This window comes from Jatropha curcas, chromosome 11 (assembly GCF_041381405.1).
Source record: "Jatropha curcas cultivar XTBG-Jc1 chromosome 11, XTBG_Jcur_1.0, whole genome shotgun sequence".
NCBI classification, from domain to species: Eukaryota; Viridiplantae; Streptophyta; class Magnoliopsida; order Malpighiales; family Euphorbiaceae; genus Jatropha; species Jatropha curcas.
The window spans coordinates 23,497,902-23,569,990 of NC_143161.1; the positions used below are offsets into that span (position 1 = coordinate 23,497,902).

The following is a 72,089-nucleotide window of genomic DNA, read 5'->3' on the forward strand; positions in this document are numbered from 1 at the left end:
GCAAAAACATGTTTAAAAGATGACTAAACCATTTAACAAACAATAGAATAATGTAACCTGTTGTGTCCGAGCGCTAGGTCCAAGCGACTTAACCTCCATAAAAGTTGAGCAAGTTGTGAAGCCCCAATCCGAGCGCTAGGTCCAATCCGCTAAATGGGATTGAAATGCTCATTTGGTTTAGGTTCATGGAAGGATTTTGTAGAGTCGCCATTTAAATTTCATTTTGAGGTAAACTTGAAAATAAAAACCTAATTTGACTTTAGATTTAGAAAAGTGCACTAACCAATGAAAACTAAGAAGGATTGTGAGGATTAAATTTTCTGTTTAAATGATCAATTATTTGACCTTAATTAATTTCAATCCAAATAAAAAATAGAGCTAAGATGAAGAGAATGGCATTTATTCAAAAGAAATAAGGTAAAGCAAATAATGCAATAAGAATGGAGGAGATGAGAAGAGAGCTAGAAAGCCAAAGGAACGTTCAAACTAAGGCTTCTAGAACGTACTTTGCAAGGAGCAAGAGTGAGACAGTGTGATTTAGAGTGAAGGGGCACTGACCCTTATATAGGAAAATGTTAAAAGGTAGAAACCATATCTTTCTAATGTGGGATAAATGCAGTTTTCGTTTTTGGGGCATCATTGTCCATATGGCAAATTTTCAACTTCTTTCTCGCATACGATTTTTGCGCGTTGGGCTTGTTTTAAGTCCGATTTTCGCATGCAATATATCGTTAGAAAGCTCTGGTATGTCTAGTTTCTAGTCCAACTTGAATCACTCAAAAATTCTATTTATAGTTTGATATATGACAATGCAAATGGAGAGAGGTCATTTTTGAGCTCTTTTGATTTGCACTGATTTTCAACAATTTCCCACCGGAAATCCACCGCTCTGAAGAAGCCGCTGAGGAAGACCCTAGTCACTTGATGCCTAGTTCGTTGCCCGTTTCAACTTGGTTTTCAATGTGCCATGGCGGTCACAAGTCATTAATCGACATGATTCCTTCCATATATCACAGACCGCTTCAATTCATAAAACTTTAATGGAGAAACTATTCAACAAACAATACATTGTTACAATCAATTGTTATTGTTATCTCACTCAAACCATTATTGTATAAATTTATAATGTGGATAACATATAAATAAGCAAAACACATCTTTAATTGAATTCCCAAGTGTCACAATAATATGAGCAAAATAATCATATGTATATATATATACACGTTTAAACATCATGCTAACAAGGACTTATCTATAATGCCCATCCTATCAATATGGCCAGTGAAGATTTTGGGCGATAAGCCTTTAGTTAATGGATCCACTATCATCAGATCAGTACCGATATGCTCAATTGACGCTTTGTGTTTTTACACTTCTTCTTTCACAGATAGGTACTTTAAATCCATGTGCTTTACACCCTTAGAGTACCTATCATTCTTAGAGAAGAAGACAGCTGCGGAATTATCACAGTAAATTCTCAATGGTCTAGCTATACTGTCGACAATGCCTAGACCTGAGACAAAGTTCCGCAATCATAATGCATGAACAGGGGCCTCAAAGCATTCCACAAATTCAGCCTCCATAGTGGAAGTAGCAATGAGAGACTGCTTTCCACTTTTCCATGATACTGCTCCTCCAGCTAGAAGAAACAAGTAGCCAAATATAGACTTTCTCGAATCTACACAACCGGCATAGTCTGAATCCGAGTATCCCACCAGTTCTAGATGGCTAGACTTTCTATAAGTGAGTATATGATCCTTAGTGCCTTATAAATACCTAAGTACTTTCTTTGCAGCTTTCCAATGGTCCATCCCGGCATTACTTTGATATCGCCCTAACATTCCTACGATGAAACTAATATCTGGTCGAGTACATGTCTGAACATACATTAAGCTCCCAACCACTGACGCATATGGAATAGACTCCATCGTTTTACGTTCTAAATCATTTTTAGGACATTGCATTTCGTTGAACCTATCTCCTTTCTGAATTGGAACTATTCCTGCGAAGCATTTTTCTATTCTGAATCTCTCTAATACCTTATCAATGTAAGCTCTTTGAGACAATCCTAACAGTCCTTGTGATCTATCACAGAATATTTCTATTCCAATCACAAAGGATGCCTCTCCCATATCTTTCATTTCAAAGTTCTTAGAGAGAAAACCCTTTACATCATGCAACAACCCAACATAATTCGGAGCAAGAAGAATGTCATCAACATATAGGACCAACATAATGAGCTTGCTCCCACTGACCTTCATATAAATACACCAATCAATAGTGTTTTCTATAAAACCATATGAAGTGATGGTATTATTGAACTTAAGATACCATTGACGGGAAGCTTGCTTCAGTCCATATATTGACTTCTTTAACTTACACACCAACTTTTCCTTTCCTGTGACTACAAACCCCTCTGGTTGGTCCATATATACTTCCTCCTCTAAGTCACCATTAAGAAAGGTTGTCTTTACATCCATTTGGTGAAGCTCTAGATCATAATGAGCCACCAAAGCCAAAATAATTCTTAAAGAGTCCTTTTTGGAAACTGGAGAAAAGGTCTCTTTATAATCAATGCCATCCTTCTGAGTGTAACCTTTAGCAATAAGTCTGGCCTTATATCTTTCAATGTTGCCCTTAGAGTCTCATTTGGTCTTAAAAACCCATTTACAACCAACTTGTTTTAACCCCTCAGGCAACTCGACTAAATCCCAGACTTGATTATCACTCATTGATTGCATTTCTTCCTTCATGGCATTAAACCACTTTTTAGAATTATCACATTCCATGGCTTTCTTGAAAGAGACTGGATCCTTATCAATGCTCAATTCACATTCATGCTCAAGTGAGTAAACCACATAATGTAACATCCTACTGAATCGAATCGTTGCATAGAGTCGAGTCGAGTTGGGCCGAACAAGAACCCAGTTCGAGCCATTTAAATCCAGAGTGGGGTAGAATGGGATGTAACTTAAATAAGTAAAAGAAGTGGACTTACTTGAATGAAACAAAAAGATCAAAGTATAAGGAGTAGGACTTACTTGCACTAAAATATAAAGTTTAGGTATTAAAATGTAACATATGGAAAATATAGGTACTATTTGGTAATTTTTAACACACAATCAAAGATAAATTTGGACTACACGAGACTTCCATTTCAGTTTGCCTTCTTCATTTTCTTCATCTTCATCTTCAACGTCTTCTTCATCTTCATCTTCCTCTTCATCTCCTTTCATCTTTCTCTTCATCTCGTTCCTTTCTCCATCCATTTTCATGTGATTTAAACACTAAATTCAACCTAGAACTCTATCCAAGTAAGTAGCCCTTCTTGATTTTCATACTTTTGTGATATTTTAGATGATTTCTAAGAGTTATTATGTATAGGAGAGGGGAACTCAAAGTTGGAAGAAAAGGAAGCTAAGAAGAGGATTTAAAGCTCTTTTGGTTGAAGGTTTGATATCTCTTTTAGTTTTTCACATTTTCTTGCATGAAAACTTGTGTAGTGTGTTGATAATGAAAACATATATTGCTGAATGTTGAATTAGAGGTCTGTAAATGGTGATAAAGCATGGGATGAATTGAATGAATGAAGTAGATATTGATTTCATGCTGAACCCAGTTTGTTGGACCATTGACCAGTAACTTCACCCTGATTTTGACTCTGTTTAACGATGGAATTAGGAAGTGGTATAGAAGAGTTATTTGTTCCTCTATGTTTTATCTGTCCATGAGTTTTTGAATCACCTAATTTGGAGTTATAAATTGAGAGATATGACCAAAATAGTACAGACTGTGCAGGCTGGAAATCAACAGTTTGGACGGACTGGAAGTTGCTCATTTCGGTAAATATTTGCCTACCTTACCAACGTAATTAAGAGATGTGGTAGAAGACAAATTTGTAGCCTAATGTGTTAGCTAACCATAGAAGGCAGAAGCACATAAATTGGAGTTATATATTGAGATTTGTGACCAAAATAGTATAACTTGTGCAGGCTGGAACCCAACAGCAGGGCAGACTGACAGTTGCTACTTGAGCTCAATGTTTGACTACCTTACCAACGTAATTAAGAGATGTGGTAGAAGACAAATTTGTAGCCTAATGTGTTAGGTAACCATAGAATGTAGAATCACCTAAATTGGAGTTATAAATTGAGAGATATGACCAAAATAGTATAAACTGGGCAGGCTAGAAACCAACAGCAGGGCAGACTGGCAGTTGCTACTTGAGCTCAATATGTGACTACCTTGCCAACGTAATTAAGAGATGTGATAGAAGAAAACTTTGTACCTTAAGATGTTAGCTAACCATAGAATTTAGAATAACCTAAATTGGACGTATACAGAAAGAGTTATGATAGGATTTGTGAAACATGTACAGGCTGTCTGGCAGATTTCAAGAACACATTAGAAATGATGTTGGAATGCATATGTAGATTCATTCACCCGAAAATTATTACTGCATTTTACCTTCTAAGTGAACTTAATTCAAACTAAGAATTTCCTTAATCTGAATGGTAAAATTTAGTTACATAAATATTAGTAAGAATTGCATCGCGGGTGCAATAGCTAGAGTATTTCCATGCAAGTTACTTTATACATTATCAATGGTATGCATTATTCCTCATTAGATATTTTCTAAATAATTCTTGTATTATCACAATACACATAATATGCTCCATTAAGGTTAGGCAGAAACCACGTAGATAAGACTATGTCGCGACATAGGATAGCAGATCTGCACCCCATACAGTTTGGTACTCCAGCTACAGGCTGTTGAGTGGATATGATTTATATACGGGCCATAACAGCCCAGCCATACAGTATTCATCCAGTTTCATACAGTTCATACAGTTTTTCTTATCACTTTGGTTTCACTATAACCTTATGGAGCCATGCAGTTATGTGATTTATTATTTATAAAGTATACGATGGTTAATAAAAGTTGCAAAATTTATACAACAGCAGGTAAAATCATGAAAGTATAATGATATGTGTGCTTATATATTTATTGTTTTATTTCTTATTAAATTGAGATATCCACTGAGCATTATTGGCTCAGCGAGTTATTTATTTAACTCGTAGGTTTCGAGACTGGACCGTAGAGAATCAGCTTACAACTGCTGCAGTTCATCTGTGGAAGACTCAGTCTTCAGGGTAGCTACTCATTTGGATATTTTGATTCTGTCTATCCTTATCATGGCATGTACAGGGCACACAGTTGGGCCCATTTCATTTTGAAAATTAGTATCATGTCTTGTAAAAATATTAAGTACATATCTATATTTTCCTAATGTAAAAAGCAACAGCTTGACATCATAATCAGCATACAACATGATATTAGCATGAAAGGACATAGGTTCAACCAGATTGTAGCGTCTCAGCTCGGTTCATTTGAGTTAACGGGTGGACCGGGAAGGGATGTTACACATAATCACTAGAAATAGCTGGCCTTCTTTGCCTTTGTGACCTCCGTAATGCTATTTCTTGTGAAACCACTTGATCATTCGTGAATTGTTCATTATTTGCTGGTTCATCATTTATATGGTCATTTTGTGGGTTCAGAATGTTGTTTTTTGTTCAACCATGTTGTTAAACCGTGATACAACAAGTGGAACAACAACCGAAGAAGAGACATTAGGAAAATTCATCTGATTTGGATTTTCAATCTGAACCTCTTGCACATTCACCTTACGTGGTTCACTGCTCCCACTAATTTGGCCATTTTCAATAAACCAAGTATTACCAGACTCAACAATTCTCGTACTATGGTTAGGACAATAAAATCTGTACCCTTTTGACTTTTCAGGATATCCTATGAAAAATCCACTAACCGTTCTAGCATCAAGCTTCCTTTCATGTGGATTATATATCCTTACTTCCGCTAGGCAACCCCAAACATGAATATGCCTCAGACTAGGTTTCCTTCCTGTCCACAGTTCATAAGGGGTCTTAGGAACTACCTTACTAGGAACCCTATTAAGTAAATATGCAGCAGTCTTTAATGCATGCATCCATAATGATAAAGGTACAGTATAATTATTTAGCATACTCCTAACCATTTCCATAAGAGTACGATTCCGCCTTTCAGCTACACCATTCTATTGAGGTGTATTTGGCATTGTGTATTGAGCACAAATGCCACGACTTTCAAGGAACTTTGCAAATGGACCTGAACGTTGTCCATTTTCATTAAATTTACCATAATATTCACCACCTCTATCAGATCTCACCACTTTAACCTTTCTATTTAACTGCCTTTCTACCTCATTAATGAATATCTCAAGGATATCCACTGATTGAGTCTTTTCATGCAGTCAATATATATAATCATACCGTGAGAAATCATCGATAAAGGTAATAAAATATTCCCCAAGAGGGAACATCAAAAGGGCCACATATATCAGTGTGTATAAGTTCAAGCAATTCACTGCTTCATGTGGCTGGATTCTTTAATGTGTGCTTAGTTTGCTTACCTTTAATGCAATTTATACACACGTCCCAGTCAGTGAAATCCAATTGAGGTAAGATTCCACCTTTCACTAACCTCAAAATCCTTTCTTTGGATATGTGACCTAAACTTTGATGCCACAAGAAAGCAGAACATTCATTATGTGCACTACGTTTAATACCTATATTGTGTTCAACATTAAACAGGGATTCAATAAATTCAGCATCAAGATTAAAACGATACAAACCATCAATCAAAGTACCAGAACAATAATAGTACTTAAGTTTGTATAATGAAAAAACACCATTACAAATCTTAAAATTGAAACCAACATTATCCAACCTCCCTACAGAAACTAGATTTCTAGCACATTTAGGAATATAGAGACACTTTTCAAGATCCAGATAACAACCAGTGTCCAGGATCAATCTATAAGTCCCAATTCCTTCTATTCGTGCCTTCATTCTGTTTCCCATGAACAGGAACTTTTCAGTTTCGTTTATAGGGTGGATCGAAAGAAATCCCTGTATAATATGAGACACATGAGTAGTTGCACCAGAATCTAACCACCAGGTATTATTAGGCACTTCAATAAGATTTGATTCAAAACATACTGAAACATAAAGTATACCTTTCTTTTCAAACCAAATCCTCCTTTTAGGACAGTCCTTCTTGAAGTGACCATTCTTCCTATAGAAGTAGCACTTCAATTCCTTACGGATTTGGCCCTCATTAACCTTCATTGGGGCACTGTCCCTTTTCTTGCCTTTCTTCCCTGATTTGTTGTTGCTGCTACTAGCTCCATTATGAAATGTGAGATTGATAGAGTGTTCCTTCAATTTCTTTAATCTCCCTTCCTTCTGTATCAACATGGCCTTGATTTCCTGAATGTTCCATTTTTCCTTAAGGGTGTTGTAATTCACCTGGAACTGACCAAACTCAAGAGGAAGTGAGTTAATAATAAATTGAACTAAAAAGGATCACATCCATTCCCATTGATTTCAGTTTGGCTGCCAAATTCTGCATGCCTGTCACATGATCATGAATGGATTGTGACCAATCAAACTTCTTGGTCGTTAGCTCACTCATCAAGGATCCTACGATGGACTTGTCAGCTATGTCCGATTGGGAGTATTCCTTAATTTTCAGCATGCACTCTCTAGCATTGTCTGTTCTGGGCATTGATGGCTTAACATTTTCAGCCATTATCATCCTCATTAAGTTCAAGCTCAGCCTTTTAGACCGCTCCCAAGCCTCATAATGGGACTTGTCAGCTTCAGTGCTGGTCTCTGTAATGGCTGCTGGCTTTTCAGAGACTAATGCCAAATCCAAGTCCAGAACTCCTAACTGATAATGGATTTGTTCGGACCAATCAGCATAGTTCAATCCATTGAACTTAATCAACCCAGTGCCCATAACAAACATGTTAAAAGAAGCTGCAACATTACACATATACTCATACGTTAATGCTTTGAGTAAACATAAAATGGATTCAAACCAATAACAACTTTAATTATGCATCTAGATTCACCTTTGGGTAATATTTAAATGCATAGCTTTAATCAATAATGATGCCAAGAAGAAAAATACTTTAATAGACTTTCATTGTGGAGCAACTTGCGAGCCTTTATGCAAGTCAGAGAGAAGCACGCCCGTGTTTCATTACAGCACGTCCGTGCTCCTTTCTAGAATCCAGTTACCCTTTTTTTTTATTCCATTCAATTATTCAATAACGCTCCATACAATATGCATGTTATCTTTGGATATATATTCATATTAATTAGTACAATGATAAGTCTCTTTAATGCCATTGATTATAATAATGGTCTACCTTTGGGTAACCTAACAAATTATAATCAACAAACTCAATTGTTCAATTTTAACTTTCATGTCATATAATGGCATCACACAAATATGATCAATTGAAAACTGCATAATCAATGTCTAAAACATTCCAAACAAGGCCACTTTGGTGACTAACAAGTTTTCCATTCATTAAACATTGATTTATGCAAAACTTTTATGAGATCAAATTAAGATCTCAAAACTTTAACGACATAACCTAATAATATATCATAACCATTCTCTATAAATAACAACAAAATAATTTATAAAGCATAAAGAAAACAAATAGTTTTCAAATTTCTATAATTTTGGCTTCGCGTATACCATATAAATCAACTTCACAATACGAAATTAATTTTCATTAATTAAGCCAAATAAAACGCTATCAAACAAATCTAGAACAGGTATAGGCTTTGATACCACATGTTGAATAAAATTTAATATAGCCTAGATCTATTGTTCATAGAATTTGTTTGACATGAATATACAATAATCGGAAGCGTACCTTGATCCATAACAGCAGATCTATGTTATGGGGTACCTCGTTGCGGCAATTCGATTCTCAACGTAACAACAGATCTACATTTTTTCACTCTGGCCTTTTGTCTGTAAGTGCTCTCTTAATGGTCAAAGAATAATCAACAGCTATAGAAGTTTCTTTTATGAGCTCTCTCAAACAAGCTATCACCGTATGTGTTTGAGGCAGCCGTCACACTCTCTATTTTGTTTTCTTTTCTGTGTCTACCCTAAGCTGTCGATTCCTTTTACTTTTATAAGGCAGAGGAAGGGTATTAAAACCCTAGCTGGTTCTTATGCATTAAGCCCAATAACCATCATCTTGGGCTACCTTAATTAGAACCAGCCCTTTAATCACATGGGCCACATATAGATTATTAAATAATCTAACACCTTTACCATGGGATAATTAATTATCTTTTCAATTGTAATTAGGAAAAAAATCCACAAAAATCCACCTGCTTAATCCTAAAGAAAGTTTGATTTTCTCTATATAAATAGAATGGAGGGATTATATAGTTTTTACATTATTTTGTTTTATTCCTTATTAATTTAGAGAGTAACTACTTAAAAAATTTTTATTATAACTTTAGTAGTAGATGAGCAATGATTGAATTAATTATGAATTTTTTTTTACTCAAACTTATATAAATGAATTTTGTTTGAATTGTAATCGATGAGTATAGTAATTTTATCTTTTTTTATGAAAAATAATTTAATAAAATTATAAAAGATCTTGATAGATCTTTGATTCGATTCATTTCATTTTATTTCGTAAATTTAAATTCTCATATTGTCATTCCAAATAATGAAATGGGATGATATATGACTACTTATTTATTAAGAGGAATTGAAACTCTATGTTTTATATCCTTATATTTCAAGAAGGAACTAACAATTATGCAATTCCCGTCTCAATTCTACCCACGTACATCCTAGTTAAAAAGTAACATATTCTTATCTAATTGTTGGACTTGGACATTGAAGTTAATCCCCTCGTTTTGAGGCCGCCAAACTAGAAGGCTGTCCTAACGGTACTAATACAAACGTGTCCATGACATGACAAAGGCCACACTGAACTTCCGAGAGAGACACGTCTGTAGAGACGCGTGGAAGATACTAACAAGCTTTTTTTTTCAGTTAACAAAAGAGTGTGTGAATCACGTGCTGTTAGTTGCCAGTTGCAACCTGTGTTAATTAATTATTTTCACTCATTATATATATATATATATATATATATATATATATAATGTGGGAATGAAAGGTGACAATGACATTTCCAATTATACTGTTAATTGTATTACCTTAAACTGGTCAATTAAAAATTTTTTATTTAAAAACATATATAATGTTCTTTGATTTGACATATTTTATTAAATTAATTTTTAAATAAATATATATAGATAATAAAATATTTCAAAATTTATAAATTGTAATTTTGTAAATTTATTTTATTTAAATAAACATATGATAATAAGATATTTGAAAATTTTTTAATTTTTTAATTTTAAATTAATTTTTGAATATTTAATTTTATTATTTGATTGTGATTTAAAATATTTTATTTAAGAAAGATATAAAGGGAAAATATATATTCTTTTATTTAATATTATTTTTTTCTTTATGTTTGTATAATTTGATTGGATATATCTTTTTACTTAGTTTGAGCTATTTTTTTGTCCATTAAAATCAAATTTCATTACAAGTGGGCTGATTTTTAAGATTCAAAATCGATATTTTTTTAAAATAATTTATTTCTTATTATAGGTTGAGATCTAGAGAATTATATTGCTAATAATAATTTTTTAGTTTTTATTTTTTTTACTGAAATGATTTGTAATTACTATCTCTTACAAAAAATAGATATCATTTTAATTATTAAACATTTTTAATTTTTTGATATTTTTTCTGTTATATTCTAAATCTATTTGACTTAAAAGAAAAATAGTATTTAGAAAACTTGGAAAAAATTAAAATATATGAGCATTTATTCATTTTATTAATGTCCTAATTAATATTGTCAATATAACCAAAGCAATAACCATTTTTATTCTAGCTTGTGTAATTTTTAAATAATTCAAATCATTTTTTCATTTTTTTACCTAACAGTAAAAAATAAATTTTTTTATCTTTTATTTTTCCATTATAAATATATAGATATTGATTTAGGGTTTGGAGACAGGAGTTAAGGATTAAGTGATGGCTTAATTTATTTTTTGGACACTTATTAGGATTTCAATAATCTACATATATAAATTAGGGGTTAAAATTAAGTTTAGGGATTAAATTAAACTTTATTTTGAAAATACTTCATTATATAAAAATAGAATTAATTATATAAAAACATCGTTACAAGTGACGGAGGCAGTAGTAAGACACTTGTTGATTCCTTCATTGATCCTGCGGTACACATTTTTTTTATTTTTTAGTTTTTTTTTTATTTTTTTTAGTTTAAGTTTTTTAATTAGTTCTTATATATAGATTTAGTTTAAATATATACACATAAATAAGCACACAACATCCCACAATTCTCATAAATTATTTTTTGTTACCTTTGAATAACTTATATTATTAATTTTAATTTTAGCTTATTTAAGTTTACATTCTTTTTTAAAATTTATTTTTGAATTTAATTTCATTTTATGAATATATAAAATTCACATTAATATTAAAATAAACAATAGTATTATAAATTTATATTTTAATTCTTTATAAATCTTAACAACTCAAAAAAATATTAGAATTTATTGAATGATAACATGATATTTAATTTATTCAAAGAAATAAGTTTAATATTATAATTCATGATTCTATTTTAATAGTCTTTAGAAAATAACATGAAATTGAATTGATTGAATTTTAAAATTAAAATAACATATTTTAATTTTTAAATATTAATAGTTATTTTCATTGTAATTTCTAATATATAAATTTTAGAACATTATTTCTTTCCTATTGACAGTAATTATGTATACTAAAAAAATCTTTGTTATTTTGTTGTCATTTATGCTTTTTTCATAAAAAAAATTTTGACCATATGTAATATATTTGTGAAACACCCCGAATTTTTATTTTTAAAACTTTTGAATTTCTATAAATCAAAAATTAAAATTTTTAATTGTGTGGGCTACTAGTACTATACAATCTCTGACTGTGCGCAATTCCCGAGTTGGGCCTAAGCCCAAAGTATAGTTGAATCGAGAATTTTCTAAACTGCTTAAGAAAGGCATTGGACGTTAAATATTAAAATAATGAGAATAAATCAAACTGAACCCGAAAACCAAGCAAATTGAGTCAAATCATTGAATTAGACCAAACCAGTTTGAATCGAACCGAAATGGTCTAGAAGCCGAGATTTTTTCCTTTCTTCTCTTTTTTTTTTTCTTTTCTTCTCCTTCTTGGTCCGGAGGTGCGACACCCTCCCCCTCCCTCATGCACTGCGTTTCCGACCACCGCTGACGAGAGTAAGGGTGGCGGCCAACTCTCCTTGAGGCGCTGGTCCCTCCGCCGGTCTCAGGCACGCGTAACAAGCTCCGATCATTGCGAAACGGCACTGTCTCTGTTGACAACACCCTCGCCTTCGATTCTCCTACGAAATCTCACTGTTCAGTTGATCTCAGACGTCGGGAAGGGTCCCAATCGACTCCTAGTCACCTCCAGAACACTTTCCCTCCATTAATTTTGAAGATAGAGCCCGTGAAGTGGAAGTGCCATTAAAGGCGGCGGTGAAGCGGCTATCGAGCCAACTTTGTCCAATTAGAGGGCTGATCTCACTAAACTAACGCCGGAAATGGAATCCTTCGTAAATTTTGAGTCGAATGGTATGATCATTGCAAATTTCTCGGTAGTTTTGACTTTTCCGGCCACCGTGTACGGTGGTGGTCCAGCTACCAGCCGGCGAGCCTCTGGCGAGGTACTAAAGGACAAAATTTTCATCTCCTAGCGTGGATCGTGGAAATGTTATTCGATTTTCGATCGGTACGTTCTAAGACCCAGTTTTTTTTAATTTTTGATATAAATTCCAAGCCTAATTTATTGGGTAATTTAGTTGATTCCCAATAGATAAGTAATTGTGGGACTTTGAAATTTTAGGTTGAAGTTTCTGATTTAATTGGAGATTTTAGGAGGATTTAATCATAGATTTTAAAGGATAGAATTTGAAATTTTATTAGGTGCAATTAAGTGCATATTTGGAGCTAGCTAGCATTATGAAATAATTAGGATTATTGTTAGTATGATTTAAAATTAGTTGAAGTCTTGGTTTTACACATATGTATAAAATCTTGAATTAGCTGCGCTATAACATGAAATATGAACCCAGTGGCAAGTAGTTGGCTATCTATTGCCTAAATTGTAAATTAGTTGTTATTTGAAAATATATGGATACTTTAGGCTAGTAGGAAGTGGAGGTTAGGTAGATGTTTATGTTCATTAGTTACTTTATAAATCAGCTTAACCTTAGATAGCAAGGTAAAGAAATCTTTGGTGTAAGTAGTAAACAGTCAATAATGATGCTTAAGAATGGAATATTAATAATTAAAGTTTTGTATTGTGATTAGATATTTATATTATTATTATTATTATTATTATTATTGATATGGAGGATGGGTTATTTGGATTGATTGTCCGATGAATGGGCTGTGTGAATTGAGTAAGGGATTAAATGAATGGATACTAGTTATGGCGGACGGGGTTAGTTATTTTGGATTTGCTCGAAGGATGGGCTTTGAAAACCTACTGTTGAATTGAGGTTTAGTCAAATTTTAGGGAAGGTGCTGCCGAAATTTCGATAGAACCTAGACTAGTCTTAATTAATAACATAATTAATAAGTTTATTTAGATTAATTCTATAACTTGATACATAATAAATAAAGTGCTCTAATTATTTTATTATTATCATTACTATTCATTTAATTATTCAATTATTTATTTATTTTCATTATTATTGTTTATTATTATTATTTATTTTATCATTGTTGTTTATTATTAATACTATTTATTTATTTATTTGCATTTGAGTAATATGGATGTCTAATTGTGCATTGCATTACGATGTTCAATTGATCAATATGTCTGCATTTAATTACAATGCTTGATTAGTTGTAATGTAACAATATTTTGCCATGTTTGTGGAGAGTTGGAATGGAGTGAGTCATTATGGGTTTGTAAGGGCGATCTACGAGACCATTGGTCGTATGGGAGATCGGCGCTCTGTGTGCACCTGATGATATGATATGGATAATATGGATAAACCACAGGGTGACCTCCTGTTGGTATGGAAAAGAAAAGAGAGAATGGAAAGACAATGAGAGGGCTGATCAAGTGAGGATTAGACTGGTCGGCCATGTATGGGGATCAGCTCTCTGGTGCACACGTTATGAGAGGGTGAGCCATGTGTGAGGACGGCTCATTGGGGGTTTCGGTGACGCCACAGACCAATTTCCACGTGATGTGATTATGTGAAGATGTTAATAATTGTGAGTGCTAGTGATATGCTATTTGTGTGACTGGCCGCGTGATCATATAACTAGTCGGATGACTAGATTTAATTATTTACACATTCGTGTGAATGCATATGTTGTGCAATAATTAGTATTCATTAATAAACTCATGACTCTTTTGTTTAATCTTTGAGGAAGTAACTTTTCCTAAATCCTAGCTCTGTTTCTTTCAATGTCAGTAAAGAATTATCTAATTTTAGTATTAATTCATTAAATAGATAAATGTACGAAAACTTATTTGTATATATTTGTTAGTGAACTCCGCAGTTATAGAACTTACATACATTTAGTCGTGTATTAACATAGATAAAATAATTCTGTGAGCCCATATTAGAAATGTGATGTATTGTAAATTGGGCTCGAACTGTGGAATGTTGAAGATGATAAATTTGGGCTGAGATATAATAAAATCTTGGGATTTATTTTTTCCTAGTAATATGAGATGAATATTTGAAATTTATATTGAGATAGTAGATTTTAGTGTTTTAGGCTTACTACGGGCCTTGCGGGCTTTAAGCTTACCTAGGCCTTAATGCCGATCCGGCCTATGGAAACGGGTCATGACAATTTGTTTATGTGATTACACTAATTTTAGACGCTTTTAAATCAGATTTATTTTTTATCTGTTGTGAAATGACAAATATATCTTCGCCCCCTATCAATAAATTCTAGCTCCGTTATTGATTTCAAGTAGTTTCTAAGACAAAGTATAATATAAATTAACCGTAGTATTCATTTTAAAATAAATAAAAACTTATATTGCAATATTATATAAATAAAAAAAATTAAATGAGTACAAAGAACAAGTATAGTTAACGTGCAATGCATATTATAAAAGAAATAATATACTACAAAATTATAAATGGGGTAACATTGGGATTGCCAAAACATCCCTATTAAGTTTACGGACCGACAAAAATATCATTAAGGATTTTAATTTTTATTGATGAAAAATAATCATAATTTAATTTTTGATTAGTTATATTAATTTTCTATTGAAATCTAAATTTTATTGGATAAATTAAAAAATTATATTATGAGCTATGTAAGTTATATATTAAATATGATAAGAATGTAATATATTTAAATATTTAATTTTATTGGTTGAATCTAAAATTCTTTTATTGGTAATATTAGCTTTTTGTATGTAATATTATTATAACATATTGACCTAGCTTTATACGTAATTTTTAAACTAATTAGGAATTTTATTATTGTAATATATTGACCTTGCCTTGTACGTAATTAAAATAAACTAATTAGGGAGTTCATTATATTTAAATCAAAATTATTCATGTTACCTTATTATTGTGGGGGCATTATTTATTATAGATCAACCTATCTTCATAAAGTTTATTATATTTATTATTTTAATATTACAAATTTATAATAATATTATAATTTGACTAGCAAGTTTTATACCATTCTAATTAGAAGGTAAAGTTTTGTACAATTTTTATTAGGAATTTATTATATTATTAATTAATTAGTTAATTTTGTCTCATTCTGATTAGGAAGTTCTAATTAGGAATTAGAATAAAGTTTTGTCATATCATATCACTATATATATATATATATATATATTTTTTTAATTACTTTTGACAATCAATAATTTATTTAATTGATTTTATTTATTATATTAAACTTTTATTAATTAAGAATGATTGCCGCAATCATGTCTTTTTTACATAATTATAATCCTCTTCAATTGCTTCTTTTTTATACTTAAAACTACATGATTAATATTTAATGGATTTGCATCATTAAGTCTACCAAAAAAGTATAAAGATATCATATTTGCTATGTACAACAGGCTTAAAGCCGGTTGATCATGAATTTAATTTTTTTTAATTTTAATTTACAAGTTGTGGACTTGTTCTTCTGATTCTGTAATATTCTTTTCTTGTCTTTTTATTAGAATTTGTAAATTAAAGTTCAAAATATATAATTTTGAAAACTTTTTAATTTTTCTTTTAAAAATTATCTTTTATTTTGTGTTCGTATCATATTTTCAGAATAAAATTTGAGACGTGACTATTAAATTAATAGATAGCTATTTTCCCCAATTGAAAATTCAGGGTGGTTTTAAGGAATTGATGGGGATTTGTGCAGTCCAACGCACACTCCTAGTTGCCAAAAAAATCTGTGGTCGGTACTACCAAAATTGAGAAACAACACGCAAATATTTGCACGTGTTTTTCTTTTTCTTTTTCTTTTTGAACCACACGTTCAGCCACCCATTGCGCATATCCATAACCAAGCAAAATCATCACATGAATTACAAGTACTTGGCTGAGTACCCTCCTCTAATCTACTGCTCCATTGATAATCAGCAAATAACTTGGCTATAAAGTGATTAAGCAAAATAAATTTTGATCATTTATTCTCTTCTAAAATAAAATTAACTAACTATATTTTATTTTTTTAGGTAAGGATATTTATACTCTATCACTTTATATTTTCATTCTATATATATTAATTAGTTTATGGATTGCATTGATAAAATTACCCCCTATATGTTTCTTTTAGTATGTAAACAATAATGAGTATTTAAAATTTTTGTTAATTATTTATTATTTTTTTCAGTTTTCAAAAAATATATATCTTTTTGAAAAATATAAATTAAGAATATCAATTTCTTTAGCATTACAAATGATCACGTGAGGAATAGAAACCCATTCGAGTATAGGGGTGTTTCGAACGGTATGGAATGGAATGACTCCATTTCAATTTCATTCCAAAATATTTTGGAATTTAAAATTACATTCCATTCTGTTCCAAATATATTTTGAAATTTAAAATTTTATTCCATACAATTCCATCAAAATTCAGTTTGAAATTCGACAGTTCCAAATTTCTTAACCGTAAATATAAATCTAACCCATTATGGCATATTTTAAGATAAGAAATTTTTAAATTTAATAAAGAATAAAAACCAAATTTCTACATATACTAAAAAGATTTAATTTAGAAAATAATAAATTAATGTCACATGTAAACTTAAGTTCAATATATTTAATCTTACATGTTAATTTACAGACATAAAAGTATACTTCACTCTTAACATTCAATAATTCAGTTCATATAATTAAAAACTTAATAAAAATATTATCATGTCAATAAAAGATTATATCATTCATATTAGGATATTTCAATGTACATCGTCATATTCATAATAGAAATTGACAAAAAAGGACATAAAGTTATATGTCTAAGCATATTAAAATATTTCAAACAATATAGTCTAATAAAACATAAGATATTACAACTAAAGCCATAATTTACAATCCAAGAGAATATGAGCATCCAGACTTTCGTGTTTCAAGCATCCATGTCAATTTCTGTTTCAATCTCACTTGATAATCTTGACAAATCTATGCATAAAAAAACCATGATGAGTGTTAAAATTTATATTTAAATATAAATTGAATAAAAAAATTAAATATTATAATATGTACCTTCCTCAAGTTGTTGAATGTCCTCTTGTAACTCTTCATAATTGATTGGAAATGGAGAAACTCGAAGCCAATCTTGTCCACATAAGAGAGCCTCTACAACTTTTGGAGATAGAGAACTCCTAAAGTTGTCAAGAATACGACCTCCAGTACTAAAGCAGCTTCTGAAGCAACAGTAGAGACAGGAATGGCTAATACATCACATGCCATCGCTGCAAGTATAGGAAACCTAAAACCAATTGCTTCCACCACCATAAAATCTCAAATTCATCTTCATCTCCAACACAATCTTCCTCAAGATATTTGCCTAATTCAGATTTGATTTCTCGAAAGTTTTTCTCACACCTATGCTTATTATATTTTTCTTTCATTATTTGCCTTATCTTTTGGGAAGGTTGGAGACTATCCACCACATCATTAGAAGCTTGATTTGTTTCAACAACTTGTGAAACTATCTCACTTCTAAATGAAGAACTACGACTCTTGTACTCTTCAAACATAGAATGAATAATATCCCTCACTCTTTTAACAATAGAACTTGAAGTATAATTATCAAATATTTGATTAAGTGCCTATTGCAATAAACTCATTTTATAGCGAGGATCAAGCACAAAAACAACAAAAATCATCAAATTAATCCTCAGATGCTTTCCCTAATACTTGTAATACTTTCTGTTTCATTTTATCAGCCATCAAAGACACGTGCAAATTAGAACTCTTAGCCAATTCATTCAAAGAGCATCCATAGCAATCATCTCATGAAAAACATTATTAGATGTCACATACAAAGAGCCAGAAACACACAACGTCAACTCATAAAAATTTTCTAAGAAAGTTACCAACCTACCAACAGAAACCCAATCCTCATCAATAGGCTTTCCGCCACCCTCCTTTTCTCCTAACTCACTTTCATAATGAGAATCTTCTAAATCATACCTGTCAAATGCTTTTTGAAGCTTACAAGCAGCATCTAACATCATATAAGTAGAGTTCCATCTAGTAGAAACATCAAGGCATAAAAACTTTTTACTTTGAATTTTCTCCTCTAACAAACATTTTTTAAATCTTTCTAATCTTGATGGAGATTGTTTCACATATTTTATAGCTTGCCTAACACGAAGTACTCATTATTTCATATCATTTAGGCCATCTCCTACCACCAAAAAAAAGGCAGAAATCAGTAAATAAGACGAAAAAGCAAGCAAGAAAAAAAATAATAGGAAACAGAAAAAAAAGCTTCAAAGAAAAGTTGTTTTCATACCTCTATGACGTGCTTGTATCCAACCTTCAGGTGTGCTCCACGGATGCACAAGTCCATGTCATAGTAAAGGTATGACAAGGTAGCAACTCCCCAATTGAACTGCCTCGTCGCATCCAAGTTTTGAAGCGGTGGTAGCAGCACCCAATCTGCGTCGCTACCATGATTAGTGAACAAGGTAGTTGACAGTAGATAAAAGAGGTAGGCCCGTGCTAATAGGTTCCTTCTACAAAAATAAACTAGTGTAAGTATGCTAATAAGGTGCACAAGCATATATTCTTATATTTTTTGTGCAAGTAAGCAAGAAAAATGACAGAAAACTATAAAAATTAGTTGTTACACAGTCATTGTTGCGCAAGCCACTGCTCAAGTGGCGCAAGCCACAAGTGCTATGGAGCAGGCCACAAGGATGTAGACCAACCAAACAGACTTCAAAGGGGCGCATGCCACAGCCACTGTGGCACACGCCACAATGGCCCACCACAGAACCAAAACACCCAAAACAACCAATTAGGTAATTTCAAATTAATGTCTAATTTTTAACCTAATGTTTGCATGTTTCTAGCCTTAATAATGCAGGAAACACAAAGAAAAAGTTTCAGAATACCTCGATTGTGCACCAACAAAGGTGGTTGGGCAAATCATGCCACAGACTAATTGCAGTCTCCGTATCCCAAACAAACTCCCGTAATTTCATCCCATAGCACAAAGGATGAGTCATGGGATTGATCACAACATCAGCAGGAAACCAATCCCATGAGCTTCGGTTGCCAAAGAATCGAAAATAAGAAAAAAGAGAATTTGAAAAGAAAGAGGGCAAGTTAGGTTGAAAGTGACAAATATGTCACTTTCACCTTTTATAAAGGTTAATGGGCCTATGAACCCGACTTAAACCTTCGGGCCTGATTTGGCCCAGAGGTCTGTTAACCGTGACCAACTCTCATACTTAGTCGGTAACTCGTCAACGGTTAGCCGCCTAAATAGGGGCAACACATCGCTGGCCACAAGTAAGTTGTCTCATTTTGCATGCCATGGCACAATTTTCAATTAATTCACATAAATTCTAAAAAAAACACATTTAAATTCACAGAAACTCTCACACACACATATGAATTCACATAAAATCACGCATTTTTATGTAAAATCATGCATCTTTATGCAAAATCACGTGTCACACGGGCAAACTTTGCCAGGCCTAATCTTGAAATTTCTAACCATAACCGGCCAAAGAGCCTCTTCCCTCGTGTTGCTAAAATTATTTTTTAGGCACCTCCCAGTCCGCACCGTAAGACCTGTAAGGCAGGAAAACCGTAAGACCCCTGAGGTAGGAAAACCCAAAGCCGACCCAAGTGGCGTACTTGTAGAAGCGGAGCATCTCAGAATCAATCTGTCCCAAGTGGCGTACCTCCCCAAGCGGAGCATCCCAGAATCAAGCCGTCCCAAGTGGCACACCTCCCTAGGCAGAGTATCCCAAAATTAAAGCCGTCCCAAGTTGTGAACCAAAGTCGTCCCAAGTGGCGCACCTCCCCAAGCGGAGCATCCCAGAATCAAGGCATCCCAAGTGACAAACCTCCACAAGCGGAGTATCCCAAAATCAAGCCGTCCCAAGTGGCACACCTCGCCAAGTGGAGCATCCTAGAATCAAGCCGTCCCAAGTGGCGCATCGAGTCGTCCCAGGTGGCGCACTCATTCATCCATTGATGTTATCCTAAGTGGCACACCCCTGAAGCCGTCCCAAATGGCGCATCTCATTTCTCTTTCACCGTCCAACCTCCCCAAGTGGAGCATTTCAAAACTGAGCCATCCTAGGTGGCACTTTCATTCATCCGTTGAAGTCGTCCCAAGTGGCACCCAACTAAAGCCATCCTTAATGGCTATCTTATTTCATATTTCACAGTCAAAAGGACAATCATTGCATTTTATCAATGCCGCCGATTGGGGCAGTCAGCCGCAGAAGTTGCAACAGTCACCATGGCGTAACTCGCGCTCCCAACAATCGCCAATTGGAAACTCACATCAGCAAAGCCGCTTAAATGGCGCACTTCATCTATCAAAGTCATTTATGCAATGCAAATGAGATAAGTATTTTCTTACTTATGCATCAACTTTACACTTTGATGACATTTTGCTTAAAAGCAAAATATTATTAAAGTGGGGGCAAACTGTGGATGCTCAAATTTTGTCCCTAAAAGGTTCAGTGATGATACACCGTTTTTTGTATAAAAGTGGATCAGGATTCCTTTTAATAATTATTCAATGAAAAACCCTCTGAGATCAATCAAAAAATCCCAAAAACCCACACCTTAATCTTAAATCTTAGATTATTGGATCAAGAACCAAGTGTTTTGGTTTCTTCATCCATTTTTGAACCAAGCTTCAAAGAAATCATCAAAAGGTAGTTTCTGGAAACTTTAAATTCATTCTTTCGTCTTTTTCTCTTCCTTTTCGGTGTTTTAAACACCTCTTTTGAGTCTGGTTGTGAGGAAAATCTAGGATCAACCAATAAGAAATTTATGTGCCTCTGTGGTGCACAGCCTAAGCTAGTGGCGCAAGCCACTATGTGTGGCTCGTGCCACATGAGCCCAGATCCCTTGTTCTTGACTCGCTCTTCACCTGAAACCTTCCTGATTTGGGAAGGGCCTCGCGCCACTGTGTGGGGCTCACGCGACACCCCTATTGTGCCGTGCCCTTCGTTTCAGAGGTTCAGTGTGTTTAATAATCAATCAATGGCCCCGATTCGGAGATCCAGTGACCAAGCCCCAACCTTAAGAGGTTTAGGATGCATTTTTTTGTCATAAATGGCTCTAATAAATAATAAAAACAAGGGTGAGAGCAATGATTGGTGAATTTGATCCTTGATGAGCATTAAGACCATGAGCTTAAATCTTGATTAACTATTTAAATTCATGTCTTTTAATTATTGTTATTTACTTTTTCAACATTTTATTATTTTTTCCTTTTAATTTTGTGCCTTTGAATTTAATTCCTTATGTTTATTATTGTGCTAACCCCTTATTCATCAATCTTGTATCTTGTACATGCATCATATCTTCTTTTTTGTGAGTGAATGAGTGATGATGGTTGGGAATTTATGTTTTATTATTCTGTGAATAATGCTTGCTTTATGTTTGTATGATTTATCTTCCTTATTGTGCTTTAGTGTTTTATTATTGCAAAATGTAATGAGATCTTAATGGATCTTAAGTAAAGCTTGAATGTAGTAATTAGTTTGGGAATTGAAAAATTCGGAGGGATAAGGGTAGATTATATATTTAGGGATGGTTTGTAACTCTTTTCTCCTCCCTCTTTCTTTGTGGATGTTCACATTATGTTTTTATGCTTTATATTTCATCTAAAAATGTGATTGGCATTGTTTTCCAAAATTGCATCAAAGAGTATTTTCACCTTATTTATAGTTAATCGCATTATTTGTGTTAATTGTGAATCTTTGGACAATGTGGAGTCGGTTTAACTGGGCAATAAGGGGTGCGTAACACCTTCCCCTATCGTAGCTAACTGCCGAACCCCATCTCCGGTTCAAAACTAAGTTAGTAGATTCCAAAGAATCGACTAATTTGAGAATTTTCCCTAATAAGGGTGGCAACTCCAAAAAAATTAAACTCTTACCAAAATAAGAGAACCATTTTCCGAGGATTAACGAATGGTTTAATAAAGAAAACCAATTTACTAAATAAAATCAACCAAGCTTGTTCATTTCGATTCTTTCCAAATTCCAACTTTTGGAAAAAATCAACACGTCCTCAATCACCTTTTCTGATGACGAGCTTCCTCCTGAAGGAAGGAATCATACCAAAGCTTTGTTTATAAAGGTAGAAGTGAGAGGCGGGATAATAGGAAATGTCATGATTGACGATGGATCTATAACACCCACCGCCCAGTCCCGAGAGACTCGACGGTGGATGCCATATTCGGTGCCGGAGACACCGTCTTAACTTAACATATAAATCATAAAACTAAAATTATGAAGTAGAAGTAATTGAGTATTCACAAGTTTAGCGAGTATTTTTTTTTATAATAGATTTTTTTTTTTAAATATATACATTGGGAAAAATCCTACAGAAATACTGTAAGAATATCCCTTTTAAAACTAAGCTCGCCAGACATGTGAATACAAAATACTCCCAATTAAACTCTAAACTTCCAACGTCTCCAAATAATCATTATAACACAATAACACTTTTATATTTTCATAAGTGAATAAATCCTCAATAGTATTTTAGATCCATCAATTAATTGCATTCATTATATATATCAAGTCTTAATGAACTAATCATATCAACTGACTTAAAATATGTCATATTCACTCATTTAATCAATCTTATGCTTATCTCCATATATACACCAAAATAATTTATTATTTCATAGTTAAGTTATAATTCAAATAACATAATCTCCAAAAAAATGTAATAATTATACATGCCATAATTCTTAAGTACATAAATCTGAATCGACTACTACCAAATTAGTCACTTCTGCTTTGATACGATTCTTCTAATCTTCAAGTAGCAACCACATCTTCAACCTACGCGTGATAAAAATCGACGCGCTGAGTATAAAACTCAGTGGTGCTCATAATTCACATACTTACCAAAGTTGCGATGGCAACTTACTTTAAACACAATTTTCGTAAAATCATTTATAATCATAAAATCATTAAATTTCAACATACATTTACATTTATAGCAAAAGAAATATCAAATGAACTATTACTTAATCACATAAATCATTTAATTCTTTATACCATAAATCCTTTACTTAAACATTTAATCACTATAAATACTTTAGTTCTTTACTTAGAATATCAAATAAACTTATAATTATAACATAATAAGTTAATTCTTTCAAATCATAACTTCATGACTTGAACATTTATTATGCCGATACATATCCTCTTTATTTTTAATACCATGTACCGAAATATCATGCTTTGACAATTCATTTGATAACAGAATCCTTAATTTCCAAAGTAAGGTTTACTAAATTCGTTTGATTGTCTTACAAATATTTTCCATAGGGCTCGCATACATTTAGGAGAAAGTGAAGCAGATAGGTTTTTAGAACAGATTCAGAATGGTCTTAGGTCGCCAACAGATTCAGAACATATAGAGCGCGTCCGCCCTAACAGAACAGAAGACACCCACGTGTCTAGCATATGATCATAGCTTCTTATCATAATGGCATCAAATGCGGAGCATGCTCATCAGACAGAATAAAATCAAATCACGCATCAAATTCACACTAAGTATATTAGAGCCCAAAATCCTTGTTTTAATTCTTAATTCATAACACTTATCATAAAACTTGTCTTATTCTTTAGTCTTCTTAAATTCATAATGTAAGCTTACTTTAGAATGTAGTAACTGAAAACTTCATCTTAAACATAATTACTTAATATAGGAAATTTCTCATAAATTTCTTTTATTTTCAAAATTTCGTAAAGTCACAATGAAATTTATTATAAGAAATTTCTTATCATATAAAATCATATTTTCCTTATTCAAGATTCAAAGCACATACACCTTAAATACTCTTTTTTTTTTTTTTTTTTAACTCTAAACATATGAAAGTTATCAAAATAGTCACATAGATTTCAAATATGTAAAATAATTAAGAAAGCATTATTATCCTAAGGTGGTTTGACCTCTTAATGAAAACTAAGGGCAGAAATTTGCTTCTCCAATCAAGCATGCTAACATAACTCTTATGCACAAAATTATCCATTTCAACCCTCGTCATGCATTATCTAAATCAATTCCATACCTTTCTAATTTATATCCATTTAAACATATCCACAACAACACTTCTCAAACTTATGTTTTATTTTGTCAATTAAATGCTAAAACTTTATCACACAAAATTTATACATACTTTTATCCAAATAAATCTATGATTTAAGACATAGAAAATTTCCAGCATTAATATAATATTGACCTTTGCTGGGTTTTTAAGATATAACTTGAGTTCTAGATCTCCAAATTAAGTGAAGTTTGATTCATTAGAAAGATAAGACAAAATTATACAAATGTTATCAAGGGACAATAGCCCAGATCAATCTGTAAGATGGTGAAAAATGGCTAGGAATACAGACCAATAGTCCAGACCTGATTCAGCAGAACTAATCCCAATGTTTATCAAATTCCTACTTATCCAGACACTCAAATCAAACCAATCCAAGACTAGAGAAGTCTCAAGACATAGGGTATCAACTCTCATGAAGAACTCAGAACATAATATTACCATTATAGTGGTCAAACTGGGCACTCAATTCAGTGATACATGTGGCCCGTCATAACAGAGTCAGTTTAGGTATTTTAGCCATAAGTTGAGCTATACATATCCAAATTGGACACAAGAGGATGGGTTAGAAAGCTAAGAAGTAGAGCTACAACTTTCATGAAGGACTCAGACACCAATGGAAAATGAAAAGGATCGAAAAACAGTCCTTAATCACACCCAATAACACTTTTTCCTAATTTCAACTTACTTAAATCATATACAAGGTAGGGATTTCTACCATATACTAAATACTCATCAAATATCATCTTAAAATCATAAATCCACAAAGAATAACAAGAAATCTTAAGGCCTTATTCATCAATAGGTTCTGCCACTCTTAGAGGATGAAGAAGAAAATGTTTTCCTCATAAATTCAACACATAGGCATGCTTACAAATCTCCCAAGAACACATTTTCACCACCAAAGTTCAATAATCAAATCATTTCATATAAAATTCCCAATTTTTATCAAATAGTATAAACTTCACAAAATCAAAAATTTAAGCAAGGTAAGAGGATTTATGAACACTAACCTTAAACATAAGCTCTAACAAATTTAAATAAGACTCTTGATGCCTTAGTTTTCCCTTGTCTTTGGTAGGAAGTTCTCCACCCTTTGTCCTCCAAATTACTTGAAATTATTCACCAAATATCATTTCTCAAGCTTAATTCTCTAAGATTACTTACTTCAATCAAGTTTAATGGTGTAAATTTGGTGAGTTTACCATGTAGAAATTGAAGGAAAAACAAAAAGAAGAAGGGAGAGGAAGTTCACGTTGGAAATGGAGGAGAAGAAGAAAAAGAAGAAGTTTTGCTCAATTATTTGAGGAACAAAGGTAGTTTAGTATTTTCACCATAATTGGATGGCTAGGATTGAATCAATCTAATGGCTAAAAATTATTCTCCAATTAATTTCCTTCAAAATATTATTTATCTCCATAAAAAGTCTCAAATTTAATCCTAAAAAAATACTTCTTCTAATTGCCTTAATTAATATAACACCATTTCAAATTTAATCCTTAAAAATATTGCCTCTAATTTCCTAAATTAATATAACACCATAATTAACTATTCACTAATTATCTAAATTCTCCAAAAATATTCATTACTTACTTTCTACCCATAAAAATAATGTATACACACTCCAAAAATATTAAAGAAAATATTAAACATACGTAGTAATTTTTCCGAACCAAAATAATATCGACTTCCGGACTGGTGGTACTATTTACACACTGGTAAACTTACTCTTTCAGACACAGAAAAATGGGGCGTTACAGTTCAACTTTGAATGTTTGTCAATTAAAACTTTTATTAAAGTTCAAGTTTGAGGTGTCATATCTAGAACCTTATGATGTTGTCATTCGAGCCTACGATGATTCAAAGAGACATGTGGAAGGCATATTCAAGACTGTGGTGAAGGTGGGGCCAATAAAAGGAGACGGAATTCATCGTGATAGACATTCCCCCAACATTTCCCTTACTGCTTGGGCACCTATGGTACCATTATTTGGGAGGTGAACCATCTACGCTACACCAAAAAATCAAGTTTCCATTTAATGGTGAGGTCGTCACCATTCCTGTTGCTAGTGAGAGAAGTGTAGCCACACTGAATATCAACAAGCAGGTCATTCTCCCATGGACTGGCTTCCAGATTGCAATCCTAATTGCCAACATGGGGCCGTTGTCTCCAACATCATGAACAAGATAAGCTTTGAGGAAGGTAAAGGACTAGGAAAGCACCAACAGGTTATTATAGAATTACTTGAAATTCACACCTATAAGAACCGCCTAGGCTTAGGTTTCAAGTACAGAAGCACATCGGAGAAAACATTTGGCTAGTTAGATATGGATGGATGTTTCATCTGTTCGAGTGAGCATTCCTCTCCCTATCTACCGATAGAGCCCTTCGAGCATAATGGGAAGACATACCCATGCCTAGAGATTTTTGCTGTTGTTATTGAGGTCCTAGTGGTTGAGCTCAAAGGATGAGAACTTGAGCTTGAGAAGAAGGAAGGGCGGGAAGAAGAAAATGAATCACAAGAAGAGGGGATTAAAGGGCTAAAGGCGGCTGAGGAAGAGCATAAGAAGGAAGAGCAAGCTGCTCAAGAAGAAGAAGAAGAAAAGAATAAGAAGACAAGCATCGAAAAAGAAGAAGAGGAACTATGGAGCAAGTGCTCAAGGCGATTCGGGCCTGTATTGAAGAAAGCTCGGAAGAAGCTGAAACCCCTTGATGTTCTGATTTCTATTAGTGATGAAATCCAAGTGTAATGAACTATTAATGCTCTTTAATGAAATGAACTTCAATTTTGCTTAATTATTTGATGTCTTTCCTGATGGTTCCATTCATCAAGTAGATAAGCTCAAGCGCATATTTGACATTAACTCATCATGCATGCTTGAATTTAATATTGGCATAAAAGATAACCCATAGATTTTGTTAATTGGGCCAAACCTAATGCCATAATTAAACATCAAGTTTCAAAGTCTACTCATGGACAAAAAGGAAACCTTCTCATGGAGCTATGAACACATGCTGGGAATAGACATGTCTATAGCTGAGCACACAATTCCATTGTATCCTGGAGCCAAGCCAGTGAAATAGAAGAGAAGAAGATTAAGACTAGGATGGGTCGAGAAAATTAAAGAAGAAGTCACCAAGCAGATAAATGCAGGATTTTTAGAAGTGGATCACTATCTAAAGTGGTTGGAAAATACAGTCCCAGTTCCCAAGAAGGACGGATGAGTCAGAATGTGTGGATTATAGAAATTTGAATAAAGCATCACTGAAGGATGATTTTACTCTCCCTCATATTGACATCTTGATAGACAGCGGAGCAATGATGGGATGTTACTCCATTATAGATGGATTTGCAGGGTATAACCAGATTCTCATGGCATTATTGGATAAGGCCAAAACAACTTTTGTTATAGAGTTTGGATTTTTTGCTACCGGATGATGCCGTTTGGCTTAAAGAATGCTGAGGCTATGTATCAACGAATGGCTACCGCACTGTTTCATGACATGATCCACAAAGAGTTAGAGGTTTATATTGATGATATGATTGTCATGGACAACAACTTTAGAGCGATTCATGGACCAAGTAATCAAATACAAGCTACGGTTGAACTCAAAGAAGTGTGTATTCAGGGTCACTTCGGGAAAAGTGTTAGGATTCATAGTAGGACCAAAAGGAATAAAGATCGATCCAGACAAGATTAAGGCGATCCAAGAGATGGAGCCACCCAATACAAAGGAGCAAGTGAGAAGCTTTCTGGGACAGATTCAATATATCAGCAGGTTAATATCAAACTTGTCTATCGTATGTGATCCGGTTTTCAAGCTGTTAAGAAAAGATCAACTAGTAAAGTGGAATGATCACTGCCAGATAGCTTTCAATAAGATCAAGGAATATTTATCAAGTCCCTCGGTTTTATGTCCACCAAAACTAAGGAAACCACTAATTTTATACTTGACACTAGAAGATGCCGAAATCGGAGCGATGTTAGCACAAGCTGATGAAGTAGGTCTTGAGAAGGCAGTTTAATACTTGAGCAAAAAGCTTCTTCCAAACGAACAAAAATATAACTTGATTGAAAGAATCTGTTCAGAAATGGTATGGGAAATTAGAAAACTCTGACACTACTTTCAGTCTTATAAAGGCATAGCATTCTCAAGGATGGATCTGTCAAATATTTGTATGGAACACCAAAACTAGTGGGGACACTAGCAAGATGCTTAATCCTATTATCAGAATTTGATATTGAGTATGCCACAAAGAAAACCATCGAAGGACGAGCAGTTGTGGACATTCTAGTAGCACTTCCAGTTGAAGATAATGAGCAATAGGAGATTGATTTCCCCGACGAACATTTGAACTTAATAGAAAAGATAGTATAGAAGCTCTACTTCTATGGTTCAACTCATAGCAAAGGAGCCGGAGTAGGCATCGTGTTAGAATCTCCATAAGGAGAAGTTATCCCGATGTTAAAGAGATTGCGGTTTGCAGTCAGGAATAACATGGCATAATATGATCCTGTTTATTTGGGTTAGAAGCTCTGATTGCCGTTAAAGCTGAAAAAGTTAAAGTTATTACTGACTCAAAACTAGTAATCGAGCACGCTAATGGAAATTGAGAAGTCAAAGAAGATAGGTTGAAACCTTACATTAACTACCTGCATATTGTCATTCAGAACTTCAAAAGAGTAACCTTCACGCATACTAGCAGAGTGAACAACTGAGTTCCGGATGCTTTGGCAAATTTAGTATCAGCTTCGGAAGAGATTTTAGCCATGCCTAAGAAGCCATTTGTGATGTCTTCAGGTAGTATCCTATGTTATGAAGGAGAAAGTATGATGGATATAGAGGAAGAAGACTAGCCATGGTTTCATGATGTCCTGCAATGGATGACTAAAAGGATTTATCTTGACTCAGCTACTATAGATGATAGAAGAGCTCTACAATGTTTGGCATTACAATTTGCAGTCTTGGACGGTCAGTTGTACGAGAAATGTCAAACAAGGTATTATTGAGATGTGTACCGAAGAAAGAAGTTGAAGAGATTATGGATCAGATCCATGCAGGGGTTTGCGGCACCCCTATGAATGGAAAAGCACTAGCTAAGAAGATTCTCAGATAAGGATTCTTTTGGTCGACAATGGAAAATGATTGTATTTCTTTTGTGAAAAGGTGCTTCGAATGCCAAGTTCATGGAGACTTAAAGTCACATTCAACCTTCAAAATTACATCCTTTTATTTTTCCATAGCCATTTGCAGCTTGGGGAATAGATGTCATTGGCAAGATTTTACCACCTGCTTCCAATGGACATGAATTCACAGTGGTGGCTTTGGACTATTTCTCGAGATGGGTCGAAGCAAAATATTTTAAGAACGTCGGCGCCAAGCAAATGGCCAAATTCATTAAAAAGAACTTGATCTGCAGATTCGGGATCCCCCACCATATAGTGACAGATAATGGAGTTCAGTTCCAAGCAAAAGTAAAGACACTATCAGAAAAATATGGGATCGAACATCATAAATCTTCACTATATCGACCACAAGCTAATGGGGCAACGGAAGCCGCAAACAAGAACATCAAGAAGATACTGAGGAAAAATAGAAGAAAATCATCGTGATTGGGCAAGCAAGCTACAGTATGCTTTATAGGGCTACATGACCACTGCCAAATCTGCGAATGGAGCCACTCCTTACTCTCTAGTCTATGGAATGGAAGCCATGTTACCACTAGAAATAGAAGTGCAATCCTTGCGCATAACAATGGAATCCCAAATTCCAGAATGTCAATGGGCAAAAGCATCACTATCAAGAGTTGGCACTCTTAGATGGAAAGAGGCTTTATGCCTGATTTATGGATCAGCTGTATAAAAGGAGAATAGCTAAGCACTTCAATAAGAGAGTTCATCTAAAGCTACTCAAAGTAGGAGATTTGTTCTTGAAACAAATGCGGCCAAACATTCATGACCCAAGAGGGAAGTTCAAGCCTAACTAGGAAGGTCCATTTTTTATCAAGAAAATGTCTTCTAAAGGTGTAGTGAAGCTATCAGTCATGGAAGGCAATCAATTCACGATGGAAAAGCCAGGAGATAAAACTCACATGTGCTGGGGCATCGCCCTGATCCCTATCAACCTCCTCCACCTCGGCGAAGGGGTCAAACCCAGATGGCGGAGGGATATGGACCAGGAGCTGAGTTCAAACAAAGATGGCATAGGCGCCGGGTATAAAAGCGGCCAAATGGTCAGTGGTAGCCGATCCTCTCCGTGCAACCGTAATGTCCTGCTCCAGCCTGATAGGTGGACAACATATAGTATGGAACATCGTGAGGCACTCTCCTCCTGTCCGGACCAAGCTCCCACTCGAACACCCTCTCTCCGAGGTAGTACATATCATAAAACAAACTAGGAAGGAGAAGCTGCCTTTGTTGGTACCCAACGGCTGCCTAGATGAAGTCGGGATATTCAGTCACCTCCCCAATGGGTACCTTATAATAATTTTATAAAAAAAAAAAAAGAAGAAGAAAGAAGAAGAAGAGAAAAAAAAGAAAAGAAAAAGAGAAAAGAAGAAGAATGAAAAAGATAGAGAAAGAAACAGAAAAGAAAAACAGAAAAAAATAATAAAGACAGAGCGACGTAACATTTTACCTGGTCCCAGAACATGCTGTTCACCGGCTGCCGGATTACCGATATCTTTGAGGTAGTGTGAGCATACCTTCGGCTGAATCTCTAAGCTCGACCTCGAGGGAGAGTCTTCGCATTAGTGTCAACATCAAAGCCATACAAGCTCATCATGGGGAGGACCTGGTCCTCATAATCCCAAATCTATATCAAGAATAAAACAAAACCCAAAAAATAAATAAAAGAGCAAGAAGAAAGCATAAAAGAGGCAAAAATCATCGAGGAAAATGTGATGTCATACCTCAATAACACGCCTATAGCTGACCTTCAGGAGTGCTCCTCGGACTCGCTGGTCCATCCCATAATACAGATATAATAAGGCAGCGGCTCCCCAATTAAACTTTCTGGTCGTATCTAAGTCCTATAGAGATGGTAGCAGCGCCATGTCTACGTCATTACCATGATGTGTGAATAAGGTGGTAAATATTAGATAGAAAAGGAAAGCCCGAGCCACCACATCCCTATCCATCTCCTCAACACACTCTTGAGGCATCTCCTCGTAATGGGAGATGATGCTCTCATAGCAAACTCTCTTATTTGAGATGGTGGGCTCCATCTCGATAGCTACTTTGAGGCTCGCCTGCAAACTAGGCCGGTCCAGGATCCTCAACTGGTCATCAAAGACAATCAACTGCCCTCCAAAAGGAAGTCTGGTAATGGCAGCAAAGTCCACCGGAGTGATGGTCATCTCCCTGAATGGTAGATGGAAGGTGTGAGTGGTGTCCATCCACCGCTCCATAAGCGCCAAAATACTAGAGGGAAGGATCTGCCCCTGCACTCAAGGTAGAGTGTTGACCAAGCGACCAAAGCTTGCCTCTTGGACATAGTCTTGAACCCGGACAAGCAACTGGTTGAACCACTCACCAGTTACATAGGCATTATCACTAGGCTCTCCGTGCTTTGTGCTCTTTTGCAAAAATGTACCACTATAAGTGCACTAATAAAAGTGCAAGGTGCAAATTTATATGTTTTGATGCAGGAAATCGAGATTTAGAAGTGTAAGTACACTAACACAAGTTTCAAGCTACTGTGGCGCAAGCCACTGATTAGGGCGCAAGGCACTACTCAAGTGGCGTGCACCATTATTGCTGTGGAGCAGGCCACAGTATAATAGAGCAGCCAAACATCTAAAGAAGTGGCGCATGCCACAGTGGCCTACCACAACCCAAAACTGCCCAAAACAGTAAAATTTTATATAGTTTGTGATTTCGAACCTAATGTTCACATGTTTCTAGTATTTATAATGCAGAAAAAGTAAGAACAAGAGTTTCGAGTTACCTCAAATGTGCCCCAGTAAAGGTGGCCGGGTAAATCATGCCGCAGGTTGATAGAAGTGCTTGCGTTAGGGATAAACTCCCGCAATTCATACCGTGGCTCATAGGTCGAGTCACAGGATTGATCACCACGTCTCCAGGAAGCCAATCCGCGATGTTCTCAGTAACCATAACTCTTGATTGAGAGAAAGAAGAGAAGGAGAGAGAGCTTCAGGAAGAAGTTTGGTAAGTTAGGTTGAAAGTGACAAATGAATGTAACTTTCACCTTTTATAAAATTAAATGGGCACATGGGCCCGACTTTTGCCTTTGGGCCCAGTTCGGCCCAACAACCCACTTGCTGCGACTAGCTCTCATGCTTAGGTGACAACCTGTTAACGGCCTACCACTTAAGAAGGGGCAACACACCACTGGTGACATGTAAGTTTCCTCCTTTTGCATGCCACAACTTGATTTTCAATAAATTCACACAAAAACATACAAATTCACATAAATTCACACAAATGCAAACTCATGCAATTTTTTTGCAAAATCACACTTCACATGTGCACGCCTTTCTAGGCATAATCACAAAATTTTCTGATTCTAACCATCAGCCAAAGGCCTATTTCCTATTAGCAAAAAATTATTTTTACAAGTAACTCCCAAGATGGAGCATTTCAAACCGTAAGTCCCCTGAGACAAGCACCGTAAGTCCCTTGAGTCAGGCATTCAAATTCCCTCGAGGCACCATAAGTCTCTGAGGCAGGCAACCAAAGCCCTTCAAAGAAGGCACAATAAGTCCCCTGAGGCATCCAAAGCCCTTCAAAGAAGGCACCACCCAACAGACAACCTCCCACAATGGAGCATTTCAGATCAAGCTATCCCAAGTGACACACCCAAGCCGTCCCATGTGGCACACCTAAGCTGCCAACTGGTGTAGTCAGCCGTAGAACCTGCCAATAATCACCATGATGCATTTCCTCAACCCTACATGTCCTCAGTGACAACCTCCCACAGTGGAGCATTTCAAATCAAGCCATCGTAAATGGCACACCCAATGTGGCGCACAAAGCTGCCAGTTGGCACAGTCAGTCACAAAAGTCGCTAACAATCACCATAGTGCATTTGCTCCAACTTACACGTCTACAGTGACAACCTCCCACAGTGGAGAATTTCATGTCAAGCCATCCCAAGTGGCGCACCCAAGCGTCCCATGTGGCGGACCTAAGGCATCCCATGTGGCGCACCCAAGGCATCCCATGTGGCGTACCTAAGCTGCCAACTGGCGCAGTCAGCTGCAGAAGCCACCAACAATGACCATGGTGCATTTTCTCCACCTTACACGTCCACGGTGATAACCTCCAATAGTAAAGCATTACAACAATCACCAAGCGAGTGGCATATTGAAGCCGTCCTATCTGGCGCACCTAAGCCGCCAATTGGCACAGTCAGCCACAGAAACCACCAATAATCACCATGGCGCATTTCCTCTACCCTACACATCCACATTGACAGCCTCCCACAGTGTAGCATTTTAGATCAATGCTGCCAAATGACGTAGTCAATCGGAGAAGTTGCCAACAACCACCTTGGCACATTTCTTGCACCTTACACATCCACAGTGACAACCTCCCACACTGGAGCATTTCAATCAAGCTGCCAACTGGCCCTGTCGGCTGTAGATGACGTCAACCACTATGACACAATTCGCCCACCTAACACTACCAAAATGGCAACCCGAATCAACAAAGCGGCCAAAGTTGCGCACTTTATCCATCAAAGTCAATCAAAGAACGCAATCTTATCCAAAGGACACCCGCCTTGTCCCAACTAGACTCGGCATTTCACCAGCTACCAGGTAAGTACTTTCTGACTTATTCGTCTACTTTTCACTTAGACGACATTTTGATTAAAAAGTAAAATATCACTAAAGTGGGGGCAAACTATAAAGGCTTATTGATGACAAATCGTTTTTTACATAAGTGTGGATCGAGATTCCCGATTGTCCCGATTTTCAGACCAATGGTCTGTGGCTGAGGTAATACATGTGTTAAACTATTTTTACATTTTTGAGTCACCGAGTGTTTCACAACAAAATCGAGCTCAAGAAGCGCGTCAGGCCTGTCTGGCGCACTTCCTCGTTTTGCATGCCACCTGGTCCGATTTTTTAAAAAAGTGCCCTACCCTATTTTGGGGCCCACCAGTGGCATTTTTACCATGTAAGCCCTAAAATAGGGCTACACATTCCCATTTGCCTATAAATAGGGCATCAAGAATTGGTTAGGAAGGATTTTTTTTAGAAATCTTAAGGAAATTATTGCATTTTAAAAACTCAACTCAAAATCAAAGCTAAACTTATGTTTCGCTTTGGATTAAGGTGCAATTCATTTATTTCCAATCATAAAAAACCTTAAGGATTCATTGAAAATCCTAAAAAACACGTAAATCTAATCTCAAACTCGGATTCTTGGATCAAAAACTCAACTTTTAGGTTTTTTATCCATTGTTGTTCAAACCTTTGCTAATCTCAAAAAAGGTAGCTTCGAGGGCATTTACTACGTTTCTCCATCTCTTTTCATTTTCTTTGGGTGTTAAAACACCATTTTTTTAGCCACCATTTTTTAGCCTGGTTGTGAGGGAAACTCGAGATCACCACAGTCTCACCCCTGTTGCTCTGTTTCTTCTTTGTGGCCTTTCTGATTAGGGAAAGGCCTGATGCCACTACGTGTAGCACATGCCACTTTAGCTACGATGCCAGGCACTTCATTTGAAAGGTTCAGAATGTTAATAATTAATAAAATCATCCCGATTCGGATATCCAATCACTAAGCTCCAACCTTAATGGCTCTGGGATGCGTTTTTGTCCATAAATGGATTTGATAAACATTAATAAATAAGATTTTGAGTAATTATGGGTGTATTTGTTCATCATTCATGATCAACATCAAGGCCTTGAACTCTATTCTTACTCTAATCTATAATCATTGCTTTTTAAATTAATTTTCTTTACTTTCTCCTAAAAACTTAGAAGATGCTCAAAATGATGAAAGTTGGATTCTTGCTATGCAAGAAGAACTAAATCAATTTGAGATAAACCAAGTTTGGAAACTTGTTTCTAGACCTAAAAACCATTCTATTATTGGAACAAAATGAATGTTTAGAAATAAGCTTGATGAACAAGGTAATGTTATGAGAAACAAAGTAAGGTTAGTGGCTCAAGGGTACAACCAAGAGGAAGGTATCGATTTTGATGAGACTATTGCTCCGGTTGCTACACTTGAGGCCATTAGAATGCTTTGTGCATTTGCATGCTTTAAAAATTTCATGTTGTATCAAATGGATGTGAAAAGTGCTTTTCTAAATGGTTTTCTAAATGAAGAAGTGTATGTAGAACAACCACCTTGTTTTCAAGTCTATGATAAACCAAATCATGTTTACAAACTTACTAAACCTCTTTATGGTTTGAAACAAGCTCCCAGAGCTTGGTATGAAAGATTAAGTAAGTTTTTATTAGAAAATGGTTTTTCTAGAGGAAAGGTTGATACTACACTATTTATTAAAATAAAGCATATGATATTCTAGTTGTGCAAATCTATGTTGATGACATAATCTTTGGTTCTACTAATGACCTTCTTTGTAAGAAATTTTCTAAGATTATGCAGGGTGAGTTTGAAATGAGCATGATGGGAGAATTAAATTTCTTCCTTAGACTTCAAATCAAATAATGTGATAATGGAATTTTCATAAACAAAGGTAAGTATACTAAAGAATTGTTGAAACGGATCAAAATGGAGAATGCCAAGTTATGTAGAACACCAATAAGTCCATCCTCAAAATTAGAAAAAGTTGAAAAAGGTAAGGATGTGGATATTAAATTGTTTAGAAGTATGATTGGTTCTTTACTATATGTAACTGCAAGTAGACTTGACATTCACTTTAGTGTTTGTTTATGTGCTGGATTTCAATTATGTCCCAAAGAATCTCATTTAATTGCTGTAAAAAGAATTCTAAGATATCTTTATGGAACTTCTAATTTTGGTCTATGGTATTCTAAAGTTGATACATTTGATCTTGTTGGGTATAGTGATTCTGATTTTACAGGAAGCAGAATAGATAGAAAAAGCACGTCTGGAACTTGCCAATTTTTAGGTAGCGCCCTTGTATCATGGTTTAGCAAGAAATAGACATCCGTTGCTCTTTCTACTACAGAAGTAGAATATACTGCTGCTAGAAGTTGTGTTGCACAAGTTCTGCGGATCAAGCAACAATTGGCAGACTATGGTCTGAAATTAGAAATAGTCCCAATTAAATGTGACAACATAAGCACCATCAACTTATCTAGGAATCCAGTCCAGCATTCTAGAACCAAGCACATAGAACTCGGACATCACTTCATACATGATCATGTTCAAAAAGGTGATATAGTAATTTAGTTCATTCCTACAGAGAAGCAATTGGCAGACATTTTTTCTAAACCTTTAAGTGAAAGCCAATTCTGCTTAATTAGAAGAGAACTTGGTATGTTACTTCTAAACTCTTAACTTTAGAACTCTGTAAGTATGTCCTAAAATGCTTTCCATATTTGAGATTGAAAGACTTGATATGTGTTATGTTCTAATATTATATTCTGTGTTACTCTGAAAAACGTTTTTGTCTAAAAGAGATGCATAATGCCCTGATGTGAAGTTCTAATGTCACCATTAGATTCTTTTTTTTTTTTTTAGACAAAATTTAAAATAGTCGATTTTTGTGTTTTTTTTTGTGATTTTTCTTCTTTTGTGTTTATTTAATTTATTTTTTTTTGTTTTGTTTTAGTTTTTGCAGCATTTCCTTTATTTCTTTTATTTGAATTTTTTTTGTCGATTCAGTTTTCCTTAAAACCATTTTCTTTTATTTCTTAAAATTTTTCTCTTTATTATAACTTCTCTTTTAAGTGTTTCTTTCTTTCCTAAAATAAATAACTCCTCTAATTAATCACTTTTCTTCTCTATTAAAACTACTCTCCCTTCTTACAAACAAAACCCTAAGCAAAATCTATGTCAGAAACCCTAACCATGGCCAGATCAAGTTCTACATCTTCCTCCTCTGATTCTTTAACAGAACAAGAACTTCAACTTCTTAAGAGATTATTTGAGAAGTACGAAAAGAAAGAATCAGGATAGAAGAAATCCATTGAGGAATCGAGTACAAAGAAAATCAAATCGAAAACAAAACGGAAAAATCAAAAAGGGAAGAAAAATCGAAGGAATGGGTCTCTGTTTCTCGCAGCAAAGGTAAAGTAATTTTATCTTGCTATCCTCTTATGCGTTCATATGTTATTGACTGGAAGTTTTTTCGAAAAGAAGAATTCAACTTTAAGGAACTATTTGAGTTCCAGGGATGGATGGAGTTTTTATCCTTGAATAGGCCTTGCTATGAGATTTTAGTAAAGGAATTTTATGGCCCTCTCAAAGCCACCGGTTCAGAGACGATTTCTGCGAAAATTGAGGGTGAAACCAAAGTGTTATCTTACACTGATTTGAGTGAAATCTTCAAAATACCAAACACTGGGTCTCAGGTAATAAAGATTAAGGATATTTCTAAGGTAAATGGGTATAAAAAGGAAGAGTTTGTAAAGAAAATTGTTAGAAAAGGTTCTGCGGAAAAACAGAATGTGATTGAGTGCTCTAATTTGAATGACAGTATGAAGTGGTTGTATAAGCTTATTGTGCACTTTATTTATCCAAAGAGCGGTTCGCTCACTTATGTAAATCAAGTTGAGATGTGCATAATGTGGCATATAATTGAAAAGAAACCCTTCAATCTATGCCATATTATTTTTGATAAAATACAGAACAACCCAAAGAAATTACCCTATGGTATGATGCTTATCCCTTTTTTTGAGTTTTTGGAAGTTGATTTAGATAAAAGTGAGGGTCATAATGTTTCAAAGTAGGACAATGGATCTTTGAAATTAAAGGATGAAGAAGGTGAAGAAGAAAAAGAAAAAGGAGTTGCTTAAGAAAAAGAAATATTAGAAAAAGAAGAAGAAGAAGAAGAAGAAGAAAAGAAGATTGCAAAAAGGAAAAGGAAAATTGGAGGAAGTTGAGAAAGAAGAAAAGAAAGAAAAATTAGAAGTAGAGAAAAAGGAAGAAACAGAAAAAGAAAAAGAGACAGCAGCTAAGGAAGAAATAGAGTTAGAAAAAGAGTTAGAAGTAGAAAAAGATGAAGCATGAACTGAAGAGAAAAAGGATTCTGTTGATCCTAAAGAAGAGATTGAAAAAGGAGAGGCAGTAGAAGTTGAAGAAGCCAGTGATGCTGAAACAAAAAAGCTAGAATTAAGTGAAGAAGAAAAAGAGACTAAGGTTGAGGCTAAGAAGAAATCAGAAGTTCTGACAGCACAAAGGAGTGGAGAGGCTATGCTGGGCAAACTGGAAAAAGAACTCATTGAAGAGCATAATAAGGAGCTTGATGAGGCAATCAAACAGAGTAAGGCTATGATTGCACACAACTAGTCCCTCAGTGAATCTTTAGAAAGGATGAAAAATGTCAATTAGAAAAGGCTAGCTACTCTAAAGGTAAAAGGCACAACTTACACTCCTACCTCAGAAAAGCCTAAGAGAGTGAAGCACACTGCTGGAAAGCATAGAGTTCATGGAAGAAAGCCTCCTCTGCATCCCTCTTCTAAATGTCCTAAGAGTCCTGCTAAAACTTCCCCTACACAGAACCTCAGAAGTTCTAAAAGACCTAGAACTGATTCTGAACCCTTCTGACTTCTTTCTAATCTGCTCTAACTATGTTTTGTGAACTATTTTTGTTACTTGTTTTAATTTTTTATTTGTGTTTGTAGTTTATGTTATTGAATTCTAGTTAAATTTCCTTGGTAGTTTTATTTATTGTTTTACTTTTATATTTCTCCGATTTACTAATCCTCTTTTCTGATACAAAAAGGGGGAGAACACAGGATATTCTGCTGATTAAGTACATGAGAAAGTATGTTACATTTTTTAGTACTAATCTTTGAATGCTTATCATGTTCTAATCTGTGTTATTTTGTTATATGAGCTATATGATTTTTTATGATGATCTGATAGTTAGATTTTAGAATTTAGTTCTCTATTCTAACGTATGCTCTGTAGGTTAAAATTAGAACTTAGTTTTTATTTCTAATATCAGTTTCTATTTTTCTTTTGCTTTGATTATTAGACTTTAGAACTCATATTTCAATTCTAAATATAAGTTCTAATATCAGTTTCTAAAACTATTTTCTGTTCTAAATTCCCATAGATATTTTACTACACTTATTCAGAGGGAACTTTTTATAAGCTCTGATCTTGCTTCATGATAAATTTGTTATGTTTAGAACTTAAATTTTATTGACATGAATAAATTTAGGGGGAGCACATGATTTTATATTTCATAAATTTATTGGTTTTGTCATCATGAAAAAGAGGGAAATTATTGGCTCAAGGGTCAATTTTATCTTCAGATTTTGATGATTAAGCAATAACAAATAAATTTAATTATTTTATTTGTGCTAATATTATTTTATGCAGATTTATTTATGTTTAAATATGGAAAATTATAAACGAGGCAAATTCCAACAAAATCCATGGATAATTGAATATCATGAAGATCATTGAAGATTTTAGTGGTTAGCATATTAGGATTTGTTGTAAAATAGAGAGCATATTCTTTTATAAGCACAAAAATATTTTTCTCTCTCTCTCTCTCTCTCTCAAAATGATTTTCAGAAATTACCTTAATTTATAAAACTTAAATCATGATTCTTTTCGATTTTCTTACCTAAATAAAAGAGATTTTGTCTTTATCATTTATGGTAACAAAACTTCCCACTTTCGGAAATTTAATTCACTTACCTAAATAAAAGAGATTTTATCTTAATTATTTTTGGTACTAAAATATTTTGAAAAATATTTTTTTTATATTTATTTCCGAAAACTATTTTTAATGGAAAGTCTAAAATCTTATTCTATTTCGCTTACCTTAAAAGAAAAGATTTTGACTCAAAGAATTTTTGGCAACAAGATCTCCGTATCTTCTAAAAATTTGGAAAGCCAATATTCTTATTTAAAATGAGAGATTTTACTTTCTAAAATGAGAATTTCATCCCTCTCTATAAAAGGCGTCTTTTCCTTATAAAGATGTAGGTTTTTATTTTAAGAGTATAAGTACAGTGATCAAATCTTTAATCTCTAAAAACTTACTATCAAGCCCTTATTTCTTTTCATCTTATTACTTCAAGTATTATTTTTAAAAGAGAAAAGAAAATTTTATAACAATTTCTTTTGAAAAACAGTTCTGTTCTTTAAAACGATTTTCTAATCTTGATTTCTGTTTTTCCTGTGCTTATATTTGCATTTCTCTCTATCTATATAGATTCGGTAATCTGTTGTAGACAGGTTTTTATTTGAAAAATATTTGTGTAATAGCTTAGGTGAAAAGCTATTGTGTAATAGGTTATCAAGCGACCTTCTCCTTATTTGGAATTCTAATGTCTTGATTTGAGTTTCTGTTCTCTGCAAAAACAGAAAGGGTAGAGGTTGACTAGAACCTTTAGAAAATCTAGTGGGACAAAGGTAGATCTAGGTGTTGATCTATTGTCTTGTACTGTTAGTTTGTCTCTTACCCTTAAAAAGGGATAATATAGTGGAGGATCTCAAGATGAGTTTTAGGCAGTGGATGTAGGCGAGTTAGTGCCAAACCATTATAAATCGCTGTGTTAATCTTTTTGTTTTCTGAAGTTCTGTTTGATACCATTTTACTTACACTTCTGTTAATCTTTTTGTTGTTCTAAACTCAAATAAGCTTTATCTTTATTGAATATTAGAACTCTGGACTTCTGCATTGTGAATATACCAAGTTCTAATTTGTTCCTCTATATTCAGTATATTTCACAATTTGAGTTTCTAATCAGTTTTCTAAGTTTACTTAAAGCTTTATGATGCAGTTTAGAAATTCAATAACTGTCTCTCACATACTCTTTAATATTGTCTAAACTTTATGAGGTAGTTCAAAAACGTAATACTTTCCTTCATAAAGTAGTTTTGAAATTGATTAAGATATTGTGAAGCAGTTCTAATCAATAGTTGCTCTTTACAAAGTCTTTCTATTTTCTGCATAGAGCTTTGTGAGGAAGTTCTAATCTTAATAATTTACTCTCACAAATGCATTTTATTTCCATTGCAACGGAATTCTGATTTTATTTTTGAAAGTTAAATTTTTATTTTTAGAAAACTCAATTCACCCCCCTCTTAGGTTATACCATACGTATACGGGACCCACAAGTTAAAGTTCTTTGAAGGAGTCACAAGACTGAAGAGACTACATGGAAAAGTGAGTAGATTATGAAGTAACAAAATCTTCAGTTGTTTGCTTCAGGTAATTACAATGATGAAATTTCCTAAAGTCGGGGAGAGTTGTAATGCCCTGAATTTTGAATTTTGAGTTATGTCATAATTAATACGCTCAAGAGGGATTTGATATTTTAATTGACCCAAGAATGGTATAATTCATAATTCTTATTTCTATGTTTGATTTAGATTTTATATGTTTACTCTTAATTTTATTAACTTAAACTATGATTTATGCATGATTATTTTATTAATTAGTAAGGAGTGTTATAAGGGTATAATTGAAATCTCACATATGTAGAGATTGGGGAGTAGTATGTGTAAGTTGTGAGGTGTTAAATATAAATAGTGAGACTTGTTGTAATATGCAACTGTGGCCATTGGATGAGAAAACCAAGAATTAATCTTAGCCATCCATTAGAGAGCTTACAAGTTAAATTGTTAACTAGTAAAAAATTCTTCGACTATTAATCACCAAAATGCCCCTAATTGTACTAAAATGGCCTCAGTGTCTTTAATTCATTCTAAAAAACCTTAAATGCCCTTAATATATTTTTAAAAGGACCAAAATGCCCTTAATGATATTGGAAAACCTAAACTAACGTCACAGACTCTCATCTCATTTTTCGCAACACTTTCCCTCTCTTCACACAATAGTGGTCAAACCACCTAAAGGGATTTCCTTTCATTTTCTTTCTTTTCTTCTCATAATCTCACCAAAATAATTGGATTCAAGCTTGAAATCTTCTGTAAATCACCCGGTCTCAAAGGATTAGGAAACAAAAGCGGAGGCACATAACTAAACTTATTAATAGTATAACATAATCTAATATACATCATACAATCTTATAAGTCAATTATTATATAATCCTCAAAATGTAACTTAAAAAAATTATTTTTAAAAAATCCTACTAAAAACTTATACTCTTAATAGCTAGACACTTTTATATTTCAAACATTCACACTCCAATATCATGATAAGATTAGATTCCATGTATTATCATGCTATCATCTCTTTAACAAATAAACTATATTATGACATAATTTTTCCAAAATCGATAGCCATATTGCGAAAGCATTCATCATAAATGTGATAAATTATTTCATACACATTCTATAATCAACTATCCATATTTATATTCCTACAAATATAAATCTTTCATCAATCAATGTAAATAAGTCCAATAGTTAGATATATGCCATAATTGCTAGAACATAAAACTAGCATAAATACAATAATTCCAATATTGTGAGATAAATCTCCAACTCGGATACCATAACTTCCTCTGTTTGGCACATCTACCCAATACCTACACATAATAAACTTAATGCGCTAAGAATAAAGCTTAGTTGTGCTTCATAACCCCTAATAAAATATGAAGAAATCTCACACCAACAACCAAAAAATATAATAATATAATCCATACAAGTGAAAAAATACAACCATTCAAGAGTGGTCATGCGTTATATATCATTACAAGATGATTTTAAATATCAATACATCATAGTGAACTAAGAAAGACATTAAAGAGCATTCATAATTCATATTAGCATTTTCATCGTACTTTCATATTTATAACATATGGATTTATGTCTTGTTTAATCATTTACTAATTCCTAACTAGTCACCGCAATATGGTTGTTTATCCAAACCACAGACTTCGGAACCGCATAAATAATTAGATGGTTTTAAATTATGAATGGTATTGGAATAATTATTAGGCATTTAAGTAATATGACAAGATTTAAGTAACACGAAAATCAAAATAAAATTCTAAATATCCAGATATTGGAGGAAATGAATTATATGTATACTAATTTTAAATTAGTGCCTAATAACCTCATATCAAGCCTTCGTAGGCTCTTTGCCTTTAGCCTTGGAGGTAGAACCTTCAAAATGGTGAAAATTCGAGTTTAGATGAAGAATTTCATGTCCTTAGCTTAGGTATTCATAGATTTTTTCATGAACTTGGTAGTGTATGTTATGAAGAAAATGAAAGAAAGAGAGGGAGAGAGAGAGAGATGGGGGGGGGGGGGGGACTGCTATGGTTTGTATAAGGAATAAGAAAAATGTTTTGAACTTGTTAGATTAGGTTTTAGATGGTTTTAGGTGGTTTGGTAATTTTCCTAGATGAATGTTAGAGATTAGATCTTAAAATGTTATCCAAAGGCCCGTATTGATTCATTAACGATAAAGTGGTAATTTGTCCTTGTTTAGAGATATTTTGACTTGGTCAACTAGTCTTACAAATGGAGGGCTAGGATTTATTTTAGATTCCTCTCATTCTAAGGGTAGAATTAGACACTACACTAGGTCTAACTACTAATTATAAAAATTCTATATTGATACATTATGTCATAAATTAAATCTCCATATTATTAAATTACTAAAATAATTTATGACATCATAACCTATCTATATGAGCATAAATTATATCTCAATAAATTAAATATCTACACATGTTAAATTACTAAAATACTTGTGACATTATTTACTAATAAAATAATTAATAAAGAAAAATTCATATCTTAAATATAATTAATCAAGACTAATCATATAAAGTCTAATTAACTCCATATATATTAATTTTGATTAATATCCTTCTCAGGTTAAATAAAATATCAGTTCCTTATCCGGTAGTAGCATTCATGACCGGTAGTAGCATTCATGACCGGTATAATAATACCATTTTAAAACCCAACATTTTGGGGTATTACATCTTCTCGAGATTACCTACACCTAAGCTATGGAAATTTCTATTATTTGGTAAGTTTTCTATGGGGTTTTCTTCTCATCTTTGGCTATGGGTTTTAGTTTTAGAAAATGGGTTAAAATAAATGTTTAATCATAACTAGAGGATGTTATTTTATGCATTAGCATGCATTATATGGATTGTTTATGATTTTCCCTCTTTTGATTTTGGTAGAGAAAGAGGTGTGGAAATCTAAAGAGAAGGATGTAGTAAAAGCTTGATTTTTATGCTTGGAAGTTGATTTGAGAAGGTTAGTGCAACCAATTCCATTTTCCCCAAATTAATTGCATGATTTGAAATTATAAGGGTTTTACTTCCTTTTTAATTTAAAGTGCAATTTAGTTATATTTGTTAAAATTGATGCTTGAAACGTATTGTACTGTAATGGAATTATATGGGGAAACAAGTTTTTAAATTAAATGAATTCTATGTGGAACAACCTAGAGAGGCCGAACCATCTATGGGGTTTATTTGGGGTTTTTATTCTTTAATTTGGTGCAATTGAGATTGTAATACTTGTGTATATTGGAAATGGATTATTTATATGCTATGAACATGAATTAAATGCCTTGAATGAGGATTTTTTTTTTCCTCTTTGGTCGAACCCACATGAATTGTTGAATAAAGGTTTTATGACTTAGTTAACTTATTGTGACATTAATAAAAAAAAATTAATTAAGGACTAATTAACATACAAGAATGCATTAAGGACTTGATTGAAAATATACTTTAACTTGGATGTAGCTTGACCTCGGAACTTGGAGGATTTGAGACATAATTTTGGACTAAGGACTAAATTAAAACTTAAATAATTGACATTCTAATATATTTAAGAACTAGTTAAGAATATTTGAGAAATTGATTTAAATTAGGGCTATGTAAGACTTAGTAATGACATAGTTAATTAATATGGACTTAATTGATTAAAACCTAATTAATGCATTTTAATTATAACATAAAGTGAATTTAAGTAATTAAATAAACTTAAATGTAAGAAATTGAGATTTAAGGGTGTGTTTACTTATAAAAATAATTTTTTGTTTCCTAAGAAAATAATTTTCTTAGAAAATGAAAAATGCATTCACTTGGTAATAGTAAAAATTATATTTTAATTTAAAAACTTTACAAACATTATTCATAAATTTCATAATTGAAAGAAACAAAATACTATAAAATAATTTTAGAAATTTTTCATTTCAAAAATTTCGTATTCTTATTATTGATTACTTATAAATAATACTATCAATGTTTATCATTTTGTAACTTTTTTTTAAAAAATAAAGGATATAATATATTTGTAATGATAAAATTAATTATATATTAAAGAATAATATAATTCTTTATGTTATTTAAATATTTTTTATTTTTTCAATAAAATATTTTATATAAAAATTATTTTTAAATATTATAATTTTAATTATGAAAATATCATTTTTTAAAACAGTTGGAGAACATATCTTTTGTCATAAAGGAAAACTGTGTTAGTGTTGTTTTCTAAATCTTAATTAAATTTTAGTAAACTGAAAAACTATTTTTTAGTTTTCCAAATAAAAAACCGACTAATTTAAATACAAAACTCTTATTTTTCAATTTTCATAGAAAATTTTTCTAAAATACTACTCCAGTTTTCTACAAGTAAACACACTCTAAGTCTATGACTTAGTATCAGTTGAACTACCCTATGGTAGTGCCTTTTGATTGTTTTTCACTTCTTTTGATTAATTACATGATATAATAGAAGTGAAATTTGATTTTGATCATATGTTGAGTGATATGTGAATTAAATTTTGATTTTCCTAAGTTAATTAGTTTAAGGCATGATTATGAGAATTATGATGATTATGAATATGAATATAATTTAAGGCTTGTAACTAGTTTAATTAAGTATTAATTAATGCTTGGAATTCATTAGTTTGTAAAAATATGACTGTGATTTGGAATTATTTGACTTAGTCACTTATAGAAAATAAAATGTCCTATGAGTGGTAAATATGGAAATTCACTCTTTTATGTTAATTTAAGCATGCTATCTATGTTTAATAATATTATATATGATTGTAAAAGTATGTTGTAGATAAATATGACATTCTTGGATAGTTATGTGAATTCTCTTAGAATATTACTTAATAAGAATGAGTGTGAAATGTTGAGTGATAATCTATGATTATGATGATTTAGTTGATGAATCAGTCGTAAAATTTTTTATCATGCTATGATATGATATTGAGTAAGAATGCTTGAAACTAAGCTTTATTATGTGACTTGGTTGCATAATTGATTAAATAAGTTATGTGAAAGTAATGGTAGTATGGTTTTTATGATTAAATCCTTAAGAAGATTTTGATACTTGGAACTCATTTTTGAAATCTTGGCTTGTTCATGTGAAAATAAGTATGAATATGGAAAATTACTTTTTAAGGTCCTAGTAAGCTTGGTTGTGTCAGTAGTACGATAGAGGTGTGGCATGCCATATTTTGTTTTGCAGTATTGCTGATGGACATCCATTGGATGTGATTCTAGTATTAGGCACGCGAGTACCCTATGTTTGAGCGAATAAGCTCTAATGATTATATTAAAGCTTTTGAGCCCACCTTTTGAGCCTTACATATAAGATTAACGTTGCGTTCTTATGTCTACTTATTAATCCTTCTAAGTGGTTCAAGAGGCATAAATAAATAAAATGATTTATGATTAAGATTTAAGTTGAAGAAATGTTATGACTTATGAAATGAGTTTTCATATGTTGAATAATATGAATATGTGTAAATCATGACTTTATGAATGGAAGTATGAAATGACATGATTATTAACGCTCTATTTTTACCCTTATGCTCGATGATGAAAATCCTTCGATTCTCTAATTAATTTAATGTTTTTAATTCTCCGGATTGCTCGATTTATAATTTTTCTATATTTGAACTATATTTTTAATTGAATTTTGAATTGGGCTAAGAGTATATTTAAAGCCTACAAATAATTAATAAAGCCCAACAATTAGTGATAGCTCAAAAAAATAAATTACCATAAGATAATTAGTAATTATTGGAGGATAACAAATGAGGAAGAAGGATTAAGGAGAGAGGAGTCCAAGGGGAGTGAAAAAAGGAAGAAGCTTATCAACTAGGAATAAAACACTATGAGAGCACGTTAAAAGAAAAGGGGGATAGCAAAAAAGGAGGAGGAAGCATGATAAAAAAGAGAGAGGATAAGAGGAGAGTTAACATGAAAGCCAAAAAAAAAAAAAAAAAAAAAAAAAAAAAAAGAAAAAGAAAAAGAAAAAAAAAAAGAAGAAAGCAGCAAAAAAAAAAAAAAGAAAAGAAAAGAGAGTAATCCAACAAATAATATAGGAGATTAAAACTGAAAATCTTTAATTCGAAGGCGTGGAGTCTTGGAAAATCAACCAGCGAGAACTATTTTTTATGAATCGATTAAAAGATATGAAAAAAATCACAAATTGAGAGCATCACATCTTATCATTTATATGCTTTGATTTATAAGAATAAGAGAAAATACCTAGTAAGTGTTTAGATTTTAAGAGTTTACAAGCTCAAAATCTAATCTAAACAAGGTACTTTGTTCTCTATTATTTTTGTAGAGTTGTAATCTAATTCTTATGTTTAAAACAACTAACTAAATTATTTTTTTTTTGTAAATAATCAAGATCTAACTTTCGTTATAAGAAATCAATTAAATTTGATTCTTATTGTAAAAAATCAATTAAATTTGATTCTTATTGTAAAAACTAAATTTGGGGTATGAATAACTAGTTGAGCATCAATTTGAATGAGGAATCTGAGTTTTGTGGTTTATTTCGGTGATATTTGTCCGTAAAAACACTGGAAACTCGTTCTTGTTCATATCAGATACAAAATGGTATGTATTTTTTTTTTTTTTTTTTTTCTGCTGTCTTCTTTTTTTTTCTTTTTTTTTTTTTTTGGCTTTCATGTTAACTCTCCTCTTATCCTCTCTCTTTTTTATCATGCTTCCTCCTCCTTTTTTGCTATCCCCCTTTTCTTTTAACGTGCTCTCATAGTGTTTTATCCTAATTGATAAGCTTCTTCCTTTTTTCACTCCCCTGTTGTTAAGCCTTACGCACCAGTAATAAGTCTTTACGCACCAATTGTCCATTCGTTTATTAGAGATAGACCAGTAAGTAAAAGACTTATGCAAGCCTTACGTACCAGTAGCAAGTCTTTACGCACCCGTTGATTAGAGACAACTTACCAATTAATGGTTTTGATTGTTTTCATAGTTTAATTTTTTATTTTATTCATTTTGTTTTATTATATTTCTTTTATTTGTCTTAATTTTGAACTTCAAGATTTATTTTATTTATTTTTATAACTTATGTAATTTTATTTAACTTTAAATGTTTTTTTAGTTAAGTAATAATAAGTTTGATTTAACTAGTATTAACTTTTTTTTCTCGCATCATAATTTAAAGTATTATTCTTTTTGTCTTATTTTTGTAATTATAATTAATTATCTGAGATTTCATTATTTAGTTGGTTATTGCATTTATTTATTAGATGAATGGTTAAGGGTGTATGTTATATCTTTTAGATAAATGGTTTGGATTGTTTGATTAAATTATTTATTTATTTACTTATAATTTGTGGAAATGTAATTAATTAGTTGTAGCATATTTTTAAAGGAGATGTAATTAATTAGTTGTAGGTTATTTTGAAAGGAGTTGTAATTAATTAGTTGTAGGTTTGTTTATTATTTGGGATGTAATTCTTTTCTCTTCCCTCCTTTCTTTGTATGTTTACTTGGTTGTTGTGGATGTTTAATTTATTTTTTGTTTGTGATTATGCCATATCATGTGAAAAATAGTCTTTTGATTTTTAGAATTAAAATGTTTTTAAAAAAATTTTTGCTAAGTAATTAGGTTTAAAAATTAAAATCAATCCTTACTTAGGTAAACCAATAAAGTGGAAGCCGATGCCATGGCCAGGTGGACTCGGGTGCCTTACACCTTCCCAATCCCACGCCTAACTTCCTTATCCAGACTATGGTTAAGCGGTTGGGCTCTGTGAGGAATCCAATCGCTACGTGGTAATTGTTCTAGGTTTCATCTGGGTGGCGACTCCTATTCTCCATGTGGGCCTTGACCCATTCCATCTTCCTTTAGGCCTTTGGGCCTTGACACAGTGCAGAGCCGTTCTCTTAATTTGAATGAATGTCTTATATTTGCCTTATGTAGAAATGTTTGAAATATTGGATGAATTTCCTTGGTTGGTATCTATCTTTGAATGATTTACGACAATGCTTGTTACTCAAAGTTTGGAAATGTCTTGTTGGATTATATTTGGTATGCTTAATTTTGGAAAGTTACTGTTTGAAATCCTTCTTAATTGGGATTTGGAACTCAACGAAGCATTATTGCTTAGCGTGTTGATTTTATCACATGCATGTTGTGGATAGAGCTTTTAAGATTAGAGCAAGATTTCTCAGCACCAGAGATGGATATTTATTGGTAATTATGAGTTCTCTTGTACATAGTTCTTTTATGCTTTAGGACATTTGGGCATGTAACTAAATATTGGAGACTTATCATATGTAATGAAATTTTGTAATAGGAAGATTAGAACTATAGATAATTACGTTTAGCTTTTTATATATAAATTGGGATATGTATGACTTTAAGATGAATGTCTTGATGGGGATATGATGATAAATTTGAGTAATTATATTTACTATGATTATATAGTTAGGCCGCGTCAATAAAATTATGAGAATAATAACACAGCGGAAAAATAGAAATATGACACACAGATATTTACGTGGTTCACCCTTTAACTGTTTAGGGCTACGTCCACGGGACAAAAACCGAATATTTCTTCCACTATTAACAATAGTAGGCTTACACAGAGAGTAATACAAAATAGTGACACTTAAGTGTTTCCCAAAAATACCCCAAATTATCTTCACTATTTTCTCTACCCTCGTTTTAGAACCCTTTCTAAAACGGAAACTCTCTAAATCTTTCTTTTTCTTTTGCTATGCTTGTTGTGTTGAAGCTCCAGCGCCATCTCCTATTTATGGGAGAGATGGAAGCATTAATCACGTGTCCACCCAAATACAGATCACCTACCGAAGAAACCACCGAAAAACAGATCACCTACCAAAGAAATTTTTTTTTTAATTTCAAATATGGGTCCCACTGAGTAGGCACTGCACAACATATATGATGGAAAGTTGTGATTGATAATGTGGAATGAGTTTTGTTGATAACTTGAAATATTGGAGCTTATGGTTGAGTTTATTTGGGATTATAGGAGCGTTTTTTGTTAGGTTTAAATTTGAAAAAGTTGATATTACGTAAAGTTTTTCTGTAGAAATTTCTAAAATCTTATTTTAAATATTTTAGATTCTCTAGTGAATTTGATTAAGCATGAATGACTATTAATGTTAGATTCAGCTAGGTTAAGCATTTTAAGATTTATGCCGGCACAGTATGTGACTTCTATTATCCGGTCCTTCAGAGGTGGGAGGTTTGGATTTTCGACATATTTATAGTTTTAATTTAATCTAGCTATGTTTGGGAGACAAGGTTGGTGTTTACTCATCAACACAGTACTATTCTAACTTGACATTACTATCCTACTAGGGATTTTTCACTGTCGAATTAGGATCTAATCCTAGTTATCTTTGGAGGAGCCTTTTATAGTCCAAAGAAGTGTTATAAAATGGTATGCGTTAGAGGATTGGTAGGGAGATGGTATTCATGTCTGGATTGATCCATTGGTGATTAGAGATTATTCTTTTCATCTGCTTACTGCTTCTATTCCATAATTTGATCATCTAACGACGGTTGACTAAAAGTGATCATGATATTGGTTAGAACAACAATTTAGTTTAAGGTCTTTTTTATCTTATTGAAGCTAATACGATTTTGTAAATTAAAGTATAAATTACATCATGCACCGTGATCTTTGTCCAATGCTAGAGGATTTACATCATGCACTTGCAACTTGTCATAGAATTGTTGGAAATATTATTATTATTATTATTATTATTATTTAAATAATGAACCATTTAATGATGAGCATGGGCGGATCCAAAAAATCAAATTAGTGGGGGCAATGTATAAAAGTAGGGGGCAAGTACCCAATTGCCCCCACTGTAGATCCGCCCCTGATGGTCAATTTTGCAGAACCTGATCAAGTGCTGCATATTTGTGCTATAGCCTGAAACCTGCAATACCATCTGAATTTGCTTCTTTGGCGTAGTATCTAGACACATTTAGTTACCATAGCCTCTCTTGCTTTAAAGTATATCAACAGATGACCTTGTACCAAAGCCAGATTGTAAAGCGTCTTGCTACTCTTGTCACTTCAACAAATCACTTGCATTTTGAGATTGATCTCGCCTCCTCTGGGTACTCTTAAATGCAAGATGGATTCTGCTGTGGTGTACCCACTCAGGTGGGATCCACAAAAATTTTTATTGGTAGTGGCGGTGCCTACCCACACACGTGATAAAAAAAGGAAAAAAAAAAAGGAAAAATTGGCAGCCAACAATTCAAAGGTTGGCATGCAGTTTTGACAAAACATAGAGTCGTGCATGAGTAATACACGGCTCTCTCGAATCCTCTCCTATAAATAGAGGATATGAGCCAAGGCTCAATACACAACTTGTAACAGAATAGAAAATAGAGAGTTATAATTTTAGGAAAAATTTCCTAAAATTAGGGAAGAGAAAATAGTGAGGAAATTATTTTGGGGTGTTTTTGGAAAACACTTTGTGAGTGCCACTATTTTTGTAGCCTACTATTTTTAATAGTGAAAGAATTATTCTGAGTTGGTCCATGGACGTAGCCCTAAAACAGTTGAGGTGAACCACGTAAATTTCTGTGTGTGTCCCAATTTTAATTTTTCCACTGCTTAATTATTCTCGTATTTTTATTGCTGGTATCCTAACAAGTGGTATTAGAGCCGAAGGTTTCGACAGGTCCAACTAGACTGATAGCGGTACCGGATCCGTGGATATATTTTGAAAATAAATATACCACAAAGACGAGAAAATTACGACTAGTCCATTGGTACAGTCCGCTCGGAAAGATGTTGTAAAATCTACTTAGTGATGAATAGTAAAATAGTAACTCGTGGTTGATTGTGAATAGTTACTATTGGCGTTAGCACTATTCACGTATAGTACTATTTACACATACAGGTACTATTTACGTATAGTACTATTTATGTGTACAGTTACTATTCTTGTATACTGATACTATTCACATATACGGTTACTATTCACTCAAAAGTAATGGAAGCTAGAACGAGCAAAATGATCAGTCTAAATGGCGCAAATTACCATATATGGAGAAATAAAATGAGAGATCTCCTTACGGTAACCAAAATGCATCTACCCGTATTTGGTTCAAGCAAACCGGAAGACAAGACTGATGAAGAATGGGCTTTCGAGTATGAACAAGTTTGTGGTTACATTTGACAATTTGTTGATGATAATGTGTATAACCACATTTGTAACGAGACTCACGCCAGAACATTATGGGACAAGCTTGAAGAGTTATATGCCTCAAAATCCGGCAACAACCAATTGTTTTATTTGACGAAGCTAATGAATTTCAAATACCAAAAAGGTACTTCTGTAGCAGATCACTTGAGTGAGATGCAGGTGACTATTCACCAGCTGTCAAATATGGGCATAAAATTTGATGATAAAATCCTCGGCCTTATGGTGTTTGCCTCCTTACCAGAGTCTTGGGAGACTTTGAAGATATCAATAACAAACTCTACACCACATAGTGGAGTTAGCTTGGAATTTGTTAAAAATGCTGTTCTGAATGAAGAAATGAGACGCAAAACTCAAAATCCTTCTTCATCTCAGTCAGACATTCTTTTAGCAGATGCTAAAAGAAATAACCATCCCAGAGGGAGGAGCCAATCTAGAAGTTCAAATACAAGAGATAAGAGTAGAGGTAGATCAAATAAATTTGCCAATATTGTGTGCCATCATTGTGGGAAGAAGGGGCACATTAAAAGGTATTGCCGGAAGTTCAAAAGTGATCAGGAGAAGATCAAAGGCAAAGCAAAGAAAGAAGAGAGCAGTGATGATGATGAAGCCAATGTCATTGATGAGTTCCAACTGTTCATTGAAGACACTATCAATCTTGCAACCCAAGAGACCAGTTGGGTAATTGATAGTGGGGCTACACTTCATGCAACATCTCGGAGAGAAAATTTTTCATCTTACACACTAGATAATCTGGGTGTGGTCAAGATAGCAGACGACAAACTGTTGAAAGTCGTCGGTAAAGGAGATATTTGCCTGGAGACAGAAAATGGTTCGAGATTAATTTTAAAAGATGTCGTGCATGTACCAGACATGCATTCTAATTTAATCTCGATTGGCAGACTTGATGATGAAAATTTCTGTAGCACCTTCAGAAAAGGCCAATGGAAGCTCACAAAAGGTTCCATGGTGATAGCGAATGGAAGGAAAGACCCAAAGCTGTATGTAATGCATGCGAAGCTCTCCTTAGATGCTTTTAATGTAGCAAATGATAACAGTGCAGTTGAATTGTGGCATAAACGACTAGGCCACATGAGTGAGAAAGGAATGACAACTCTGGTAAAAAACAACATGCTATCTGGATTGGATAAAGTCCATTTAGAGAAATGTTCTGATTGTATGGCAGGAAAGCATAATAGAGTAGCTTTCAAGATTTCTTAGCCTTCCAGAATGAAGAATGTGTTAGATCTGGTACATTCAGATCTATGTGGACCATTGACGATGTCATATGGTGGAAATCGATACTTCATAACATTTATCGATGACCATTCTAAGAAGACCTGGGTGTACACTTTGAAGTCTAAAGATGAAGTTTTAGATGTTTTTAAACAATTTCTAAACTTGGTTGAGCGACAGACAGGCAAAAAGCTGAAGTGCATCAGAACAGATAATGGTGGAGAATACACTGGGATATTTGATGCTTTCTGCAAAGAGCATGGTATTCAACATCAAACAACACCTCCCAAGATGCCGCAACTGAATAGTTTGGCTGAGAGGATGAACAGAACTTTAATGGAGAGAGTTAGATGTTTACTCTCACATGCAAAGTTGTCTAAAAGATTTTGGGGTGAAGCTCTTCTTACAGCAGTTCATCTTATAAATCGTTCACTTTGTGTTCCTCTACAGTATGATACTCCAGAAAGAGTATGGTCAGGAAAGGATGTTTCCTATGATCACTTGCGGGTGTTTGGTTGCAAAGCATTTGTGCATATTCCTAAGGATGAGAGGTCTAAGCTTGATGTCAAGACTCGACAATGTGTATTCATTGGCTATGGCCAAGATCAATTTGGCTATAGATTTTTTTATCCACTCCAAAAAAAGATGATAAGAAGTAGAGATGTTGTATTTGTTGAAAATCAGACTATTGAAGATGTTGAAAAGACTCAAAAGGAAGCTGCCGATAGATCTGAAGATGATTCAACAGATGTGTAAATAGTTCTTCCAACAACAGAACAAAGACAAGTTGGAGATGAAGAAAATGTTCCACAAGAACAAGAGCCAGAGTTAAAAAATCCAGAAGTTCCTTATCAGAATGAACCAGAAGACGATTTTGATGGTGTTCATGTTCAGCCACCAGCACCAGAAGGTTCTCAAACATTAAGAAGGTCTAATAGAATCAGACAACCATCTACTAGATATTCAGCAAATGAATATGTATTGATGACTGACGGGGGAGAACCTGAATGCTTTGAAGAAGCAATGGAAAATGAACACAAAAGGAACTAGATTGAAGCCATGCAAGATGAAATGAAATCCTTGCATGAAAATAAAACATTTGAGCTAGTAAAGTTGCCCAAAGGCAAGAAAGCTTTGAAGAACAAGTGGGTGTTCAGGATCAAGCAGGAAGAACACAGCTCCCAACCACGATTCAAAGCTAGACTGGTTGTGAAAGGATTCAATCAAAGAAAGGGCATTGATTTTGATGAAATCTTTTCACCAGTTGTGAAAATGACATCCATTCGAACAGTGCTCAGAATGGCCGCCAGTTTTAATCTGGAAATCGAGCAAATGGATGTGAAGACTGCCTTTCTACATAGTGACTTGGAAGAAGAAATATACATGGAGCAGCCAGAGGGTTTCATCAAAAAAGGAAAAGAGAATTATGTATGTAAGTTGAGGAAAAGCTTGTATGGTTTAAAGCAGGCACCAAGACAGTGGTATTAGAAGTTTGAGTCTATTATAGGGGAGCAAGGTTACAAAAAGCTACTTCAGATCATTGTGTCTTCTTAAAGAAATTCTCTGATGATGACTACATTATTCTCTTGCTCTATATAGATGATATGTTGATTGTTGGTCAGAATTCTGTCAGAATTAATAGCTTGAAGAAATAGCTAAGTAAGTCTTTTGCTATGAAAGACTTGGAACCAGCAAAGCAAATTATTGGCATGAAGATTACAAGGAATCAAAGAACCAAGAAATTATGGTTGTCACAGGAGAAGTACATTAAGAAAGTACTTCAAAGGTTTAAAATGGAGAATGCTAAAGCAGTTAGTTGTCCTCTTGCTAATCACTTTAAATTAAGCTCAAAACAGTGCCCTTCTACAGATGGAGAGAAGGAAGAAATGGAAAAGATTCCATATGCTTCAGCAGTTGGAAGCTTGATGTATGCCATAGTTTGTACATGGCCGGATATTGCTCACTGAGTCGGAGTAGTGAGTCGGTTTCTTTCAAATCCTACAAAGGAACATTGGGCTGCAGTGAAATGGATTTTCAGGTATCTTTGAGGTACGACCAAAGTATGTTTATGCTTTGGAGATGAGAAGCCAGTATTAGTCGATTATACCGATGCAGATATGGCTGGGGATGTTGACTCGAGAAAGTCTACATCAGGATATCTAATCACATTTGCAGGGGGAGCCGTGTCATGGCAATCCAAATTACAGAAATGTGTTGCTCTATCAACAACTGAAGCAGAATTCATAGCACTAACAGAAGCATGCAAAGAGTTGTTGTGGATGAAGAAGTTCTTGAATGAACTCGGAATTCATCAAGAACGATATTTGATATTTTGCGATAGCCAGAGTGCGATTCATCTTGGGAAGAATTCCTCCTTTCATTCAAGATCAAAGCACATTGATGTTAGATATCATTGGATCAGGGATGTACTGGAGATGAAGCAGTTACAGCTTGAGAAGATCCGTACTGATGAAAATGGATTAGATATGTTAACGAAGATTCTTCCAAAAGACAAGTTTGAATATTGTCGACTAGCTGCAGGGATGATAGAGAGTATAGTTAACATCCCCACTTGAGTGTGTAGGGGGAGATTTGCTGTGGTGTACCCACTCAAGTGGGATCCACAAAAATTTTTATTGGTGGTGGCGGTGCCTACCCACACACGTGATGAAAAAAAAAAAAGGAAAAATTGGCAGCCAACAATTCAATGGTTGGCATGCAGTTTTGAAAAAACATAGAGCCGTGCATGAGTAATGCACGACTCTCTCGAATCATCTCCTATAAATAGAGGATATGAGCCAAGGCTCAATACACAACTTGTAACAGAATAGAAAATAGAGAGAGAGAGTTATAATTTTAGGAAAAATTTCCTAAAATTAGGGAAGAGAAAATAGTGAGAAAATTATTTTGGGGTGTTTTTGGGAAACACTTTGTGAGTGCCACTATTTTTGTATTACTCTCTTTGTAAGCCTACTATTTTTAATAGTGGAAGAATTATTCTGAGTTGGTCCGTGGACGTAGCCCTAAACGGTTGAAGGTAAACCACGTAAATTTCTGTATGTGTCCCAATTTTAATTTTTCCGCTGCTTAGTTATTCTCGTATTTTTATTGCTAGTATCCTAACAGATTCTGCTATTTTTCAAGAAAGAAATTGTATGGGGGTTTGGAGCAGCTTTCAAGGGTGCAAGTGGTAGTTTCATCTTTCATGTGGGTTTGACAAGTACTTTTTATGGCTTGAGTGTTTTGCATTTTGCAGAAATTCTAGGCTTAAGGGAAGTATTATCATGGATAAAACGGTAGTACTTTAGCATGTTACATATAGAAATTGATACTCAAGTTGTTTACCATGCTCTAACGCAAACTAAGGTCATTCTCAATTTTGTACGTTAACGACTGTAGGCATCTTTTGTCTTATGATAAGATTTCGATCGTATGGATTAAGAGGCAAGCTAATAATGCCTCTCATGTATTAGTTAGGGTAGCTTGTTATTATACTCGTCTCAAGGTTTTGAGTGCACTTCCAAGCCATATTTCTAAGGTTATTGTTTTTAATTCTATGCTTCACAATAAATTTCTTTTAGTGTTTCAAAAAAACATATATATATTTTTTTAAATGACTCCGATATATAAGAATTAATATAAAAGATTGAAAAGAAAACGAAGACTAAATATATAAATTAAAATACGAGGATACACTTTACTTTTACATTTGATCAAAATTCTCTAGCAATTTACATCTATTAAACACTTTAATATTAAAAAATATAAAAACCATTCTTTTATAATTTATATTAAAAGATTTACAATGTCTTGCACTTGTTAAACATGTATATAATAATTAGAAAAAATATAAAATTATGTATAATAGTGTTATTTTATGTGTTAAAGTGTTTACAAATTATCAATAATATATTAGTTAGGGTGGTAAGAGTCCCGGTCTCCATTTAATCTAGTAATCTAAAGGGATTAACACATCCAAATTCTATTAACAAAAGATTAAAATTCTCAATAAATGTGATTTTATTAATTAAAAAATTCAATGGGCAATTTTAAAACAGAGGGTACCGTTAACTTCTGGGGTTTTTTTTTTTGTTTTTTTGGCAGTCAATCAAAGCGAGTGGAAAATGCGTCTTGCCAGGTAAAAGGGCATTGTTGACCCAAAATACAAAGAGAGATATGTAATTTTCACATGGGAAAGTGGAACAGACACGTGCCCAACTAAAAAAATATAAATATTTACCCACCGAGCAAAACGTGCTCCAATATTTAATTGTTTTACATTTTTTATTACAACTAATCATTTTTTTAATAAACTTTGTGGAGAATAATTTTTTAAAATCAACGAATAAGGACGACCCATCAAACGGCAAGGATTAAGTTTCGTGACGCCACCGTGTTCTTTTGTCGTTTTTCTTTATTCTAATTTTTGCTTTTTGTGATTTATACGTTGTCTTTATGGAGCGATTATCTTAATACAAAATACTCATTAAAGGGCTAGCGATTTTTTGGAAAATGGCTGCCGAGTTTTTAAGATATTATTACTGTGGCGGCTCTTTCATGGAAGCTTACAAGGACGAGGTGTGATACCATGATGGAAAGGAATGGGAATGTTCAGGCTTTGGCTGCTCCTCTCATACTGTATTTTTATTTAAAATTAATATTTAATTGATGAAATATATATGAAATAAATAGTTATTTATTCTCTTAAATTTTAAAATAATTACAATTTCATAATTTTTATTTAGGAAATATCATTAGTTAGTTTCTAAAGTTTAATGTTATTAAATTATTTAATCTTTCATTAAAAAATTATTCCTTTCCATTTAGTGCTGCTGATTAAAATAATAAATGCTAAGGTCCAATAAATATTTTAATAGAGCTAGATTTTAAAGATTAATCAATATATTTAATAATATAAGAAATAAAATTATAATTTTACCTAAACAGAAGTTATTAAAGAGTTATTTATTTATACATATAAAATTTTGGTGACGTTGATGTTTTACACATGGAAGTCCAAGTAATAACTTCTATCCACATCCACAAAGTAAATTTTGATCCATTAGTATTACATTCAATTTTTAAAATAGTTACCATTCTGCATGTTTTTCTGCAAGATTCCACTTTCTCCTATCTCAATCGATTTATTTATAGACCAAATCAATAAAATTAAAATTTTTCCAAAAATTTTTTAATTTTTTTTAAGTGCATAATCAGAAATATTTTATTTTTGTTTCAATAAAAATTTATAATTTCATTGCTTTGGTCTATTAATGGAGATGGACAGGATGTAGGTGAGTTTTTTCCATACATATAAGCTTATTTTCCTTTTTTTTATTTTTTCAAAATATAGTTTTATTTCTTTTTTTTTCAAAGATTAGTTATTGTTTAAGTTCTAAATATATCTATGTTATGTTCTCAGAAATAGGTATATTGAGAGAATTGTGTCTGTTTGGAGTAAATTTTTAGTATTTATATTGGAGAAAAGATAATTATATTAGGATAAGAATTTTAAAAATCGTACATGACTTGTTAGTTAAAATTTATTTAGAAGTCTAATATCTTGTGTAATTTATTAATATATCATCTTATATATATTTTATTATTGTATATTATCAGCAATGCCTCTTGATTTTTTTGGTCATTTATATTTAAAAGTGTGATTAGATGTGTTCATTATTTATTTTTATAGTGTCTTTTCAATAGGAAGTCTTTTGCTTACTTATGTCATCAAGAAACAGCTCTTTTGCAAGAAATGAGGCGTTGGTTCCTCTACCAGGGCAGAGGCAAAAAATTTGGTTAGGATGGACAAATTAAAGTTGACTAACATTAAATAAAATAATAATAAATATGCAAATAAAGATGAAAAGAAAAATTTGGCTGAAATATATTTTTATTTTTAAATTTTAATATAATAAATTTTATTGTTAGCTCTCAAATTTAGTTAGAAATTGTAAGTTTTTTAAATTGATAATATAATAATATCTGATTAATTTTAAAAGCTAAAATCATCGCTTTATCCTAAATCCATTGATGTATAATATTTCTTAAGTTCTTTTTGGTAGAGGATGGAGATAAAAAGGTGTAGCTAAGTAAATTGATATTTGTATAGATAAATAAAAAAGTAATTAACCTATCTTATATATTTTAAAATTTTAAAATTTCAATATGAATTTAAGCTTTTTCTAACGAAAATTTTGTCCAAAATTTGCTATATATTCCAAAGCATATATTATACAGTTTGCTATATATGCATTTAACCCTCAAAAAAAGCTAAATGAAAATTTTATTATTTATTATTAAAGTTATATATGCCTAAAGCCCCAACAAATATTTCATATTTCATTTTTCTGGTCCATGTAATTATATACTAAACACAAGTCATCTTCTTTTAGTTTATTTAATTTATAAATTAGCAAATAATTATCACAAATCATCTTTTTGTATATGAAATATGAAAAGCATTAGTTTAATTAGATTCTATCCAAATGCATGAAAACTTAAAAGCTTTTTTATTTTTTATTTTAGGATGGGCAGGTGCCCATGCTTGGCTACATGTGGCTCTACCCTTGACTAAAGGGTAGTCTAGAATGTCCCTTTATTAAATGTGGATGACTCTTCAGTGTCTCACCCTTATATATATATGGCCATCTTCCTTAATCATTTGCTCCACTCTTTATTTTTTGACTATCAGAGCTTCTCTCTCTACAACTTCATTCCTCTCTCTCTCTCTCTCTCTAGCTTTCCTTGCGCAAGTAAGTTGCTCAGTTTTCACATTTTTCTTTGTTGTTGGGATTATGGGTTCATCTAGTAATGAGGACATTCAAATTTTAGTTGATGAGTCTGAGGATGAGAACGCCAAAGATGTTGATTCTAAGGTGGGCGAAGCAAAAGGTAGAAAAGAAAACATCAGGGTTGCCGACGTTCCTTTTGACATTGACGAGGGCGAGCTCTTGGACATATGTTCCATGTATGTTATCGCACTGGAGTATAACTGGTTCGGCCTTCAGAGTATATGAGGGTAAATGAATCCTTAGATAGCAAATCAATCATGTTACATGAGGAAGACTGCATATCTGAAGTTCGCCTTCCCTTACCCGAGTCACTGAAGTCGTTTATTAATGACTATGATATTGCTATCAGTCAGCTTCATCCAAATGACTTGAGGCTCTTGTGTGGCATAGTGGAGCTAGCTCGCCGTGATGGAACCGTTCTGACAGCCCAGGAGGTTTCGAGAGCTCTATAACTTATATGATCGAATGAAAGAAGATCATTGCTTTCTTCAGGTGAAGAATAGCTGCAACATCTTTTCTAAGCAATCAAAAAATTTCTTCTTTAAAAAATTAGAAACATAAATATTTTATAGTTCAGCATCCATGAGGGTTCGGGATACCGAACAATTGGTCGGCTGACCCTATGCGCCACCTTTCGGCTTCGCCTACCCCTGAGGATCGGCTGTGTGTCGAGCTAATAAAAGCTAGGGGGTTGAGATCGGTAAACTTGCGGCCCACGAGACCCTTTACTTCACCTTCTGGTAAGCTTCTCTCTTGTTTGCATAAGTGTTGCTTCCTTATACCAACATTTCCTAATTTTCATTTTCTTTATTTTTATGCAGGAATGGCTCCTAAGAAAGTAAAGGGCACTAAGATGGCGAAGGTAGCTGAGGCGATGAAGAAGAAGGCCTTAGCAGAGAGCTCGAACTTGGGGGTGCCTTTAGTGGTACTTGAACCTCAGCCAGTTGATGGTGGTGCTATTGCGGATTTGGCTTATACTGAGCATACTTCTGAGAGTCCTTCTACCGAGCCTAGTAGAAAAAGACTGCGAGAAGTGTCAGTTCCAGCTCCCCCCCTTTGCCTCCCCAAGTGTGCGAAACCTTGGACATTCGAGCCTACTTTCTAAAAAAGTATAGACCAAACTGAAGCCTTCAAAATGACGGGCCTACTCGTGAGATGTCCTGGTATTGTCTTTTCCCCGCAGATATAAATCAGTAATGCATGGATGATTTAGCGAGTAGGGACTTTGCTAACCAATGTCTTTTTCAAGCTCTAAACGCTAATAACCTTAGTTATGCTCATTTAACCAAGTTAAAAGGGGTTATACTACTATGGAAGTAAAGAAAGTGGAGCTAGAAGAAGCATTGAAGAGTATGGATGTCGAGATGAAGGAACACGAGGCTCGGTTCAAGACAGAGATTGAGGCATAGATGGTTGAGCTGGAAAGACTCCGATGGGAGTATCAGGCTCAAGCTAAGAAAATTAAACTTTTGCAAGGACAAAATCAGGAGCTGGGGGACGAATTAAAGGAGCTGCGAGATCAAGAGGGTTTGGTGGAGGAAGACTTGGCCCAGGCTTGTTTGAGCCTTAGAACAAAAATTATAGCTGAATTAAAGGTTCGGGAGCTAGAGAAAGATTGGAGCTGGGTGAACCAAGTGTACCCTGATGATGAGGAAGAAGGGGATATCGAAGAGGCTGCGAGCGATCCCTTGTTGCAGGATCCAAATACGAATGGCTTGCCCTCTCTGTAGATGGACACTAAAGTTTCAGCAAATATTGATGCTATTTCTTCTAGAGGGTGAGACACTACTAGGGATTTGCCTTTGGGCCAAGAGACTTACTAGTTTAGGAGATCATCTTTTGTACTTAGTTTTGTGTAGGGAGGTCTTTTTGTACTACTTGCTAAATTTTATTAATTAAAAGTTGGACGTTTGTCTTTCTTGGTGATTTGACTTTATTTGGTGTAATTTCAATTGCCAAGTACTTTTATTAATGTGTTGATGTTTGCATTACTTCTACCTATGATTTGTGTTAAGGCTATCCCATTTTAGATTATTGGATGTAGAAATCCAAACTTGATAGTTTGTTAAACTTGGAGCGGATGAATTGTTTGGAGTATGTACTAGTGAATTATTTAAATCCGAACTAATGGACTGCTTAAGTCCAAACTGATGGACTGTTTAATTCCGAACTAATGGACTGCTTAAGTTTGAACTGGTGGACTACTTAAGTCCGAACTGGAGGACTGCTCAAGTCCAAACTGATGGACTGCTTGAGTCCGTACTGATGGACTGCTTGAGTCTGAACTGGTAGGCTACTCAAGTCTGAATTGGTGGACTTCTTAAGTCTGTACTAATGGTTTGTTTAAGTCCGAATTGGTGGGCATGCAAAGAGAACAAAGTAAGAGAATATTGAAAGATTTTCTAAATGAGATCCTTCAGGAAAAACTTAATATATCATGTCTTTCTTACCTTTAAAAGGCATGATATATTAAGTGAAAAAAAATAAGTCTTTTATTATTTCAACTTAAACTTACTTTACATTTTATTGGGTGGAAAAAAAATACGCTCTCTTTAGATTGTATGTACCTTCGCATTCCATGTGCGAGGTAGTTTAGCCCCATCAATTTTTCTGAGCTTGTATGTACTTGGACTCAGCTATTTGGTTATTTCATATGGGCCTTCCCAGTTTTGTCCCAATTTGCTTATTCCTATCGAGCCTTTTGTTATCTCCGCTTTTCACCATACCCTATCTCCCTCTTTGAACTCGCCTGTTGAAGTACCTTCGCATCCTTTACCTGCATGCCTCGGCTGGGAACTGCAGCATCTTCTCTGAGCTCTTCTGCTAAGTCCAAGTTGATTTTCAAGCTCTCATTGCTACCGAGCTCTTTATGTTCGACTGTTCTTTTACTGGGGCTACCTATTTCTACTGGCACTACTGCTTTGGTCCCATATACAAGGGAAAAGGGGGTATGACCTATCGCTTATTGAGGCGTGGTCCTATAAGCCCATAGTACAATGTTTAGTTCTTTTGCCCCATTAGCTTTTTCCCCATCTAACCTCTTCTTTAACCCTCGTAATATGTTTCTATTTGTAACTTTAGTAAGGCCACTAGTTTGGGGATGAGCCATCAAAGTGAAATGGAGTTGTTGAAACTTTGTAATCAAAGTAAATATTGTCTTTCCTAGTTAGGTTTATTTCCTATTTAGATTTCTTCCTATATAGGAATGATTTTTTGTATATATATAGAGTATAGTAGAGATTGTATAAAGTTAAAACAATATAGAGAAATAACAAGATCTCTCTTTTTAAAACTACATGGTGTCAGAGCCTTACCGCGTTTTTTAGCATCGATTTTGTCTATGAATAGGTTTGAGGTTCACATAGTGTCACCATGAGTGGAAGTTGGTCATCACCACCCACTTCAGAAGGAGGAGCAACCACCGATTGGCCTTCCGGTCAAATCCCATTACCGTCCGATCACTCATGTGTGCCCACGCGCCGCCAAATGTTTCTGGCCTTTCTTCACGTGCCAACGCGTGCGGCATTTTTCGGCGACCTCTACCAATGATTCTTGTTCCTGTGGTTTCATTTTGGTGCTGCTACTCAGATCCATTAGTCACTCAGTCCTAGTTTTGAATTTCTTTTTTGTTCTTTCATTTGATTTCATCCCATGTACTGCCTGTGTGATTTTCGATTTCTAGTTTTTGAGTCAACTATCAAGTTCTTTTTAGTCTGACAGTATGGTTGACGAGAAAAAGGTAGACGTAGTTTTTCACTCGGAGAATCCTTCACTCCAGATTAGTCCAGTATAGTTAGATGGCACAGATTACCTGGCTTGGTCTCGGTCCTACTTGCTATTCATTGAGGCTAGAGGTTTGCAGGGGGTACCTTGACAGTGGAGCGCCAACACCAATATCAACAAATCCAAGTTTTAACAATTGAAAATCAGAGAACTCCCTTATTATGTCTTGGCTAATCAATTATATGCAGCCAACCATTTCACAAGGATATTTACTTCTTGATATAACTAAGAAGATATGGGATGCTGCTTCACAGACTTATTTGCAAATTGAAAACTATGCTCAGAGATATGAATTACGACAGAAAGTTCATGAAACCAAGCAAGGAGATCTGACTATCACTCAGTATTTTGCTGAACTTAGTGGGTTATGGCAGGAACTGGATTATTAGCCAAACTTTCAAGCAAAATGTACTAATGATGCAACTCAAGTTCAGAAGTTGATTAATGTAGAACGTGTGTATGATTTTCTGGCTGGCCTAAATAACGAGTATGATCAGATTCAAGTTCAAGTTCTTAGACGAGACCCTTTTCTATCCTTGCTACAAGCATACTCATTTGTACAACAAGAGGAGACTAGGAGGAATGTCATGTTTCACAGGTCTACAATTGATAAAGAAAGGTTGATAGGTAATTCTGTAAGAGAATATATACAAGCAGCGAAGAGCAGTTCTTCGGATAAAGATGAATTATTTTGTGACTATTGTGGTAAGAATAGGCACACTAAGGAGTTTTGCTAGAAATTACATGGATGCCCAACTAAAGGGCGCGGAGGGAAACGAGTCAGTTCTTGTAAACCACAGGCACACATATCTGATAGTGGAAGTTTATCTAAGGAACCATCGACTACTGGTAGCTTTTCTGATAAGGAAATTTAGTCCCTGAAACATTTGTTGTCACAGCTTGATTCTTCCTCAAATCAGACTGCAGCGTCTAATTTTGTTAATTTAAATAATGCTTTTCTTGCAAAAATTGCAAAACCCTCTTGGGTTATAGATTCAAGAGCAAATAAACATACAACAGGCTTTATAAAACATTTCATCACATATTCTAAGTATCAAAGCACAGACAAAATTTGCATTACAGATGGCTCCTTAGTATGGATTGTTGGTACAGGTCTTATTGAATGTACTCCCAATATTAAACTCTCCTCTATTCTTCATATTCCTAGATTTCCTATTAATCTCTTATCTGTTAGCTTAATCACAAAAGCACTTAATTGCAAAGTAACATTTTATCCTACTCATTGTATATTTCAGGAACTGAACATGGGGAGAACGATTGGCAGTGATAGCTTGTGCGATGGACTGTATCTATTGGATGACATTTGTCATTTTTCAAATCCGGGTACTAGTCAACCTTTGTTAGGAACTTCTAGAAATCCTTCCCATGAAGTTATTCAATGGTATAGGAGATTAGGACATCCCTCTTTTTCTATTTTAGGACATTTATTTCCCTCTTTATTTACTAAGTGTGATTCCGATTTATTAGTATGTGATGCATGTGAACTTGCCAAACACACTAGGCATTCCTATTCTCCAATTAATAATAAAATTTTCATACCTTTTGCTACTATTCATTCTGATGTATGGGGTCCTACTAAAACTGTCTCTCTTTCTGGTTATAGATGGTTTATGACCTTTATTGATTGTTTCACTAGATTGACTTGGGTCTATTTGATGAAAACAAAAAAGGAAGTTTTTTGTGTTTTTAGAACTTCCATAAATTGATTTGTATCCAGTTTGATGCGCATGTTAAAATCCTAAGAATTGATAATGGTACTGAATACATGAATGCAGACTTTCGTACCTATTTAAATTATAATAATACCATACATCAAACTAGTTGTGTCAATACTAGTGCTCAAAATGGAGTAGCTGAAAGGAAAAATAGGCACTTATTGGAAGTAGCTAGGTTTCTTATGTCCACTATGAATCTTCCCAAACCATATTGGGGGGATGCTATTTTGGCTTCTACTTACCTTATCAATCGTATACCTCGTGTACTTTAAACTTTAAAACTCCATTAGAGGTCTTTAAGGAAAAAAAACTCTTATATTGTACCTCCTAAAGTCTTTGGCTGTGTTTGTTTTGTTCATCAAAATGGTCTAAGCAAATTAGATCCTGGAGCTTTGAAGTTTGTGTTTATTGGTTACTCTACTACTCAAAAAGGATACAAATGTTATTATCCTCCTTCTAGAAAATACTTTGTGAGTATGGATGTTACCTTTCGGGAATTTGAGTCTTTTTTTTCCTTCCTAATCACCTCTTTAAGGGGAAAAATATCAGACGGAAGACGTGATGGATGACATTCCTTTCCAGGGGTAGATTCCTATAGACGTAGATAATAAAGAGACCAACCACCCAAACATCTAGGAAGATTGGATAGATCTGATTTGAAAACCTACACACGGCAGGCTAATACAGATATAACTATGGAGCATGAGACCTCTAACCAACCGTCCTCTCCAAGTTCAGGCCCTGAAAATATAGAAGAGCAAGAACTTGGTGAGTCTTCTTTAATCCCTGTTGATTCTAATCCTAATCTTGATTCTAATCCTTTTGACAATGACCTTGATATTCCTATTGCTCTTAGAAAAGGAGTTAAAACATGCAATAAACATCCCATCTCCCATTTTATCTCCTATAATGCTCTGTCTCCTTCCTATAGAGCCATTATTTTGTTTGTTTCTTCTATTTCTATACTGTAGGATTGACAAGAAGCATTACATGACTCAAAATGGAAGGCTGCAATGGTTGAGAAGATGGGAGCTTTAGCAAAAAATGAGACATGGGATTGATAGGTGTCAGTTTTATAGTATTTTTAGTGTAGTTTTTAATTAGAATTTTAGTAAATTTTATCACTTTGATTTGTTTTTAATTCATTTTTAGTATAATTTTATTCAAAGCTTCCTTGAATCATAACCCACTTGATCTGAAAGAAATTTGCAGGGTTTTGACACAGAAAAGAGCATTACAAAGCAAAATACTCAGTCTCAAGCACGCCCAGCCCGTGCTCAAAAGCACTCCCATGCTAAAAACTAAGGAAAATCAAGTGGAGAGTCAGGAGCAAGCACGCCCAGCCTGTGCTAAATGGCACGCCCGTGCCCAGAAGAAACTCAGGGCGTGCTTGCCTAACACGCCCATGACGAAATCTAGCTTGGAAGGACAGAGACAAGCACGCCTAACCTGTGCTAATGCGCACGCCCGTGCCACAAAGACTCATCAGGGTGTGTTTGCATAGCACGGCCTATGGTCAACCATCCAGAGTTCCAGACTTGAGCACGCCCAAGCCGTGCATCATAGCACGCCCGTGCTTCGAAGGCAGAACTGGCGTGAACTAAAAACGTAAATCAATCCTTTTCTCACATGGGCCCGCCTCGGATAGTTTCCTAAATGTACTAAACAAGATCTAGACCTATTTTGGAAGAGAAAGGAGTCCTAACTAAGAAGAAATCCAAGGCCTAAATAGTCATGATCTCCTATAGAAGATTTTGTACTTAATAAGGATTCTATTTCCTAAACGGAGTCAGATTTGCCTTCATGAGCTCTATATAAAGAGGGGAGCTTTTCATTAGTGGACATCTCGAAAATTGAGTAGTTTTATACATAGTTCTCTCTCTCTCAAAGGTCTCAAGCATCCAAGATTTGTGCCAAGATTCAAGGAAGCCATCCACTTAACTGTTACTTAGTTTTTATCTCTAAACTCTTAATCTTGTTTTTCTTTTCATTGTTTATTACTGATTATGAAGATTGATTCAAGTATTACTGAGTTTTATTTAATTACTATGTCTAGCTAAACTCTTATACTAAGGATTTGATGTAACTTAATTCGATTCCAATTTATAATATTAGATTTGCTTTTCATTGTTCTTGTTATAATTTATTATTAAACTTAAAGCTTCCAGGCAGAGTTTCTCCCCTGGATTGAATTATTTCATTAATCACTATCGGAAGAAGGGTTTTTGATATGAAAAAGATAATAAATTACTTTAGAATAATAACTTGATGCGGAAGCTATATGGTTTGACTCAAGGGCGGTTTGCATAAGTTAATGACCTTAGGTTATGAATTCATAAAACAATCACAAAACTTAATGATTTAATCTATGTTTGATTACGCTATTGGAAGATAGGTAATTAGATTAGATTAGAATAGTTAACAATACATCGAGAGAACTTGTTAGCGATTTTAGGATTGTTTCTCCTACTTGAACAATTAAAATTGATTAACAAACTAATAAAATAAATTGGATAGAATTAAGTGAAATCAAATTCCCTAGTAGTTTAAACCCTTGATTTCTTTTCACCTAAACTTTGTTGCTTGATCTCTTTCTGTTTTACTTTCAAATTTAATTTCCTTACAACAAATCTCTCTTATTGTCGTTTAAATAATAATAGGTTAACAAAATTTTGGTACTTGATATACAATCCCTATGGATACGATACTTTCTCACACTTTATTACTTGTTGCGATTTCGTACACTTGTGAAAATTACTGTCAGGGATCTTGTAATTCCTCCACTAGGAAAGAAGCCAGTTCGATGTAAATGGGTGTTCACAGTTAAACATAGGGTAGATGGTTCAATTGAGAGGTACAAGGCTAGATTGGTAGCCAAAGGGTTCAATCGGACCTATGGAGTTGATTACCATGAAACATTTGCCCCTGTAGCCAAGATGAACACAATCAGAATTTTGTTATCCTGTGCAGCCAATCTTGACTGGGAGTTACATCAATTTGATGTTAAAAATGCTTTTCTACATGGAGATTTGAAAGAAGAGGTGTATATGGAGATTCTTCCTAGATTTAATGATGACAAGATCAGAGGGAAAGTGTGCAAGTTGAAGAAGTCATTATATTGGCTGAAGCAATCACCAAGAGCATGGTTCGAAAGGTTTATTAAAGCTATGCTTTCTTTCGGGTACATTCAGAGCGATACTGATCATACTTTGTTCATTAAACATCATGAAGGTAAGATCACATTATTTATTGTTTATGTTGATGATAAAGTGATGACTGGAAATAATGAAGAACAAATGACTTACTTAAGAAGTTTGTTAGCTAAGGAGTTTAAGATTAACGTTTCTCGTCGTTCCCAATTTCTAGATTACTCGGATAATCAAAATTACTGAATAAGCTAGAATACTGAGAACTAACAAATTGATTATATAAGTACACAATTAAACCTTAATCAAATGTCTTAGGTGATTTAACATTAATCCATTAAATGCTAAATTAAGGTGCTAGGTTAAGGAGCTTCTCATGCTAGCTTTTTATCATCAAAGCTTAAGCTCATTTAACATTCTTCCAATTTGATTTTCATAACGAAATTGGTTTCCATTAAACATCGTATCTTATGATTAATATTTCCTCTTTAACAAATTAAGATAATTCAAATTATTCTATCCTTCAGAATAGCAATAATTACCATAGAAAACAGAATATTCGATATTGTCAAATTGGGGGTATTACACGTAGCAACTGCCATTTCATTTAAATACTAAATTCTAGCTTAAACTCATAGCCTATAGGCTAGCAAATTCATTAATCAAGAAAGAATTTATTTTAATATACCGTTTCCAATCTCATCACTATCAAACTCATTAAGATGAACAATATGGTTGCTGCCATTACAAAAAACTTCAAGTTTCTCCAGCAAAGCTCATGTTCTACATAATAATCAATTCATTTCTCAACATAATTATTTTTGTATAATACAATTCCTTCTTAAAATAATATTACTGATATAAATAACTAAGATAGTTATTGGTTTAATTAAGAAATCCTTGATTTCTTTGCAAAAATTTGTAATATAAGTAAATAATCTACCTATTTCTATAAAAGAATTCAGGTTATATATCAATTAGAAAGTAAAGATCAAAATTTCCTATCAAGAGTTTAGCATATAATATATTTCCTTCATTACTTATCTAAACTTAAGCTAATGGCTAAACAACTGCTGCCGCATTACAGAATCTTTAATTTCTTTGCTACAATATGACATAAACATGGTAATCTACTCACACTCATCTAGAAACTCACATTATAGCTTTCAATAACAATTTTTAGCAAAATTTTCTAAGTTAAATCGCAAAAACACTAGCTAAGGATTTCAATTTCTACTCTAACTTAATTTATCCCTCAAATTCTATTTGCCACAATAAAATAATATTATTAGATTCAAGTTTTAAAATTTAATAGGAAAACTTCCGAAATTCATAAATCGAATTATTTCAGTTACATAAACACTATTAAAACCTCTAAAGTTTTCAAAACAGCTAATTTTGCCGAAAAAATCTTTAAACAAGACCACAGCCGATCCTCTTATATTTTTGCTTTATTGGAAATATAAAAATAGTATTATTTACTCGGTTTTGCACATAGAATTTGACATCTCCTAGAGTTTTTACAATTTTATTTATCTTAAATATAAAATTTGGCTTTGTGAAACTTTATTTGATGTCTAAATTTTTCTAATTTTTAAATACTAAATGCCAAGTAATGTATTAAAAAAGGTTTGTTTCAATCCCAATTATAGTTTTATTAATTCAAACCATAAATATTATAAATATTACATACGGTTAGGAAGTTTTATCTTTGTAATTGCCAATAACAAGTGAATTAAATTACAAATTGGCTAACTATTTATTTGGAAATCAAATGCATTTTATTATGATTTCATTAATTAAAGAAAAAAAAAATAAAATTTTAACTTGAAAAGAAATTTTTTTTTTATTTTGAGGGAATGGTAAAAAATTTAATTAAAAAAATCAAGGGAGCAGAAATACATAATTGCTAGAATTTCTTGATATTAATCTAAATAAATGTATAAATTATCTTCTTTTTTTTCATTGGAAGGTCCAAGGAATGAAAGAACATTATAGGCAACAAAATAACAATAATATTTTCTTTCTGTTCGGAAACAG

General features: G+C 33.6%; 1 long non-coding RNA gene and 1 pseudogene across 1 annotated transcript; one reads left to right on the top strand and one right to left on the bottom strand.

Moving 5' to 3' along the window:
• The first annotated feature begins 2,892 nt into the window (after positions 1-2,892).
• LOC149492769 (uncharacterized) lies at positions 2,893-5,319 on the top strand. The gene is made up of 3 exons (XR_016318948.1): positions 2,893-3,314; positions 3,385-3,451; positions 5,083-5,319. It is a non-coding gene; the product is annotated as an uncharacterized LOC149492769 (long non-coding RNA).
• Positions 5,320-17,631: 12,312 nt separating this feature from the next.
• Positions 17,632-20,687, bottom strand: LOC149492770 (zinc finger BED domain-containing protein RICESLEEPER 2-like; annotated as a pseudogene).
• Positions 20,688-72,089: the final 51,402 nt, after the last annotated feature.